General features: G+C 33.5%; 6 protein-coding genes across 8 annotated transcripts; all 6 read left to right on the top strand.

Annotated features, from left to right (window-relative positions):
- The first annotated feature begins 233 nt into the window (after nucleotides 1–233).
- Nucleotides 234–1274, top strand: LOC145612778 (MLP-like protein 31). The gene is made up of 2 exons (XM_081668067.1): nucleotides 234–420; nucleotides 1006–1274. Exons 1-2 carry the CDS (start codon nucleotides 234–236, stop codon nucleotides 1272–1274), a joined length of 456 nt encoding a protein of 151 aa, XP_081524193.1.
- Nucleotides 1275–4488: 3214 nt separating this feature from the next.
- Nucleotides 4489–8558, top strand: LOC145612415 (F-box/LRR-repeat protein At4g29420-like). The gene is made up of 2 exons (XM_081667791.1): nucleotides 4489–4948; nucleotides 7253–8558. Exons 1-2 carry the CDS (start codon nucleotides 4504–4506, stop codon nucleotides 8131–8133), a joined length of 1326 nt encoding a protein of 441 aa, XP_081523917.1. The 5' UTR covers nucleotides 4489–4503; the 3' UTR covers nucleotides 8134–8558.
- Nucleotides 8559–33032: 24474 nt separating this feature from the next.
- On the top strand, nucleotides 33033–41471 carry LOC145611254 (uncharacterized). Its single transcript, XM_081666565.1, has 9 exons — nucleotides 33033–33416; nucleotides 35008–35072; nucleotides 35277–35325; nucleotides 37744–37838; nucleotides 38027–38112; nucleotides 38898–38957; nucleotides 39052–39133; nucleotides 40920–41033; nucleotides 41164–41471. Exons 1-9 carry the CDS (start codon nucleotides 33230–33232, stop codon nucleotides 41323–41325), a joined length of 900 nt encoding a protein of 299 aa, XP_081522691.1. The 5' UTR covers nucleotides 33033–33229; the 3' UTR covers nucleotides 41326–41471.
- Nucleotides 41472–44023: 2552 nt separating this feature from the next.
- Nucleotides 44024–47842, top strand: LOC145610007 (GTP-binding protein YPTM2-like). The gene is made up of 8 exons (XM_081665255.1): nucleotides 44024–44286; nucleotides 44698–44770; nucleotides 44895–44942; nucleotides 45766–45813; nucleotides 45894–45965; nucleotides 46058–46213; nucleotides 46941–47044; nucleotides 47435–47842. The coding sequence occupies exons 1-8, from the start codon at nucleotides 44273–44275 to the stop codon at nucleotides 47526–47528; spliced, it is 609 nt and encodes a 202-aa protein (XP_081521381.1). The 5' UTR covers nucleotides 44024–44272; the 3' UTR covers nucleotides 47529–47842.
- Nucleotides 47843–49473: 1631 nt separating this feature from the next.
- LOC145612281 (anthocyanidin 3-O-glucosyltransferase 7-like) lies at nucleotides 49474–52584 on the top strand. The gene is made up of 2 exons (XM_081667655.1): nucleotides 49474–50014; nucleotides 51652–52584. The coding sequence occupies exons 1-2, from the start codon at nucleotides 49750–49752 to the stop codon at nucleotides 52566–52568; spliced, it is 1182 nt and encodes a 393-aa protein (XP_081523781.1). The 5' UTR covers nucleotides 49474–49749; the 3' UTR covers nucleotides 52569–52584.
- A 1287-nt stretch (nucleotides 52585–53871) lies between these two features.
- LOC145611174 (zinc protease PQQL-like) lies at nucleotides 53872–71004 on the top strand. Of its 3 annotated transcripts, none has more exons than XM_081666456.1 (22): nucleotides 53872–54184; nucleotides 55694–55940; nucleotides 56025–56150; nucleotides 56733–56870; nucleotides 56974–57108; nucleotides 57199–57456; nucleotides 57525–57662; nucleotides 57792–57861; nucleotides 57944–58157; nucleotides 60486–60591; nucleotides 61392–61625; nucleotides 63112–63276; nucleotides 63354–63503; nucleotides 63585–63676; nucleotides 64723–64804; nucleotides 67465–67548; nucleotides 67637–67753; nucleotides 67856–67966; nucleotides 68088–68168; nucleotides 68418–68600; nucleotides 68834–69056; nucleotides 70133–71003. In XM_081666456.1, the coding sequence occupies exons 1-21, from the start codon at nucleotides 53976–53978 to the stop codon at nucleotides 68903–68905; spliced, it is 3012 nt and encodes a 1003-aa protein (XP_081522582.1). In that variant the 5' UTR covers nucleotides 53872–53975; the 3' UTR covers nucleotides 68906–69056; nucleotides 70133–71003. The 3 variants fall into 3 exon arrangements, with proteins under 3 accessions (XP_081522582.1, XP_081522584.1, XP_081522583.1); XM_081666457.1 differs by having other exon boundaries at nucleotides 53977–54184; nucleotides 55699–55940; nucleotides 70133–71004; XM_081666458.1 differs by lacking the exons at nucleotides 68088–68168; nucleotides 68418–68600; nucleotides 68834–69056; nucleotides 70133–71003 and having other exon boundaries at nucleotides 67637–67763; nucleotides 67856–67967.
- The last annotated feature ends 409 nt before the right edge of the window (nucleotides 71005–71413 follow it).

The following is a 71413-nucleotide window of genomic DNA, read 5'->3' as shown; positions in this document are numbered from 1 at the left end:
AAAAAAAAAAAAAAAAAACCAAAAAAGTCAACTCATAACAAATTAATTATTGTTAGTATATTCACGTAAATTATAGCCTCAATATACCTTATATTAATCAATTGTTTGGACAAAAAAAAAACACACACACACACATTCAATTATATGCTTGTATATACTTGTAATATTTAAGCATCTAGGAATATAAATTCTAAAGCCATCCATAATTGTAAAATTAATTTGTTTTTCAAGGAATGGGAATTAGAGGAAAGCTTGAAGTTGAAGTTGAAATTAAGTTTGATGGAGATGTATTTCGTCAACTTTCTGGTCAAAATCCAGAACTTGTTCCCAATATCACTCCAGATAAAATACATACTTGTGATCTTCATGAAGGAGAATTAGGCAGGCTCGACTCTGTCATTTCTTGGTATTATACCATTGGTAATTTCTACTCATCCTTATTCATATACTTCGTAATAATTGTGATCATACATTCAATTCATATAATCTATGCATATCATTTAATTTACTTTCTTGTGTATGTAAATTTAAAGTTATTACGTTACAGGTCATACTTTTTATTTTCTTTCAAATTTGTTGTAACACTTTAACTTTAATTTTGTGATACTGTATCTCCATTTCATAATTATGTCAACATTAAGGGCATGTTCTCTTACGTTGAAATTCAGTTCAGTTCAGCTGAGTTCAGTTCAGTTCAGTTCAGTTCAATTCAGTTCAGTTCAGCTCCTAATTTCCTTCTCTTATAAAATATTCATTTCAGTTTAGTTCAGTTCAGCTGAGTTTAGTTCAGTTCAGTTCAGTTCAGCTGAGTTCAGTTCAGTTCAGCTGGGTTCAGTCAATGAGAACAGGCCCTAATTATGTCACCATATTATTAAATCATTCATTAAATATATAAATACACAAAATGATGTCACAATTATTAGTAAAATTTGTAAATAATGTCAAAATTTTGATACTAATATAGTCAAGTAATATATTAATCAGTATATGATGCATGAATTGCAGATGGGAAGAAATGTGTTGCTAAGGAGATAGTTGAAGTGATAGATGAAGAAAACAAATTTGTAAGATTCAAAATTATTGAAGGTGATCTCCTTGAAGAGTTCAAGAGCTTAACAATTAGTATTCATGTGATTCCTAGAGGTGAAATAACAGTTGTTAAGTGGAATGCTGAATTTGAGAAAATTGCTGATGATGGGCCTTACCCAACCCAAATCATTGACTTCTGCATAGGTATTACCAAAGATATTGAGAGGCATCATCTCAATGCATAAGCACTAGGCTATATATGCATGAATATTTCTAACCTTTGTATGGTAAATGAAGAATCTAATATCATATATATATACTTCATTCTCTTTAAGTTGTAACACTTGGGAATTTTTTTGCACGACTCATGTTCTCTCATGATTAACTTTTTGGAAAAATTGCTTGGAATAATCCCACCTGTGGGTCGTCCGCTAAAAATAATCTCACTTTTACCCCCCCGATCTTTTTTAATGGTCCCTACCGTTTAGTTAACTTGTTATAGCAAGTTATTTGAAACGTGTCGACACCCGATTAGTCCAAAAATTAAAATTAAAAATATTAAAAAAAAAAAAAGGTTAAGAAAAACATTAATTAATTTATAAATCACCACCAGCCAAACCACCTCCCCAGCTCCCCTACCACCGGCCCCTTGACCCAGGAAGCTTGTTGTCCCACAAATCCGACCACCTCCATCCCCTATTCAAGCTTGCTGACCACCCCTATCCCCCTATTCAGCTCGCTGATCACCCCCATCCCCCGTCCTCTTCTGGCCGCGCCGACATCCCCGTCTTCCTACGACCGTGCCGACCTCCCCGTCCCCTAATTCCAGCCTCGTTGACCTCTCCTTCCCCGATTCCGCGTTGAGCCCAATTTCTGGTGGTTTTCGAAGGGTCTTGAGTTAATGGGTTAATGGGGTTTTGGAGTTGGGTTGGCTAGGTGGGATTCCGGTCAGCACTGTGGCGATGGTTTCAATTCTGGGCGGGATGGTGGTTCTAGGCTTTGGGTTTGGTGGTGGGGATGGTGGTGGCTTAGGTGTTGTTAGTTGGTGGTTTTTTATTTATTTGTAAACTACTTTTTTTTTTTATAATTTTGACCAATCAAGCAACTACACGTGTCAATTAAACTTTTTTTAAAAAAAGGAAAATTTGCTCAAAAGGACCAAGAAAGAGGGCACTTTTGTTCAAAAGAACCAATTAAGCCAAAAGTTGTTTAAAAGGACCACAAAACACACTTTAGGTTGTTGAGTGGGACCATGTTACATTTACCGGCAAGTCAACGCCGGAATCCGGCGTTGACCATCACGTGCTTGTCACGTGACTCATTAAATTGGGTCAAATTTTTATTTTTTTTTCCTCCTTTTTTTTCCATTACTCTTCACGAATTCCCCCCAAAAATCACCATTTCCCCCAAATTTTATAATTCTTCTTCTTTCTCTCTCCTCAATGGATAAACCCTAGATTTTGAACAATATGCAATTGCGCCCTCTTTCTGCTAACAATTTATCCAGAGCGCAATCGAGGAAAAGCGGAACAAGGCATGTGTTCTGATTTTGGTTGCGATTTGTCGAATTTAGGGGATTTTGCTTGATGTTGTACGTTTTTGTGTTTCAAATTTGGATTTGCAGCAACATGAATATGAGCAAACTGAAATTGCAATCAATTGCAAATATGGGCAAACTAATCAGTGATCAATTCAAAACAGCAAAGTTTGCCCACTAACAATGGCAAACAAGAGGAGTAAATGCCATGAATATTGCTTCTAGAGTAAGAAAGGAGGAGAGAGAATGGAATTGAAAAGGGTTAAATTGGGGTTAATTGGAAAATTAAAGGAAAATTGTGGAAAAAGGAAAAAAAAAAATTGGTGAAATTAACGAGTCACGTGCCATGCACGTGATGGAGGCGTTGACTTGCCTACTTGCCTGAAAATTGACCTTGGTCCCCCTCAACAACCCAAATTGTCTTTTGTGGTCCTTTTAAACAACTTTTGGCTTAATTGGTCCTTCTGAACAAAAATGCCTTCTTTCTTGGTCCTTTTGAACAAATTTTCCAAAAAAAATTACCTACACAACCGGTTCCAGGTAAAATGGGACCATTAAAAAAATATCGGGGGTAAAGGTGAGATTATTTAAAAATAATCTAAAGGTGGGATTATTTTTAACGGACGGCCCAAAGGTGGGATTATTCCGAGCAATTTTTCCTAATTTTTTTTTTGTTGATTTCTATGTTAAGATTAAATTTAGTCATGTGAGGTTTTATTAGATTTCTTTCTATTTATATATATATTTTACAATATCAGATTATTATAAATTTTTTTGCTTTTTTTTTTGGATCAATAGATTAGTAACATGTGTCTGGTAACCTATTATAATAGGTTATCAATATCGCTAAAGCTAAGACTTTTTCAATAGTAATTCAAAACTGGAAAAGAAAATCAAAGTAGGATTATTAAAAACAATTTTTCTACTCCCTCCGTCCCAAAAAGAACGACCCATTTAGCCAAAACTTTGTCCCAAAAAGAATGACCCATTTGCATTAAAACACCCACCAATTTGCTACAATATTTGTGCAAAATTAGCTTCCCCATATAAAAATTTGATTTTCCATGTTATTTTATTACTTTCTCTCTCTATTTTTTTACAAACCCCATGTAAATTTATCTTTCCAATATACTTTTACTTCTTTTTACTTAAATTCCTTAATACCCGCGTAATCAACTTAAATGGGTCGTTCTTTTTGGAACGGAGGGAGTATTAATATCACATTCATTAACACATGTACAGTTAAGCATTAGTTTGCGTAATACTTCATTTGTTCACTTTCAGTTGGAACACTTCTAATTTTACACAATTCACATTCATACAATACTTGACCTTATTTATTGATTGAATTTATTCATCAGCAAGGGTGGAAATAGTGGAAGTCAAAGTGTTAGAACCAAAAGTGAACGGAGAAAATACAATTTTTTAATTGGTGCTCGTATATTGATTATATTAAGGAAAATGTTATATATAGCTTTAAAGATTGCACATAAGAAGCTAAATAAGGAGAGTTTTAGAAAGAAAGAAAGAACAAAAAAGCCATTAACTACATTAATTTACATGTGTTTTGGTCATGAATTTTAAATTTATACTTTATACAGTTAGGCCTTGTTCTCTTCACCTTACAAAAGTAATATTAAGTAAAAATAATTCCAGTTCTGTAAAAATAAGTTTAGTTCAGTAAAATTAAATTCCGTAGTTCAGTAAAAATAATTTCAGTTCAGTAACAATAAGTTGAGTTCAATAAAATTCAGTTTTCTTAAAGCAGAATTATAATAGAAATTCAGTAAAAATAATTTCAGTTCAGTAAAAATAAATTATGTTTAATAATATTCAATTTAGCTAAAAATAAGATGGATAGAATAGGCCTAAATTTATTTATTTGATGTAATAGTAAGTTAGTAACCACAATTCCACACAACCCAACATTCCCCGCCATGGACAATCTCCCTCCACAACTAATCCTCGAAATCTTCCACAAACTCCTCAACTCATCCGATCTAATTCGTTGCAGACTCACCTGCAAAACCCTCAACTCTCTCTCCTACGGTGTCACCTCCATCAACCTCCTCTGTTCTTACACCCACTACACAAAATCACGATCTCAAGCTTCAACTCTTCAATTCAAATCCAACTTCACTCGCTTCATTCTCGGACTCCCACTTCTCAACTCAATTACCATTGGAGTCGATGAATCGCTCCAGAGTTTATCGTACGATGACGTAGAGGATGACGATGATGATCTTTATTTGACGGATTCTGAGTTTGTTTCGGTTTGGTTGGGTCAAATTGGTGATCGGTTGAAAACGCTGTCGTTTTTGGATTTCTGGGTTCAGTCTTGTTGGAGACGGTCCTTTGTTCTTTCTTTGATCTCTCGCCATTGTGAGTTATTTTGGTTTTGAGTTTTGAGTTTAGAGTTTAATTGAAATGGGTTTGGTTTTGATTGGATTATTATGCTGATTGTTGTTGCTAATAGTTAATCTAAATTATGTTACAGGTATATTAAATATAATCAATTGGAAATATATTTTACAAAATTCTTACTTTGTTGGAATTTGATTGCTTTATTTTGGTATATTTAGATAAATTAGCTCATATTTTTAGTTTAGTTAGTTGTTTTTGACATGTTGATTATATGCAGTTTTGGGGAAAAATAATCGGAAAATAAAACTTAGATGTTAATTTTAAATCTAGTTAATACTAGTATATGCTTTATTGCTTCGATTGGGAATATTCTGAGTAGTCTGAGAAGGCATTTGATAAGGTGAAATACAATTTCAGAGAGAAACTATGATAACTAAAAGTCTAAAACCTTCATTTCGATAATTCGATTCAAGTATCCGTGTTGGAATCTCGACACTCTTGACTTGGGTAAGTGGGTATAGTCATGTAGGGAGGAAAGTTAGGCATTTGTAAATGTATAACATTGATTAAAATATTTTTAAAATAGAGAGAGAAAAAAGGAGAGATAGGAAGAGAGAGGTCTGTGGGTGGACCCCACCTATTTTTTGGTCGGATTGTATCACGTGATGGGGGACCACATGTTGATTGTTCCACTAAATGTTTATATGGTACTATTGGATCCTCAGTGGTACTATTTATGCATAAATTTTGTACAACTGAATGCATATATAATACCATTATGTGCATATATAGTATCACTATATATTCAGTGGTACCATTTGATCATCCAATGATACCAGGATATACATTCGTTTGTATATATGTATAATTACATGAATACCCCTTGTTATGCATTTGTAAATGCCTAACTTTCCTCCATTTCTAGTTCCTCGTCGTGTAGGTAATAAATTTTCTCATGAGATAGCCAGGTGTGACACTTGAAAACTTACCACTGCCCAACATGAGAATGTGAATATGAATGTGACTAACATAGGAGATATGTACTCATGGGTGTAATGTAATACAATAAAGATGCCTAGTCACTTTACCTCGTGTCGTTGGTTTGAACCTAAATGGTTGATGCGATCTAGTGACAACCTTAATTTTTCACGGCTACAAAAAAGGGGTGATAGTGAAATTCAAGAAGGATATACTCCGTTTGTACTTTTATCTCATATGCCATCTAGAATCTAGATGCATATATTAGCCGTATCTTGCCCAGAAAATTTTTAGGCTAGGATAAATATACAGGATTAGAGGGTGAACTAGGTTGAGGGGTTTGCGGGAACTTGGCAGAGAGATGAGTGTTGGCAATACTCCATGGTAGGATAGTAAGAAAATTTCTTTTTATAACTATAAACCAATTCTTGTAAATTTGGTGTCCACCTAAAGTACTTGTAATGCCCTTTCTTTTTATGTTAATATGTACTTTTTTTTTTTAAAGTGGTTGTTATAGGTGTTTTTGAAATTGAAGCATGTATCACATGCATTTAAATCTTGTAGAAATTAAATAAGCTATATTGAGTTGGAGGAAGGTGGGATGTTAAGTTTTAGAGGTTGCATTAGCAGTCCTAAGCTATTGTAATAGGCTCTCTTCAATTATACTCCTTGGTAAGGTGCATGACCAACCAAATACAGTTGATATCAATTATGAAATTTGCTAAACTCTGTAATTTACAAGCCTGGTTATTGGTTAGCATACAAGTTATAAGTGAATTAGATAGGTGAAACTGGTGGTTTATCTTTGACGCGTCAATATTTACCTGTGTGAATTTGGTAAATGCTGTCTGGAAATTATATGAGCTGTAATTAGATAAGAAGATGACAGAGCTAATATAGAATGTCACAATAGGAGTCCACTCACATAGGGTTATGCTTTTTTAAGCATGAGTATTGACACAAAGTTAATTGTTTTACATCTCTTAGTTTTTACTTGGTTTAACTTATTATCCGGACATCCCTACTTCAATTAACATGTAAAACTCTTTCAATGTTTGAAACAATTTAAATCTCAAGTAGAATTTGCAGGCATAAATACAATTATACAACATAACTTCCTGAATTCCCTAAGCTGTATATACATTTATACTAGGCTCTTTTAAAAATTGATGTACATGAAGGTCATGAACTGTTTTCTGTTCTAGGATTTCAAGACGCATTGTCGATTTCTTTCTGTTACAAATTCGTGTTCCTTCCAACTACGTTTTTCTACTAACTGGATTCTGAAGCCCCTGCATGCATCTCCTTGGGAACTAATGGGCTGTTAATTTTACTGATGTGCAGGCCATAGGCTAAATGAACTTACAATTAAGAACACTTGGTTATCTGTTGATGGGCTGAATGCAATGACTTCTCTTACAAGTCTAACACTTGAAACTGTACGACTTGATGATGAAAACCTTTCAAAGGTAAATGATTGTTTCCCTTGTTTGCAGATTCTGAATTTGTTAGGTGTTGGAGGACTCAAAGAGCCTAAAATTTGCCTCCAAGCCCTTAAGACCTGTCAGTGGACCGTGTCAAATGTTCCTCTTTCTCTGACTATAATTGCACCCAAGATGGTGAAGCTGAAGCTTAAATGTGTTAGGCCGAAAGCACTTGTCCTGGAAACTCCATTGTTGTTGGACCTTGATCTTACTTATGAAAGACCAGACACTTTTGAAGTAGGAGAACTTCCTCACTTGAAAAAATTGCAGCTTGAGTCAAGCAGTCTTTGGACCCTCATTGGCTCATTCCTGTGTTCTAGTGCTGTCAATGAGTTGTTTCTAGAGTCAGTAAAGAGTGTTGAACCATCGGAGGCAGAATATCCAAACTTTGGTTTATTATTTGATGTTTTCCCCTACTTAATCTCTTTGAGTCTGGGTCCTGGTGCTTATGCAAACATGGAGGCTTCTTTTGATGTCACGGATTCATATGGAAGAATAGGGATGAAGAGTCTAAAGGACTTTACAGCATATTTGGTGATCACAGACATTGATCGTGCTATCTCTTTTGTTTCTTTCGTCATAGACAAATGCAAAAACTTGTCTGCAATGTCTTTGCTCATTCATCATGAACTAGATCCTGTGATTGGCAGCAATTTCATCTCAAAATGTGTCGCATTATTTCCCGGAATTCAATGGAAATGGGGATTTTGGAAGGCAGGTAGCAAAGATACTTGGGTCTGATGGTGTCGTGACATTTTTCATGAAGTTGGAACTTGGAAGGTACTAGAACATCCTAGAGCTATTTCAGCACAGCAGGGTTCGGATCACAGTGTGCTAGTGTGGACATGTTCAATTGTTCATGGCTTCATGCTCAGTGGTGATTCCAGGAATTGCTCGTTATGGGTTCGGACTCTCCAAACTAATACAGCGATATCAAATGTCATAATTAAAATAAAATTTGCATTTGTTAATTTGGGTGTGCATAGTACATGTCAATTACAACAACAACAAAAAGTTTAACTAAATGTAATTTTTAATTCTACAAATATTACCAGTAGTATTTTTGTGACAACATTTCCAAACAACTAGATGGGCTATAAGGTTATTAATTATGAAAATTGTATGCAGATAATTAAATTACTTCAAGTCGATCTTTATCTTGTCAATTTATGTGTTTTATTATGCGGAAATTAAACTTGGGAAGCTTTGATTTTTCAATCATTAATGAAGCTCAGACCATTAATTACATTGATTACTATAAGAGATTAGTGAAGCTGGTAAAGATTGGAGGGTTAATTTGTTTTAGTAACACCCTATGCGAAGGGAATGTGGCTAAACAAGAACAAGATGTGCAAGAAAACAAGAGACTCTTTAGGCAACAATGTCTCAACTTCACTAAGGAAATGTCACAAAATCCACAAGTTGATATATGTCATTTACCAATAAGCAACGGTTTTCTCATGAGCAAGCGCCTTTACTAATAATTTTTCGATCAATTTGTGGTGATTCAAGTTTAATTTGTTGTACTTTAATCGTATGAGCGAGTATTATTTGTTTTGTAATTGAATAATGATAATCACGATGTATGCTCAAGACTTGTAATTGAAACCAGTATATAGGATTGCCCATTATTGTTATGGGTGTTGAGAAGGAAATAAAACACTGTTAAATATGTTTGCCATTATTGTATTTTCTTTTAATTATTTTTTTATCCAATTTGCAACACGTAACAAATTTATTTATTTTGAGGTGTCAACACGTAACTAGTTATTTAACTAGCATAGTGCCCGTGCGAAGCACGGTTTATATATCAAATTATTAATTATTAATCTCGTAAGAAAAAAAAACAAAGATAATTCAATTAGTAATAAAGGGCTCATTTACTAATGGCTGATACAAAAGTACATAAATGTAATTTGAATAGTATTTTAAGTTATTAGTATTTGTTTTATAACTACATTTTATTAATTGAAAATAAAGGAATATTGCTCTACATAATTATATAAAAGAAGTATATTCATTCATTTTATATCCCCCGTAGAAAAAAAATTTAAATTTTTTTTGTCATACTTTCTGCTTCGATAGCTACAATATAATACAATGTATATATTTATTTTCACCCGTTGTATTCACCAAAATCTTTAATTATTATTATTGTTATAAATTTAGCATAAATTTTTCTTGGAAAATATTTTACGAAAAATATTGTGTAGAACGGACTCATGTGAGTCCGTTCTACTTACAGGCCCGCGTGCGGCCCGACTATTAATTATCAGTCATTTTTTGATTTTTTTTTTTTTTAAAAAAAAAACGTCTTCCAACGTTCCGCCTTTCTCCTCCTTCTTCTTCCCCACGTTTTCTGCAGTTACACTCCATTACACTCCATTACTCTCAACTTAACTACATTTTCCCTAAAATTTCGCATCACTTCTTCATTTTCTAGCTTATATTTGCATGTACTTAATTTTCATTTTTTTTTACATAAACCCTAATTTCCGTCTTCCTCACCTACATTAATGGCTGGCCTTCCTCCTACTGATGATTTTCCTTTAAAAGTTTATATGAAACGAACTAAACGATCATCAAAACAGCCTCCGAAGATAGTTGAAATGCCAGAAAGGTTAATAAATTTTTTAGTTATTATTTGCTTATTCGTTTTTTATGAAAACAATTGTCAATATTTTTTTTTTTTATTCTTGTTCTTGTTTTGTAGGGATGATTCACAGCATTCTAAGAAGCGTGGTCCTAAACAAGGTTCTAAAAGAAGTCGATCTGTGAGGTGTGATATTCGAAATAAATTCTTTTAAATTCGGAAAAATATTGTTTTGTATATTCAGATGCACGCCAGGTGTTCGATGAAATGTAAATTGTTGTTTTTACTTTGAATATTCTTGTGTAGGATTTTGTTATTTTTGATGTAATTACATTAGTTGTAATTTTGATTATTTTGAGGATTGACTATTATATAGTCAGGAATTATATTATTTATATCAGAAATAAGCATTTTATTATATTATCTTTAATTGTATTATTTTATTTTGCTAGTAGTATATGTTTTTCAGTATTTAGATGTTTTTCATCAGAAATTAAGTTGTTGTTGTCTGTATTCAAATTTATCTTACTCAGGAATTAGCATATCAGGAATTAGATTTTATAGATCAGGTATTATGATATATTATTCAGAAATAAAATTAACACAGCCAGGTTTAATATAAAATTAGTCAGGAAATAGATTATAATAGTCAGGAGTTGTTATACCAATAAAATTTGCAGTAATTAAATATTTGACAATTTATTATACCCAGGAATTACATTATGTTAGTCAGGAATTAGATAGTTTTTGTCAGAAAATAGATATGGATAGTCAGTTTAAAAATAATAATATTTAGATACATTATAACTCGTCAGGTTTTAGATAATATTTGTCAGAAAATAGATAATAATATTCAGGAATAATAATTTCAATATTTAAATAGAGTAATTAAATTTTTACGATTTATAACATTATTCAGTAATTAGCATATATTAGTCAGGAATTAGATAATTATTAACAGAAAATAGATATGGATTGTAAGTTTTAGGATAAAAATATTCATATGTATTATAACTTAGTTAGTTTTAAGATAATACTAGTCAGAATATAGATAATAATAGTCAGGAATAATAATATCAATATTTAAATAGAGTAATTAAATGTTTTAATATTTATAACATTAGTCAGGAATTAGATAGTTCTTGTCAGCAAATAGATATGGATAGTCAGTTTACAAATAATAATATTCACATCTATTATAACTCAATCAGGTTTAAGATAATATTAGTCAGAAAATAGATAATTATGCTCAGGAATTGTAATATCAGTATTTATATAGAGTAATTAAATGTTTTAAAATTTATAACACTCAGGAATTAACATATATTAGTCAGGAATTAGATAGTTATTGTCAGATAATAGATATGGATAGTCAGTTTTAAGATAATAATATTCACATAATAATACTCAGTCAGGTTTAAGATAATATTAGTCAGGAAATAGATAATTAGAGTCAGGAATTTTAATATCAGTATTACATACAGTAATTATATATTTTAAATTTTATAATAGTCAGGAATTAAATGTTTTAAAAGATAATTATGCTAAGAAAATAACATAATTTTTTTCAGGAATATGTGTGTCTTATTCATGTTTTTTATTTTTCAGTGCTCTTACTGAAGATGATATTTCAGACCTTGAAATTGGTGCTAAATCTGGTCCTGGTTATCTTTGTACAATTATGGAAGATTTTAGTGATGAGCAAAAGAAGGATGTTATAGACATTGGTTTTGGTGGATTGCTTCAAATGAATTTGCAGGACAATATCAGTCATCAGTTGTACAACTATATAGTAACTCATTTTAATCCTCATGCTAGAAATCTTATTGTTGGTAAAAAGGAACATGCAATTCATATTGATAGTTCTGATATTGCTGATGTGTTGGGTATTCCTTTTACTGATATACCTGTGAAAGAGATTTCTAAAATGAAGAAATCAATCAATCTTGATGAATATTTGAAGATAGAGTGGAGGAGGTTCTTGGGTTTGGATTTAGAGGATGACTCTGAACAGGGAAATGAATCTGAAGCACAGAATCAAAAGAAGAGGAAAACAGAAGAAAAAGCTGTTCAGGGTAGGAAGAAGAAGAAGACATATGTCAATATTATTACTTATAAGATGATGTTTGAGAGATATAGAGATGGTGGTGCTGATTTTAAAAAGCTATTTGTTATGTTTGCTGTGTCTACGTTTTTGGCTCCAATTGCTGATAAGTCTCCTAATTTTAATATCATCAAGTCTTAGAAGATGTGCGTTTCATTAAGGCTTTCAACTGGGCTGGTTATGTTATGGACTTCTTATGTGCGTCAATAACAGATTTTCAAGCCTTTGTTTTGAAAAAAAAGGAAGGGAAGGAGTTGAAGACAAAATCTAAACAAGTAAATGACTGTCTAGTTGCTTTTGTAATTGCATTTTTACAAAAGTTTGAGTTTGGGACAACTTTACATCGCAAGCCGTTTATTTCGAACTGGACCTGTGAAAGTTTGAACCAGAGGATTAAGTCTGTTGCTGAAAATATGGATTATGGTACTGTGAGACTGTACCCTGCTGCTTCACCAAAACAATATGCTGGCAAATCTGAACAGGCTCTTCTTAAAACTTTAAGGCTTGACAGTATTGAGTTTAAGATTGAAGACAGTGATGAAGATGAATATTTGGATCAAAATAAGGAAAAAAAGAAGGAAGATCAGGTTGTACAATCAACTAGCTTTGAATTGAAGGATATAGATGACAAAGCTAGATATGTAATGTACAAGATTCCCAAAGAGTTTCCTACTGATGCTGAAATTGATAATATGGATATCGATGTAAGTTTAAACTGCCATCTTTTATTACATTTTTAGATTTTTTATTATTTGCTCTCTTTAATTAGAAATTAGAATACTTTTATCATGAATAATAAACTGTTATCAGACTATTCAACATTAATAATTTCAGTTAGAAAGTAGAATACTTTTATCAGGAATAATAAATTGTTAGTCAAGAATATGGTAACTTTTGTCAGGAAATTAAATTAATATATTAAAGTTGTTGATTTGATAATGTATAATTATTGTCAGGATTTAACATTATATTATCAGGAATTATGTACTTTGTATTAGAAATTAGCATTTTCTGATATTTTATTTTGATTATAGTATATGTTTGTTAGGATTTAAATTCTTTTCATCAGAAATTAAGTTGTATTTGTCAGCAATAAGAAACTATTAGTCAGTAATAAGAAACTATCAGTCAGGAATATTGTAAATTTGGTCAGGAAATGAAATTAATATATTAAGTTTATTGTTGATTTATTTACTTTGTTGTAATTTGGCAATACATTATTATTGCCAGGATTTTCTACCATACTATCAGGAATTATATACTTTCTATTAGAAATTAGCATTATCTAATATTATACTTAAATTTATTGATTTATTTTGATTAGTATCTGTTTGTCAGGATTTAAATTCCTTTCATCAGAAATTAAGTTGTTTGTCAAAAATAAAAAACTATAGTCAGGAATAACATAAACCCTCTCAGAAATTAGATTACTATTATCAGCAATAAGAATTATGTTATTTTTTTTACATTTTACTAATAAGAAACTATTAGTCAGGAATAACAATTATGTTCCTTTTATACATTTTACTTATTTATTTTTTATTTTATTTGTTGATTAGCTTGTGAAGCAGAAAATGATGAAATTCGGTCGAGATTTGAAGATTGTATCAGAGAATCAAATAGACTTTGCTATTGATTTGAAGGATGAAGAAAAATCATATTCACAAGAATCTCAATCTCAAGGAGAGGATGATTACTATTCAAATCCTGAATTTTTAGCAAAAATTGATGCAATAGTTGAAGCTGCAATGCAGACTAAAACTTTAGCTACTGGTTTGGATCAGTTTGATAAAACAAAACTTAAATCTGATGCAATTGTAAGTTTGATTATATTTATTATCATTTTTTATACTTATTAAAATCATATTAGATATATATCTGATATTATTCTTTATTTTGTATAGGTGAATGATGTTATTTCTGATCTTGGTTTGCAAGAAGATCTAATTGAAGATGCAGAGCAGAATTTAGAGGATGCAAACCAAGGAATTATGGAACCAAAGAAGCAGAAGATCTTGGTTTGAATAATGTTCAAGGAAGTGATGTTGAAATCACAACCGCAGAACCCGAATTAGCTGAAGGCACAACACCATCAGAAAAAGAGGTGCATTCAGTTAGTAATGAAGGTCTATTTAGTTCCACATCACCTCCAAGAACACCAAAGAAAGCCAAAGGACTCAATGAATTTTATACATCTGCTATGAATGAGAATCAGACTAGGCTTGTGCAAGAAGGGAGGAGTTTTATCAAGGGAGATACTTCTTTCCCTAGATTTAATTTAATTACTCCTACTCCTCCTACTTCTCAAGATACACCAGTATCCCAAGAAGAAAATGCACAAGTTACTGAAAAAGAAGAAGTTCAAGAAACTTCTGAAAAAGAAAATGATAAAAACAAAGAAGATGACAGCACATCTAAGGTGTAATATTTGTATTTTAACTCAATAATTTATTTTAATAGTTATTGTATTTAACTAACATATTTTATATAAATAAATGTGTTTATTATTCTATATTATTGTATTTATTTTTATTTGTATTATTCATATGCTTTCAGGTTTTTTCTAAATCTGATGATGTTATTCAGTCTAAAGCTACAGAGGAACTTGCTTTAGCTATTTATCAAGGTCATCAGGTAATGGTTTATGTCAAAAATTATATATTTTTTTAAGGAATACTGATTGAATTAGAATAAGATTGAGTAAGTCAGGAATAAAATTGTCTTTTTCAGGAATTAAATTACTTATATCAGGAATTACATTGTTTATGTTAGGAATTTGATTAAGTTAGTCAGGAATAAACTTGTTGTATTCGGGAGTTATGTTGAGTTAATCAGAAATTAAATTGAGTTCATCAGGAATAAACTAGTCACTATTATTGTGGTAGTCAGGAATTAAATTGTGTTAGTCAGGAATACTGATTGAATTAGAATAAGATTGAGTAAGTCAGGAATAAAATTGTCTTTTTCAGGAATTAAATTACTTATATCAGGAATTACATTGTTTATGTTAGGAATTTGATTGAGTTAGTCAGGAATAAACTTGTTGTATTCAGGAATTATGTTGAGTTAATCAGAAATTAATTTGAGTTCATCAGGAATAAACTAGTCACTATTATTGTGGTAGTCAGGAATTAAATTGTGTTAGTCAGGAATAAACTTGTGGAAGTCGGGAATTAGATTGTATTATTCAGGAATAAACTAACCTTGGTCAGGAATTAACTTGTCATTGTCAGGAAATAGTTTTTGTTAGTCAGGAATAAACTTGTCATAGTCAGGAAATTAAATTACTTTTATTATGATTTATATTATGTAGTATAGATTATTATTGTCATGGTTTAGAAGACTTTTGTTTGATATATATTTTTTTTTCTTGTAGGAAGAACAACCTCAGCCTAGGGATGCATGTGCTGTTTTAGAATTGCTGAGGAATAAAACTGTTGCTGTTGAATCTATTCCTATTCCCATTGTTTCTATTCCTTTGGACTCTCCTACTGTTGCTACTGGTGACATTATTCAGATAGACAAAACTCCTGCTCCTCCTAGTATTGATGATACACACATTGACTTAATTGATGTTGATAGAATTCATGAATTAAAGCAAAGGCAGGAGGAGAGATTGGTAGCAGCAGCTGGTGGTTTAGATTGGGTTCTACCACCTATTCACAAGATTCCAATTCAAATGAAAGACAAGATTGTGTGTAGGAATTTGCAAGAAAACAAGCCATTGTATCTAAAAAGATTGACTGAACATGAATTATACATGTGTGATTACTTGTTTTTTATGCACTATTTTGAGCAGCTTGAGTTAGATCCTACTGGTGAGGATGAGGGAATTAAGAGGCGTAACAACAGTCTTTACGTAAAGGATATAGGTACTGTTATCTGTCAGTTTCCCCCTGAAGATCCTGAACAGAGTGATCTTATTTTGGTAAAGGAGGAGTTCTGTTCCCTTCGTCCGTCTGAGTGGGTTAATTATGCTATTCATGATACTTGGGCTACTGTGCTCAACATTGAAGAGTGTAAAATAACTGACAGAGGAGTTTTTCAGTATAAAAGATTTGTTTTTCAAACTGAAGTTGCTGTAAGTTTTTTTTTTTTCCTTTCTTTACTTCATTCAGAAACCAATTTTATTTATAATATTCTGTATTTAATATATTTTTTTGTTTTGTAGAATATTACCTGGAGGTACTTAGAAAAAAGGGCAGTTTACAGAAAAGAAGTTGCTAACATAAAGGAAAAGGAGGCAATTTTGAAAACTTTGAAAAACCCAGTGGAGTATAATAAGTTTAAAGAGGAATTGTTAAAAATGGAGATGGATTGTAAATTGAATATGCATAGAGGTGAGGACATTTATGACTGCATTAGCAAGTGGGTTAGGCGTTTTCCTTCATTCAACATAGCCGAAGCCGATTTGGTAAATTTTTAACTTTATTTCTTCTTTATATATTGTATATTCAGGAATAAGCTAAACCTAGTATGATTCAAGCTTTTATTAGTCAGATTTTATATTATTTTAAGTCAGGAATTATATTACTATAATCAGGAAATAATTTATTTATGTTAGTAATTAAACTGTGTTAGTAAGGAAAAAATATTATATAGTTAGGAATTAAATTGTTTTAGTCAGGAATAATATTGTTTTACCCAGGAATAAAATTGTTTTAGTCCGGAAAAAAATTGTGTTAGTCAGTTATAAAATTTTGTAAGTCAGGAATATAAATGTTTTACTCAGATAATATGATCTTTTAATCTGTTATTTGGTTCTTTTATTCAGTTAATAAATGTATTACTTATTGTGAAAATTATGTTTTATTTATTTTGCAGCTATTCTTTCCCATTGGTTCGATAATCATCATACTCTGCTGGTTTTCAATTTCGTTGATGGTATTGGTCCAAGAATAGATTGGATAAATAACAGGACTGATATTGATCGAGATAGATTAAATGGAATAGACAGAGTGCTGGTAAGCTAATTTTAAATTAAATTTGTGAAAATTATATTTTTAGATGCTTTTAAATTTTATAATTTATATATTTATAATTACAGATTAGAGCTGTTGGTATCTTTCTGAAAAAGCATGAACATCGACATGGTGACACAAACTTGGAAGAATTGGAATGGCATGAACCTAAGTTTACATGGCAAACAAGCCATGAAAATGAGGATTGTGGCCTTTTTACATTAATGTGTATGAAAAAGTACAATGGTATATCTGGAGGTCTTGTCGACTTGAAATATGTAAGTATTTTTTCTCCTTTGTTTTTGGATTTATAACTATTGTTTTTTAGTGTTCTTATATTGTTTTTTATATAAATTTATAGAAGCAAAATCGGAAGATATATAGATGCCAACTTGCTTATCAGATGGCTACTAGAGAAGAGAATATTTTGCGGAAGAAATTGTGGAATGATTGCATTGAGTTTTCAATTAACAAGCTTAAAATTTGGAAAGCTCAACCTGCAAGAAAGAAGCTAGAGGCCAAATATCAGAAAGAAAAGGAAGCCATTGAAAGGGAAAAAGAGAGGCAGTGGAAGTTGATGCAAAAACAAAAAGAAAAAGATGAAAAAGAGAAGCAGCAATTGGAAATTGATCAACAACTTCAGAAAAATGAAGAGGAAGAGGAAGAGGAAGATTAGATTATGATTTTAGGGTTTTTTTCTTTATTTTTTTTTTCTGTTAATTTCTAGTCACAATCAATATCATTAAAATATATGGAAAATATGATATGCTATTTTGTTTATGTTTCTGTATTTCCTGTTTTTATTATCAAAAGATTTATTTAGTAATGGTTTAAAATGATGTGGTTTTGTTGGTTTTTATTCATATATTGATTATTTTTTTTTAGTATTAATAATTTTTCGTCAGGAATTATATTATTTTAGTCAAGAATTTTATTAATTTTTTATATATTCCATATTTATTTCAGAAATAAAATAAATTATCACAATCAGGAATAAGAATATTTTACTCAGTAATTATAACATTTTCAATCAGGTAATAAATAAATAAACAGACTTATATCAGGTAATTACAACATTTTCAATCAGGTAATAATTTAAATAAATTTGAATTAGTAATGACTTAATTTCAATCATGTATTAGAAAACTTATATCAGGATTAAGAATCTTACTATCATGAATAAGATTCTGTCAATCAATATTAAATAATTTTAACTTATTAATATATCTTAGTCAGGTATTGCCTTTATTTTATCAGAATTAATATATTTTTAATCAGGAATTATATTACATTAAATTATGAACATGAAATATATATTATTAGTCAAGAATTAACACAGATATTTATCAGGAATTATATAATTTCTGTCAGGAATTGATCTGTTTTTATCAGTTATTAAGTTATTCTAATCCAGGAACAATATATTATGAAGAATAAAATTCTTACCTCTGGTATGGCGTTACTCATTGCAAGATCCTGATCAGTGAAGATTGATTTTGGTTCGATTCCACACATCGACTTTTTGAAAATTTTAAGAAGCCAAACAAATGTGTCAGTCTTTTCGTCACTTATGAATGCACATCCAAACATTGTTGTTCTCCAGTGACAGTTTATACCAACAAATGGTGCACATATCAACCCATATTTGTTTGTTCTGTATGTTGTATCAAAGATTAAAACATCACCATAGGCTTTGAAATCTTCAAGCATTTGAGAATCACGCCAAAAATAGCTCACCACATTGTTTTCTTCTCCAAATTTCAGTCTATAAAAGAATGAAGGATCATTATCTGCTCTCTCTTGAAGGGTATCCAATACATTCTGCATGTCTCCACCTTCAACCATACTCATTTTCACCCTTGATACATAGTTTAGGTGATCTCTCTTAGTATGACCTACACATTCTTCTCCTCCAGCTTCATTGGTGATATAATTGTAAGCATCCATTGGTTTGATACCACTTTCAACCATGCTTTCAATTAGTTCACCCATTGGTGCTGATATTTGCCTTTCTGATCTTAGATGATTACGTTGAACTGCTATAACCAATTCATGATTGTGTTCCAAGTCATGTGTAACAGCTTCGAAATTTCCTTCTTTGGTTTTCTTGAAACGAATATGAGCTTTGCAACCAGTTCTTGTCTCATTTACCTCCCTATCTTTTCTCTTTTTTTCATCAGTTTTACCCAATATGGGTATTTCCGCTGAATTTTGTTCAGCTGCCATCTTCATTTTACCCTTTGTATGCCCTTCTTTAGAACACCTAAAATAAAACTCATACAGTTGATCATTATTATCTCTTCTCTTTGTTGATTTTCTGACACTGAAACCAACAGTCCTTGAATGAGCTTTGTATAAAACAAATCCCTCATTGTAGTCTGATACAGTATAACCTGCTAGACATTTACTTATGTTTTCATCCTTCTCATATTTGTAATAATCTGCAAGAAAAGTATATATGAAACATATCATAATTTATTTTTGTCAGGAAATAAAATATTATACACAGTAAATAAATGTTCTTTAAATTTATGATACTTAAGTATTATCATGTCGTCAGGAATTACATTATTTAAATCAGGAATTACTAAATACTAGTCAGGAAATAAAAGATCTCAGTCAGGATTATGTTTACATTTAATCAGGAAATAGATAATATAAGTCAGAAATAATAATATTTGTATCTGATTATAACATGTTGTTGATTATTTTTTCAGGAATTAGATTATTTATGTCACTTATTAGTTTTGTTTTGTCAGGAATTAGATTTTGTATGTCAGGTATTAAAATATTATGATATCAGGAATTAGATTATATATTTCAGGAATAAAATTGTTTCAATCAGAAATAAGATTACGTTTATCAGCTTTAAGATTTCTTTGGTCAGGAAATAAAATATGTACGTCAGGTATTTTAAATTTTATTCAGGAATTAATTTGAATATATCAGAAATTAAATTGTATGTTTCAGGAATAAACTTGTTTCAATCAGGAATAATATTAATTTAATTTCAGTAACAAAAAATAGTCAAAATATCAAAATAATGTTCGAATCAGAAATTAGATTATAATATTCAGGAATAAAGTTATATTAGTCAGGAAAATAGATAATTATATTAGACTTTAACCCATCTAATGTTAAAGCCTTGTTTAGAAGAACAATGGCAGAAATTGAGCTTCATAGAAGAGATTTGGCATTTTGGGATTTGAAGCTAGCCTCAAGTTTAGATCCCTCAAACAAGGAGATTGCTAAATTACAGAGTATACTTTTACAGAACATTTAATTATCTGTATACCTATTATACTTGCAGTATCTTCATCTCTTTCTGCATCATCTCTTTCTTCATTTATATTTTCTTCTAGAATACCATTATCTGCTGCATTCATCATTAGTGTTAGTATATTTGAATTTCAATCTGAAATTATCAAAAATAGTTTTGCATGCAAATCATAAGTTGAAATTGAATTCGATCGAATACTATAGTAAACTGAGTATCTGAAAATAAATTAGGCCTGATTTCAAATTATAAGTTGAAATTAACTACGATCTGAAATTCGATTGGCATTAATTGCTAATAATAAGTAGAAATTAACTCCAATTTAAATACGATCTGATATTAAATTGAAATTTAATACGATCTGAAATTCAATTTGGCTTGCATGCGAATTATAAGTCGAAATTCATATTTCAAAATCGGTATAATACAATCTGAAATCATGCGAATTATAAATCGAAATCAATATTATATGAAATTTGAAATTACATGCGATGAAAATTATGAATTAGATTGTACCTTTTTCAGCAGTAATTGAGCTGCAAATTGATTCTACAGGTGAATCAGAATCTCCTTCAATCATCATCCTATTGTTTGATTTCTCCATGTTTTTTTGGAATTTGCAGATTTGAATTATATGAATTTTGCAGATTTGAATTTTATGAAATTTTGGGAAAATGAAGTGGTTGAATTTCAGTGAATGACGGCGCTCGAAATTTTATGAAAATGATTAAAATGATGAAAACGACAAAATTAAGACAATTTATAAAATGGCGCGCGGGCTTTGGTCGGGTTGGTCAGGCCCGCGCCTTTTTAATTAATGAGCCCGGACTCACGTGAGTCCGGTCTCACGCAAAACGTTCTGAATATTTTTATAACTTTTAGATTTTATAACTTTTAGATGTATTATTTTTAACTGGTAAATTAATTTTACTTTAGGTTTGTATATTAAACATTTGGAAACTATATATTTATTTAAAATTACATTAGATAGTAGTCTAAAATTATATAGCTAGTATGGACAAAATTATTACAGAAATGGAAAGTATATGAATAAAAATAATCACAATTATATTATATAATTTGGTGAATATTTTGGGTATTACTTATAATAGGTAATTAATGGCATTGGCTAAAAAAACGAAAAAAAAAGGAAAGAGATTTTAGAGGGGAAAACAGCACCAGGAAATGACACGTGTCATTCCTAGCGTCTGTTTTAGTATTATGTTATTGATATATTAAACATTTGGAAACTATATATTTATTTAAAATTACATTAGATAGTAGTCTAAAATTATATAGCTAGTATGGACAAAATATATTACAGAAATGGAAAGTATATGAATAAAAATAATCACAATTATATTATATGATTTGGTGAATATTTTGGGTATTACTTATAATAGGTAATTAATGGCATTGGCTAAAAAAACGAAAAATAAAAAAGAAAAAAAGGGAAGAGATTTTGGAGGGGAAAACAGCACCAGGAAATGACACGTGTCGTTCCTAGTGTCTGTTTTAGTATTATGTTATTGATTGATTATTGAGAAATTAATTATGTTATCTATTAAATACAATATACTTCGTAATAGTTATTAGGTTGATTGTATACAGAGACAAATATAATACTCTATATAGCTTATATATATGGTAATTTGTTCCTGTTGTGAGAGAAAGGTTAATAATCTCTCATTAATATCAGATGCTTTTCTTAAGAGATTTAATAATGTTACAGATGTTTTTTTAATTTTTTGAGGGAAACGCAGCGAGCAAAATATATTAATTAAGGGACAAAGTGTCCGAGAGATGCATGAAAAAAATATATTAATATTATAGATGTGATACATGAAAGGAAGAATTATAAAACTCTTAATGATTTTTTTTTGGCTAATTAATTACTCTTAGGTGCATGAGAAAAATAACAAAATACTTATGTAATGAGGTTTACGAGATCGAAGAAAGCTGTTTTTTTCTAGTTGTTAAAGACATACTTCCTCCGTTTCTTAATACTTGCAAGTTGCAACACATCCTTTTTCACGGTATTTTAGAAAAGTGGATCTCATGTGATTTAAAACACTTAAAATGGAGAGCTGAGAGGGATTGTTAAGAGTATAATTTAGTGGGCCATGAGATCATAATAAGATTTATACTACAATTTTTGACATAAAATACTTTCCAATTATAGTGTGTTGCAACTATGTGACATTTCCATTTTAGGGAAGTGTTTCAACTATAAAAACAAACGGAGGAAGTAATTTGGAAGAAGTTATTGAGGTGAAAGGAGAAATTCCTTTCCCGTGCCGGAAAGGAAGTCATGATCAAATCTGTAATACAAGTCATTCCTTCCTACATGATGGCCCGGCATCTATAAACTCCCAACATGCATTATTAATGAGATTCGATCTATGGTCTCGAATTTCTGGTGGAGAAAGTCTAATGACTCTCGCAAGGTTCATTGGCGAAGCTGGTCTTCGATGTGTGAGCCTAAATGCCTTGGTGGGCTCTGATTGCACGGGTGTTTTTAACGAAGCTTTGCTTGAAAAACAAGCTTGGAGACGTGAACCTCCTTGACTCCCTCCTTGGTAGAGTTTTCAAATGCAAGTACTATTCGAAATGAGACTTCCTTTCTTCCCCCCTTGGTTTGTCTTGTAGCTTGAACAAATTTTATATAAATACCATAAAATAACCAAAAAATGGATTTCACCCCAACTTAACCCATTCCATCCAAGAATTCATTTGTGGGTCCACCATGTGCCAGTTGTCACCATACTATTGGTCTGAAAAACGGAAAATAAAATTTATAAAAACCTAAAATTAACTTAGCCAGCCCCATTATCCACCACTGGCACCCCTACCCTACCCTACCTCTACCCTCCTTTGGCACACCCTACTAGGGGTGCTAAACCTTCGAGTTGAGCCCGAATAGTAGTAAGCTCGGCTCAAGCTCGTTTGTCTTAAAGGAGGCTCGGCTCGAGCTCGAAGCTCGTCGAGCTTCAGAAATACAGCTCGGCTCGAGCTCGAAGCTCGTCGAGCTTCAGAAATACAGGCTCGGCTCGAGCTCGAAGAGTTCGAGCTCGGCTCGAAGCTCGAACCGAGCTTGTAATTTTTATAAGCTCATGATTAGCAATTCAGTGTGGAGTACTCTGTATCTAGTAGAAATTAGGGGTGATAAATAGATGAATTACATATTAAATACTCAGCTTCTTCATAAAATGTATCAATCGACCATATTTATAAAAATAAATCACCTCTTCTCCCTTCCATAGATGAACAGCTTGAACTTTTGAAGGTTGTTTGACGTTTTTAAGGAGTACACAAAATTCCTCTTCAATTTTAATTCTGTATTCTGATTGACGTCAGTAAGCAAGTCGGCGACGGTGGGCTACTGGTGTTACGGCTAGTTGGGTGGTGGTGTATTGTTGTAAGTTGAAACTCATAAAAGACTGTGAAGTTGTAAGCTAATGATGACGGCTAGTTGCAATGCGTGAGAATAGAGCAATTTCTAGGGTTAACAAAAGTAAATGAGCTGCAAACCACTATAGAGTAAATCCCTACCATCCAAAATTAGATAATTTTTAATTTTATTTTATGTATAATCAAATGAATATTTAACAATTCATACTTTCATATTTCTAAGACTAAGAGTAGTAGTAATAAATTTATATTTATAAACTTTGTATTTTTTTTAATACATATTTTTTTATCGAGCCTGTTCACGAGCTTTTCGAGCCGAGCTTTGACTTGCTCGGCTTGGCTCGTTAAAGTTTCGAGCCGAACTCGAACTCGAACTCGAGTCGAACCTCAACGAATCGAGCTTTGACCGAGATTTGACCGAATCGAGCTCGAACAGTTCACGAATAGCTCAATCTCACTATCACCCCTACACCCTACCCATTACCGAAATGCCTCCAGCCCCACCACTGTCATCTGTCCCCTCCCTTCTCCCACCCTCTTTCCTACCCCAAAAACCACCCTCTTCCCCCACTTCATAAAGATCGGATTGAAATCGACCGTTTTGGGTCTGCTGCGATCGATTTCACCATTTTAAAGGTGAAGGAAAAGGGAGGTGGTTATCGAGGTTGGCCGAAGGGGTTTATTTCTCTATTCATCGCATGCATTTATATTTTTCTTTCTCCATTTAACATTATTCACAAACAAATCTTGCATAGGAGTTCATGACAAGCGTTTGTTGTAGATAATATGAAACAGAGGTAATAAAAAAATGTAGAAGGTGTATTATGTATATACTTGATGATAATATCTCTGTACTCCCTCCGTTTTTAAATACTTAATGCTTTATCTCTACTTTTTGCACTATTTATTATCTTACTTTGATTAATGTTATACATCAGGAAAAATATAGTCTTGTGGGTACTTGTTGGAATCGTCTCAATAAATAGATTATTAATTTGGGAAATTCTCTTTGGTAACATCGAATTTTTTTTCTCTTTGGTAAATTGTAAAAAAAATCAATTATCCTTGGTAGCATTGAATTTTTTATAACAAGTTACACATACATTAATGATGATTTTTTTTTATTGAATCTTTAACTATAGTTAAATAATTTTATTTTTAAAAAAAATTAAAAAGTATACTATATACACATTTGAATTATTTTTTTTTTTTTTTTGTCAATTTTGTTAATCCCAAGAAGTATCTCATATTTTGTGGGAATCTAAATAGTAATCTCAGTGACTAACATTACTGATCCTACTATATATCAAACTATGTTTAGGATTCTCTAATCATGATATCTAATTTAGAATATAGATGACACAAAAAATTTGTCTATTGATAGAAAACATTGAAGACTGACTTGGAAATCTTCTTGGAGTACGTAGGGAGTTATTAATTTTTTTTTTTAATTAAGTTATCCACTAGTTTCAACATTTCTCTAAATGTGATGTGATAAAGTTTGATAATATATCTGAATATTTTTTTTTGTTAATATTTTTTAGTTTTAGAAGAATAATGCTGTATTTTATGGGTTATATCAACAAAAACTGAAATCATGTTTTAAAAATATGAACATTTACCATGATAGTGAATACATGACTTTATGGAGTTAGTCTTGAGATCAGATGGTTTTATTCCTTGGAAGAGGGACTTTGGGAAGAAATTACTAAGAGATGCATTGTTATTAATGATTTAAATTTGTTGGCAACTTTTCCTATCCATTAGGTTGATTTTTTCGATCAAATGCCTAAAGTTGCCGAATTCGTTCACCCTATTCAAATTTTAATTTCCAATAAACATAGTTCCTCATGTGCTTAGATATTTATATATTATATTATATTATATTATATTATATTATATACTTAATTAAGATTGTGTTATCCATCGGTATTGTTGTTGAAATAAAAATTAGTTATTAAAATATGAAAAATCAAGTAAAACAAATAATATTAAAATTATTTATTTATTAACAAATTACGTGAAATTATTTATAAAACAATAAATTATGTGTAACTCACCAATAGTATTCATGTCTTTGTATGATAAAACTGTCCAATAGAAATGAGAGGGAGAGCTCTCTTTCTAGAGAGAAACATAGTGGCTTTTATGTTTAATTATTTTCATATTTATTTTAGTTGCAATTTTTATTCATAGTGAGTTCATGATAAAGCTTTTCAACTTTAATCGTTGGGAAGTAGTGCATGTCCCCAGAGTACCTAATCTAATTGCTGATTTGGATGACAAACACATGAGATTTGTTCATCGTCCACGTAAGTCATTACCCAATGGTGTACATGATTTAAAGACACACATAGATGGACTTGATGATGAGGTGGCGAGGCTTCTAGTTGGTTTTCTCTCCATTAGAATAGAGATGGTGAAGCTTAATCGTGGTCCTTTGTATGTTATTAATATACTAAAATTAATATCTTATAGGACTTCTAATTGAATTACTTATTTATTGGGAAATTCTCTTTGGTAACACTATATCTTTTAATTTTCTCAGTGGTATATTGTGAAAAATCTTATTATCAATGGTAAACTTAAAATTTTTATATTAAACTAACTATAACATTAATGACAAATTTAAGTTACATATTTAACTATAGTTAAATTTTTTTTATTTTTTTTAACATTTATTAATTTTAAAATAATATTTAATAATTAGATTATTTAATAAATCCCTACCTTATAAAAAGTGGAAAGAAACTCTTATGAACAGTGTGAAGACCATTTTATCCCTGAAAATGTTAATTTACATTTTTGCCCTTATTTCATATATTGATACTTTGAGTCTTTGACCTTTCCTTAGTGTATTTCTGCCTAATTTTTCATCTTCTCCTCTGAAGGCTCAATAACGTTTTTTCATTCCTAAATTTATTTTCCTTCTTTAATACCCGACTCCTCAGCTCCATGGCACATCATTGCATTTTTCATCACCTTATCCTTATAGTTGGTTTCCTTCTTTCTATTTCAATACTTGATTTTTAGCCTTTTAGGTATAGATTGTCCAAATCAAATTAAGAATAAAGTCGATTTGTATTCTTGTTGTTGTTTACCCAAGCTTCAAGCTAATCATGTTGGTGATGATGGCAGTCTGGCATAGACACTTTTAATATTCCCTTTTCGCTAATAATTTTATGAAATTTATAGAATGTCTAAGAATTATGATTTATTTATAGTGAAAAACATGATTTGGTAAATTTGTGTCTTATTTTTTTAGGTATTTTATTTGGGTTTGATTTTGCAATTGTAATTGTTTTTGGGTTGATTGTTTTAATTGTTTTTTTAAAAAAATTATAAATAAACAATTTGGAGGAAGGATTGCTAATTCATATTCGGAACTAATTGAGTTGATTGTTGTATGTAAACCGTAACCCCCATATAATGAATTATTGGCCTCAATTTGGATGAAAAATTGACATAATGAATTAATTTTTCAATGCGGAGATATGCTTATAGGCAGGTTCTTCAAGAAATTCATATCATACAATATACAGGGCCTTCTAAAAAGCTCTGAGTTCGTTACTGGAGCTTCTGAGTCACCGAAATCTAAATTTCTAACTTTGTTGCTTTATCTACCGATGGTAGCTAAGAGTTTCGATTATGATCTCGTTATTATTGTTGCTGGTGTTGGTATGGTGCTTCCCCTCACACCATTGAGAAGGTAGAATAATTTTGTTGCTTAAGTTGTTTTTGCTAATTATTATTGTGATTTGCATCGCAATTCAGTAGTGGATGCAATGTGCTGATAATTGCATGTGTTTTGAATGAGTTATTTGCAAATTTGGAGGAAGAGTTGATTGGAGATATGATTGGATAGTCTAGGAAAGGATGTTTGTTAGAAAACATCTTCTTGGTGAATTTGAGAAGAAATATGGACGTACGTAAGTTTTGTTAATTGTTATTTGATTATTGAGGTGAATAATTTGATGGTTGAGAGTGTTTTAATTGTACAGTCACTTTTGGTGTCGAAGCTAAGTTCATCCTTTGAATTTCCGTAATTTTTCCCTCCATACATTATGTATAACAAAGATTAACCATCACTACGCAGCAAAGGAATAAGTCAATTACTAACGAAATACCTACTATGAACACCCAAAGCATTGAATAATACTGAAGATTTTATCACGGAATAATATTTAGACTTTATCATTTACTTATGTAATTCTACTAATTTTCAATCTCATCATAGAACACTAAAGATCTTTTAAATTGATTTTAGAATGTACTCCTGCTTTGAATTTTTAGATTTTTAATAATTGACTTTAGTTGCAGAGAGATTAGCTGCTACAACGGCTAAAGGTAGATCATTTTAGCAGATTCTTAAGAAGAAGTTTCAATATCATTCCACTGTAACTATTCAAGGTTGTTGATGTATGTATTAAAATCATTTGTTGATTAACATGGGATATGATTTTTGAATTACTTATTGTAATTAACAATTAGCTTTCTCTCACTTTTATCAGAGCAATTTTGATGCCAAGAACAATTTATATATATATATATATATATATATATATATATATATATATATATATATATATATATATATATATATATAGTTTTACACCATCGTTAAATGCCAATTAAAAGTTGTAAACTCTGAAGTCCGATTACATAACTTTCCTATAATAGCTAATTATACCGCGCGCAACGCGCGCGTGAGCTACCCTAGTAATTAAAAAAAAACCACCCCACCCCTCCCCCTACCACGATCATCCCTTCACTACCAACACCCACCAACCATCAGAACCACCTTCCACCTCACCAGAACCACCAGCCGTCCCCAGCAACAATCAAAATCCACCTCACCCTAACCCGCATCTACCATTAATCAGCCCCTATCTCCTGCCGGCAGCTCCCATCCGGTAGCGCTCCCTTCCCCTCCTACCCACCATCGACCCCTCTCCACCCTTCCCCTTTCCCTGAATTGGAGAAAGCATCAATGAACACCACCACTCAAAAACTCAAATTCAATCCAATGCAATTCATTATAATTCCCTCTGAAATCAAATCAAATACCCAAAAATACCCATAAATCTCTTTCAATTCTCTCTCCTCCAATTCAAATTGTAGAAGAAATGAGTAAAAATGGGGTTGCCAATGCACCCAGTTTTGTAGGAGGAGCAGTATCAATATAATGGATACTTAAAGCTCTAAAGCAGCTTTAATGCGGGAATCACTTCAAAAGAGCCAAACAATTCGAGGTCGCCAATTGTTTCAGTTTGATCATTGTCTTTCCACCCTCAAAACCGCCATGCATCCTACCCAGGTTCATCTTTTTTTTCTTTGAACTTTGAATTTTGTGAAAGGGGTTTTGATTTCTGAGATTGATCTTTTAACTTCCTATTGGCGACCTCGAATTTCTATATAAATGGTGGACAAATGGTGAGTAGTCGCGGGTAAAAGTCGAGCTAGGGTCGACCGAAAGGTGTGGTCAAAGAGCTGGTAAGGAAGGATAGGCCGACGCCGGCAGTGAAGGGAGGGGGAGCGGCCAGCGGGTGGCTGGTCTGGTGGGTTAGGAGTGGCTATTATTTTTTATAAAAAAAAATATTTAATTATTATAAAACTAACCATAGTTAGTTATTTTAAGTAAATAAAGTTGTTCTTTTTGGTAACCAAAACTTCAAGTTTACCAAAGATAATTACTTTTTATCCAATTTACCATTGAGAAAAATAAAAAATTGAGTGTTACCAAAGTGACTTTCCCTTATTTATTTTTTGGGTTTTCTAATTTATTCCCCCAAACTTCTTCGTTGTCTAAGCTGTGCCCATGCTTTTTCAAACGTCTAAGTTGTGCCCTCAACCTCACTAATTTTTATTAACAATAACCTTTGACATTAACAATAACCTTTATTATTATTTTATTTTCTGATTTTTTTAATTTTTTTAAAGTGTTGAACCAATTAGAATAAGACACAAGTTAAATAAATAACGCCACGACACCATTGTCGATAAAATAACTTAACTTTTGTTAACGGATATGGCTGTCAAAGGGTATTGTTGATAAAATATCGTGAAGTGGAGGACATAACTTATAACTTTGAATAAGCATGGGTATAGCTTAGAAATTCAATAACTTAGGGGCATAGCTTAGATGAAAATGGATATTGAAGGATTAGGGGTATATATACCAAGACCCGATGTGTAAGGAATTTGAAGGCTCTTGTTTGTTTTTTTTTTTTTTTTTTTTTTTTTTGTTTTTTGTTTTTTGTTTTTTGTAATTTAGTCCAAGAGAATAATTGACTTAGCAATATTCACTTCTTGATCAGTTTTTATATCATTTGTTTATGTCAATTAATGAGAAATACTAAACTGAGTAATTGATAAGGATTGATTATGTCAATCCTTAACTTTAATTACAATTAAACTCGACTTTATACTCACTACGTTTTTAAATACTTGCTCCATTTCTCCATGAGCGGAGTTTTAGGAGAATTTGGACAAAGTAATAAAATATGGAGGTAGTGGGGTTGGTAGAAGAATAAAAAAACGAAAAAAGCAAAAGTGGTGAAGAGAATTGGAGGAGAGAGAATATATGTTAGGTCCACTAGGTGAGAGAAATTAATTAAATGATGTAAAACTTTCCAAATAAGGAAATGGAGTAAGTATTTAAAAACGGCTGCAAATGAAAACTGGAGCAAATAGAGGGAGTACTATTTTTGCAATTTTGACACACATTTTTTTCAAAAATACTCTAAGCCTTTTATCTAACTGTAAAACACTATGCTATAATATGTACTCCCTCCGTTTTTAAATACTTGCTTCACTTTCCTTTTTCGGCCGTTTTTAAATACTTGTTCCATTTTCTTTTTTGAAAAGCTTTTACGATATTTAATTAATTTCTCTCACTTAGTGCACCCAACTTAATACTCTCTCTCCTCTTATTCTTTTTTTTTTTTTTTTTACAATTTTTTATTTTCTCAACTACCCCATTACCTCCATATCTTAGTACTTTCTCCAAAATCTCCTAAAACTCCGCGCATGGAGAAATGGAACAAGTATTTTTTTTTTTTGAAAAGCTCCAAGAGCATATATTAGAAAAAGGCTCAGCCAACATCGAGCTCAGCAAGGGAGGCTACCCCTGGCGGGAAATTATCCACATACAACTTCTCAATACCATTAGGTGGGTATTGCCTCGCCATGAGGTGAGCAACACAATTTCCCACCCGTTTGATATGAGCACAAACAAAGCTATCAAATTCCCTACTCATTAAACGAACATCATCAATAATAAGATCCAAAGGAGTCTTGCCTTCTTTTGATGAATTGATCAGATTGGTCAATAACAAGTATTTTAAAACGAAGGGAGTACGTATTAACATTCTACTTTCTACTTCACGGATTTTGATTTCACAATTTACATCATTTTCCAATTACCAATTTACTTTAATTAATTAACAATTGTACAAATCCAATCAAGCATTCACAACTTCAGTTATTTAATAATTAACAATATAAAAGTTCAAATATTTATATTAAAAAGAAAAAAAGGTTAGTGGGTTTCGAACCCAGACCTTTCCTCTGAAATGTAAAGCACTAACCAATAGTCTGCACATTGTCTGATGTAACTAAATGCATGGTCTAATATTTAACCTTTGTTTTGATTATTTTTTTGTAAAAAAAAACCTTTTCGCTTTTTTTCAGATCCAGTATGGGTTCAGCTGAACCCATGCTGGAATCGCCACTATTCATGCTTGAAATTAAAGGGAAGATGATTAATATTATTGCATAGGATCATGGGTAGATCTGGTTATCGGGACATTGGGTGTGCAGGTATTGAGGTCTAGGTTGGTGCAGGTTAATAACTAGAATCGCAAAGGGGTAAAGGGTCACAAAGGGTCGGATACTCGATAATGGATGGATCGAACAAAGGAATATAAAAAAGGAGAGAGGGGATAGTCAACATAAATGAATATGAAACTAACAAAAGGTCGTTACCTAGTGGTTAAGATTGAGAGTTTATGTAAAAAAATTTCGGGTCTAATTTAGACCAAAAATGTAAATGAATATTAAACTATACATGTTAAAGATACATATTTTGTAAGGTATCTTTACAATTCTTGCTGGTTGCATCCCTTTTTTTTTATCATTTTGTTTGACACATTTCTTCTTGTTATATTTGTCAACAAATAATTTCAAATATTAACATCATTAATTATGTAAAAGAAAATTAAATATTTGGAAAATAGATGTTGATATGAAAGCTAAAAAGCAATAGATCCTCTTACTTATAAGATTGCTCCATTGGAAATTCTCACGGTCTTCAAAACATGTCTTATATAGTTATATTGCAAGTTTCACCATTTCTGAATGCGTAAAATTATAAAAATAGATATGTAATTTTTATTTTTACCACAAAAAAAATCCCGAGCTTGTTTTTTTACCATCCACCTTTAAAAAAATTTATTTTACACCACCAAAAAAAAAATCCAAAAATTGGATTACACCAGCCACTTAACGAATTCCATCTAAGGATCTATTAGTAGGGCCCACCACATACACTTGTCACTAATCTATTAGATAAAAAGTACCCTAAACACTAACCTAGCCACCAGTCCCACCACCGAGCAACCCTACCCCCCACAATCGACACCCCCTAGCCCTATCCCACCCCACCGTTGGAACTCACCTCCTTTTCTCCCACCCTTAAATCGTCGCTATATCCTTTTCCCCTCACCACCCATTTTCCCTATATCCATGTTTCATCCAAGAACCAACACTTTCACCGTCATATTTCTAGCAGCCAAATTAAACTAAAACCCTAAAAAAACAAAAGTAAAGAGCATGGATAACTCCAAAAGGTATGATTGCTATCCTCCCATAAAAGTTGATTGTTATGTTCTATTTCTCCATTAAAGCTCTTCGTTTTTCTATTAAAATTCTTCAGATTTTGCCTGAATACGGTGAGTTATTAGACGTTTTTATAATTTTAACCCCAAATCATTGGCTAAAATGATAAACTTTCCCCTTCAAAATATACTACGAATATATGTTTCTCTAGTTGAAAAACTTGTAATCTTTCCATTACGTTTTTTCCAAAAACTATATTAGGCCTTGTTGTGCTTCGGCACCATCACACTTCCATGCTAACGACTAGAGCCTATATGCCTAATAGCCTACCTTTACCCTTGACCCATGGAGCACCCATCATCACCCATCATAGAACCATGGGTGCTCCACAAAATTATCGTGCCGTGTCAGCTTTTACACCCCTACACAAAAGCACAAAGTCCTAATCCCAAAAATTATACACAACAAAAACAAAACACAAAGATCTTGGAGCTTGCATTGGTTTTTCAGGATCCATGATTAATAACAGCAACACAACCAAGTAGTAGCAGTAGTACCCTGAACCACTGCAAGTCAAATCCCCTCGCTTTTTCTCTCTCTTCTCAAATCTCAATCACAAAACCACTGAAAAATTCAGATTTAAGAGAGAGAAAATGGTGACCAAATTAGACGAGACAGAGTTGAAGAGATTAGAATCTCAAGTTGAGCATGGTGGTGGAGGTGCTTGGGAATACCTTTGTTTGGTTCGTAAACTCAAAATTCGACGCTCTGATAAGGTTTTGAAGCATGGATTAACGATTTTGAATGATCCCAAGAAGCGATCTGCTCTTGCGGATGAAGGTACTTTCGAATTCAATCGATTTTGTTTAAATTGGATTTTGGTACTGGTTAATTTTTCTGGGTTTTACTTTGATTGTTTGTTCATCAATTTGGTTATTTACATTGATTAATGACATTAATTTGGGTATTTATTGTTGGGTATATTCCAATTTTCATGTTGGGTGATTGGAGTTTTGGTAATTAATGGTTGTTTTTTGATTAAATGTATTGTTGATTAGAATTTGTTGTTTTTGTATTCGAATAATTTTATGCTTGCAATCGTACTCAAAATTAGCTTACTTTCACTGATATTGAATTATATTTGGATTCTTTGTAATAAGCATATTCCAGTTTTGATGTATTGTTTGATTGGGGCAATTGTTTCCGGATATTAACGGTTAAATTGAAATTTAGATGTAGTGTGGATTGGAATTTGGTGATTTTATCCTTGCACTAAGATTAGTAGTGGTGTAATGGGCAGAAAAAAAGAATTATGTTGCTCAAATACCATCGCAGACTAATCTTTGATGTAGTCCACTGTTACTAAAGTGACAAGAATTAGCTGGCGAGTATAATTATTTGAGAATTTCTAATTGTGTGCTCGAATGCAATGTTGAAGGGTAAGGGAAGGAAGGGATGGGGAAGGGTGGACGGTGGAGTGGGCTTGTGTTTCGCCTCCAAAGCTTTGCAAAGGATTTGGTTTATCAAAGTAAATATTTATTTACTTTTCCCTTCTCTCCTCTTTCCCCTATTTGTATCCAAATAAAAGGAAAATAAATGATGAAAAGGATCATCACCCTAGCTCCCCCTATTTGTATCCAAACAAATGATGAAAAGGATCATCACCCTCGCTCCCCAAATCTTCTCATCCGAACACAGTATAAGTTTGGGAAATTATTTGTTAACACTTCACAAATGATTTTCAAGCTCCCCCATGTGAGACTCAGAGAGTATAGATATATATTGGGGTATACTAATTTGAATATTCCTTAATTAGTGTTTGGTGTGGTTTGTAATGGCCTTATTATGTATTCAAAGGACAGTTTGTGTGTGCTACTTTTGCCACTACTGTTCATCATTAGAATGTGATCTAAGACAGTTCTTAGATAATGCAACAGTCTATGGGCTTATCTTATGCTACAAACTAGGAGATCCAGATTCTAATTTCATTGTTTTGTCTAGAAAAAATTGGGGCTATATGCCTATATCCACCTCATAGCTCTCCTTGTGTGCCTACTTTTATGAGCAAATGAGCCTAGGTTGTGATCTTTAGCAACTTTGTTGAAAATTTCAATTTTTTGTTGCTAGACAAAAATAGGTAAACTTTCTTTAATTTATATAGTTTGATATTTACTTTTTCCTAATTTTCTTTTGAGAAAATGCTTTCTATTCATCTCTAGTGGAATTAGTTGTGCTACTTTTCTTAAGTAGGTTAAGGTTATAACAGTTACACGAGTAACAGATTAAAGGATAGGTAACAAAATAGGATATGTACTTTGTACTGGTTGGTAGTTATTATTTGTGTTTTGTGTAGCAAATTTTCAAGTTTCTCCATTTAAAAACATGGGTTTTAGGTCTCTTATTGAACTATAATATTGATTCTCTTTTGTAGAATGGACATTATATGAGCAAGTTGCCATTGCTGCCATGGACTGCAATTCTCTTGATACAGCAAGGGTATGTAATAATGCTTCATGCCATCTATGTTTATATGTCAATCATTGCTTAATTCACTCCCAAGTCATTGTCTTGCTCCACAAATTATGCTTAATACTCACCAAATGGATAAAGCTGGTTTTATTTCTTAATCACAACTCACAAGAATAGAATTACCTGTCATTTGTTTCTCCCTATGGATCTATTGATGTAAAGTTTTTGCAGGACTGCATTGAAATTCTGAGCAAGAAATTCCCAGACAGCAAAAGAGTTGGTGAGTTGTTCCCATTGACTTGTGTATTACTTGATCCATTGACTTGTGCAAGATAAACTGTGATTTGTTGATTTGTATTGGATCATAAGAGATTAGGTTTTACATTTACACAATGATAATGTTAACCTATAGATTCCTTCAACATTTGTGTGACTTCTCATGTACTGAACCCTGTTACCTTTTTTTCTCCTTTATTTATAAAAATAAAATTCTCAATTGTGAGGCAACTAATTTAGGTTTAGAATGAGATAGGCTGCACTTGTATGAGGTTCATTCTCTGATGGAAGCAAACGGATCTATTTGTTAATGAATTTGATCAAGGAAGTAAGAAAGATGGTTATTTGCTATATGTTATTGTGTACCTTTCTACTCGAAATTAAATTGGTTTCTGAACAAACTCATGGTTTATAATCTATATTGTGTGCAAGGGTCACCTAAGCTAGATGTATTCAATTTGTTATAACATTAGTTAAAAGGTTAATGTAAATTACGTATAGTTTGATATGGAATTTCTATGCCTATGTTCAGTTAATGCATCTCCAGTTGCAATTGTGTTTTTCTTCGTTGATGTCTATTGCCATGCACTACTGCTGAGAATGTTGATGAGAAAATAATGCTGAAAGACACATGTATGCTATGTCATAATCTTGGATTTCCAATGCATTCACATCATACTACTCACAAAGTCTATTAATCTTCAAAAGATTATCTTAAATCGAACAATCTGTCAGCGCAATTACAGCAATACCAAGAACAAATGTGTATTGTGAGGGACAAAGGTGGTCTGATGTGAAAATGGGATGCATAAGGAAGGTTTTTTTTTTTTTTTTTTTTTTTTTTTTTTTAAATTTTAATTTTGACTTATCAAAGTGAAATTATATAATGGAAAATACATAATGTTTGCCCATAAGGAAGAAGACATTTTTCATATTAATATGCGAAATGGATATGTGGTCTGCATTTTCATTCTTTAATGGTGTTGGTTTTGGACCTTTTCTCAAATGAAAATAATGTTGTTGGGTCCAACCGGCGAAACAAGGTTATATGGTCTAAGAAGCCTCATAAAAAGATCTCTAGAGCATTACATGTAACTAAGAGAGAGTTCAGTCTTTATTTTGAGCATGATGTGTGCATTCGAGTGAACCAAAGCACATAATCATTTCTACTGCCCTAATTAGCAGCATCATATCAAATTGTTAGTGTTAATAGCGGTTGTGGTTACCTGCTTTAACAGTTTGATTTAAAGTCTAAGGAATACAAGGAATTATTAAATGATCTAGCACAGTATGTGCTTAAGGTCTGGGTAATGCCTTTTGGTTGAAGGGATGTTGTGATAGAGGAGGATGGCCGAAAATTAAAATGTTGTGACTTGAAGCTTAGTCATTAGCGTGAAGAATTAGGTACATATTAACATAGGCTTTAAGATAAAGCAGATCTTGCTTGTAAGATTGACACCCAAGAAGTTCAGGTGAAGTATTTGGCCACAAGTTAGAGAGGATGGTCCAAGGATTTGAATATTTTGACAGAAGGTAAGAACTGATGCTGTGAGCAAAAGCAGGATGCTATACTATGTGGTTTATCAATCTTAGACAACAAAAGGCTCAAAGTTGGACTCACAGATTGAAAAGAAAAGATGTCTGTTGAGAATACAAAATATGTCAGCAAGGACATGGGGATCGCTTTTTCTAAATATAAACCTAGTATAATGAACTTCAGGCATTAGAATATAAATATAGCTCTGTTCGGAAAGGGTTTATTCTTTCACAGTTCCTCATTAGGAGGACCAACCTGAAGTAAAATAGTCCTAAAAAATGAGCAGTTGAGTGCAAACTGTAGATCCCATGAATCAATTTGTTTTGTCTGTGAGTATGAAGGTGAAATCCTTGTTAACAATCTTTGATTGATGGATCAATTTTATCAATTTTTTCGGTTATAAATATGTATCGAATGATCTCTGTTACTCTTACTATCGAAGGTTTCTTCTCCAATTGTTTCAGTCTCATATCCTACACCATGAATGGTTATAGATACCCAGGTGTGATACATAATACTAATTGGAGAAACAAAAGTTTACGGATCCATGTCAAATGCTTTATATGAAATTGGAACCTCTAAAGAGTGAAGTGACATATTGTTCAACAACTGTGGATCACATGGATGTTTATTTTTAATGTTACATGTGCTGGAGAACTTAAAGGGAATTGTAGTACTAATGCATATATGTGTTCATACTTCATAGTAGAAAATATAATTTGGCAGCTCTTGTACACCATTAGTTTGCCAATGTGTATAGGAATATAGGCTCTATGTTCTAAGTGTAAGTAGACAAAGTAGTTATAGAACAATCGAGAGTCGGATTTAGCAATAAGGCTATTTATAAACTTAGTTTTGATGTTCTGTACGTTGAATGTTTTACAGGTAAGTTAGAGGCTATGTTGCTAGAAGCAAAGGGTTGTTGGGAAGAGGCAGAAAGTGCTTACACAAGTCTTCTTGAAGACAATCCACTTGATCAAGTAAGTTTCATTTTCCTTGGTTGCCTACACCCTCCTGTTTCTCATCACTGTTGCATCTATTGAACCTTTAATGAGCTGACACTTGATGGCCTGTGAGGCTGTGATTCGTCTTGTCTGTTACTGAAGCAGTCAGTTTGTGGAACTTATTTTATATCTGAAGCAATCACATTAATAATTTTTCTCTGTAGGTGGTCCGTAAAAGAAAAGTGGCCATGGCAAAGGCTAATGGTGATCTACTTAAGGCCATTGAATCCCTTAACAAATATTTGAAAGTGTAAGGCTCTTGCATCAGAATATCAGAATTGCTGGTGGTTTATGTCTACTTTGTTACTCCCTCCCATTGAAATGATAGACATAGATTACATTTGTGTTTATCATTGTATTTTACACAGTATCAAACTTTTCCTTAGAAATCAATAAAAGTTATTATTTTTTTTTTCTTTTGTCCAAATTAAGAGCAATATACATGATAATCAGACTTTTCCATACCAGTTCTGTACAACCAACCAGAGTAAGGCCCTGTTCTCTTCACCTTAATTTTGCTGAACTGAAATTATTTTTACTGAACTGAAATTATTTTTGCTGAACTTAAATTATTTTTACTGAACTTAAATTAATTTTACTGAACTGAAATTATTTTTGCTGAACTGAAATTATTTTTGCTGATTTTCTATTATAATTCTTCTTTAAGAAAACTGAATTTTACTGAACTGAACTTATTTTTACTGAATTGAAATTATTTTATTTGAACTGAAATTAATTTTACTGAATTGAACTTATTTTTACCGAACTGAAATTATTTTTACTTAATATTAATTTTTTAAGGTGAACAGAACAGGGCCTAACATTTCCACTAAGAAAACTGGATTCTTCCTGCTTAGTTACCCAATGCATGGTGATGTAAAGATAGCATGTCGTGACCATCTTAGTGATTTGTCCTATTTAATATTGAAATAATAATTGCATTTAATTTCCCCTCTTTTGAAGTAATTACAGTGTTTCTACAACTTTATGTATCTGAGATCATGAGAAGTCATTCATTTGTCTTGTTTTTGCTAGATTTATGGCAGATAATGATGCATGGAGGGAACTTGCAGAAATCTATGTCTCACTGCAGATGTAAGGCATCTTGACTTGTAAATCATTCAAATTTATGTGCCTCTAACTTACAAACTCCTTCCCGCATGCTTAAAATAATGCTTTATGTATTTAGGTATAAGCAAGCTGCTTTTTGCTATGAGGAGCTCATATTAGCTCAACCCACAGTACCTTTGTATCACCTTGCTTATGCTGATGTAAGTACTTTTACTCTCTTTCAAACTTTTATTTTTGGAGGTTTTGTGTAATATTACTGGAGAACCTTTTGACTAGAATTGGAACCATTAGAATCAACCTAGATAAGCCTGCATCCTGGAATTGGAGGCCTGAAAGTCCTATACGTATTATTTGGGGGCAGCAATGAAATTTCTAGAACCAAATTCGATAAAGAAAGTGGTATTATCTGTGGACATGAGTGATTCCTAATTCTCCCTTTTATTCAACACCACCAACTTACCATGGAGTACTTTGCAGTTCTGATACAAAATTGTGCTTGTGAGTAGTCCCATTGATGGACTTAGACATTTTTTGAAGTGGGTGCAGACATGCAGTATAGTTTTGTATTTAACATGTCAAATTAAAAAGTAAGCGAAGTTAAAAATGGGGATGTTTTGATTGTCAAGTGTGGATAGAGAGCATATTTTGAGCTCTTAAAGGCTTAAAGTTGTAATCTTCAAGTAAAAATGTGTTACATGAAGCACCTTGCAGTTTATATTATAACATGAATTAACTTTTTTCAGTATTGCTCCATTGTATGTACACTAAATGGTCCAAATGGCACTTAGCCTTTGTATTTTGTTAACGGCCCTACTAAAATTGGTTCTGACTAAAGTGGACATTATTTTGACCAGGCAGGTTTTAGAGCAATATTCTGACTCAGCCCATAACGACCCTTATTTTATTGCTAACCCTAGCCTGACTCAGGCTGCTAACAATTTTGATTCGTCCGAATGACCTGCCCCCGCACAATATACAGGTTTTAGCCTCTTAGGAGCACTCTAATGAGATGAATTATTAGGAAGCAGTATGTTAATCGAGTGAGATATTCTATTAAAGAAGGGTGGACAGTTATATTACACTCTGAATAACTATGGCTTATAGAAAATCTGCAGTTAACAGATTGAATTGTATGAGCTATTAAATTATTGGTTCAGTAATTTTGATTAGCATGCATTATCATATTATGTGAAAGTGTCTATGAACCAGCATCTTGGCAAGTATGTACAGTAGACAATGTTATTTTGAAACTGATAGTTAGAAGCTTAGAACTGCAGTTTGGGATTAGTATTTTGGGTATGCTAATACTTTTATTTACCAATCACTGACCTGGTATATATATTTTGTCAAATCCTGAATGGATTAATACTCTCCTATAGCCCAAACCCTTTGCCTTTTTTTTGCTAGCTAAGGTTTGAGACACTGACATGTGCGAAAGGGAGGAGCTAGCCCTATAAATATAAAGGGAACAATTCATTGCATATGTGATTATCAATATGTCACAAATCTGTCACACTTCCAGCCATTCATGTTTTGTTAAGTTGTTGGCATGGCCTAGAACCCTAACATTAAGTAGGTTAACTATGACTACACTTTTTTTCTCACTGATTCTCTAATGTAGTGACTACGACTAGGACCATGTATTGTGGCAACAATAAACATGTGCTGGTTATGTCATATTTTCATTGATGTTGGAAATACTGAATTTTAAAAGTTATGTGTCTAATGTAATATTAATTTTCCAAGTGGATGGCGTGTATTTGCTCTTACAACTGTTATGTGTTAATGAGTTTCATTTCAAGGGATAAGATTCTTAAATTTTACTGCCACTTTCATAAGTTATATGCTATCCTTGTTGAGTGTTGACGATGGAATCATTGAATGGTGGCCTCGTGCCTGATGTTGGCTTGCGCTGTTTTCAGCTTACCTATAATATCTTTTAAGCTTGACATATATTCTGTTTAATTATTTTCTTTGGCCACATAGGTGCTTTACACACTTGGAGGATTGGAAAACCTTCAGACAGCCAAGAAATACTATGCTGCCACCATAGATTTTACAGGAGGCAAGAACACTAGGGCGCTTTATGGTGTTTGCCTGGTCAGTTTTGTTCTTTTGCTCCATTCTTACCTCCTACATGGCATATTTATTTGTTTCATCGCCCATCACATCCAACATCTACCTGCAAGTTGCCTTAAGTTGCTAATGATTTTCTTTACTCTAATTACAGTGTACTGCCGCTATCGGGCAGCTGGCCAAAGGCCGAAACAAGGAGGATAAGGAGGGTGAGTTGCATTCCCTTGCCGCCAAAGCCTTGGAGAGAGACTACAAATATAGGGCACCCGACAAGCTTCCTTTGCTGACATCTACCTTGAAAAACTTGAAACTTTAGTCACAGCTCTTCAATAATTGAGTTCTATGTTCATTTCATTGTTATTCTAACAGCGATAGAGGCCACAGTATCATGTGCTAATAGTGAAATTATCTAAATTTTGTTTCCTATGCATTTACTTATATTCATTATGTTTCTTCTTTTTCTATACTAGTTTTGATCCGTTACAGGGCTGTTTTTAACGATAATTCCTTTTGTTGGAATTTTACGCAATTGTGTTTAGAAGGATCTAATGTCGAATTACTCTGTATGTCAGTTAGATGTTTTTTTTAGCTGGGTTAGCAGATGATTAATATGCTCTCTAATTATTATGTACCCCGTAATATTTACATTTCTACGCTAAAGTGATAATTTCTAATAATGGTCCTAAGTTAATTATTAATTTGACGTAATATGCTGTGAGCCTGTGATTATCAATCATTGTAGTTGATTATTAATTTGACGTAATGTGTTGTGATTATCAATCATTTTGCTTTAATTGGTTAGGCGTAACACCTGGGAAAGCATCTGGGGTCTATTCGGCCAAGTTCTAGTTTTACGTCATTATTCAAATTAGAGTGATTTCCAATACAAAATACTTCACTAGAGAATGTCTAAAGCCCTATTGTCTCGAGCCCTTTCCCTAAATAATGCTAGCAAAACGCCCAATTCCCAAATTACGGTCTCTTTTACAAATATTCTCACTTTACCATCCACGTCACCGGTTCAAGGGAATTATATTATTTAATTGAAAAACCGCTACTTCAAGTAGCGGTGTACGTTGGAAAACCGCTACTTGAAGTAGCGGTTTATACTAACTAAAAACCGCTACCTCAAGTAGCGGTCTCTTGTTTGATAAAAATCCACTACCATAGTACCATTTATTCAAGCAGCAAGGATTTTTGCCTCAACTACGAAGAACACCTCCACCCTTTCTGGTGGTGCTCCTCCCCTACCGCCGCTGGCTTCTTGCCACCCTACTGACATCGTTTTAGCCCCCCAACCCCATCCTGGTGCTGCTGTAAATTAGGGGTCATATGAAGAGTTATTTTATAAACCCTAATTTTGTTTTCACCTAATTAACTTGTTAATTTTGTTCTTATTTTCATTTTACATAATAAATTTGACAAACAATAAGCATTGATTTTGAAGATTGTATATAAAGATGGGCAACGGGCCGTGCCTGGCCGTGCCGCGGTGGTGGGCGTGCCGTGTCGGCTCCGCGGCGGGCCGTGCCGTGCCTAAATTTGGCACACCCAGCCCACGGCACGGCCCACGTGCCTGGCGGGCCGTGCCGGGCCGCGGGCCAAACCGTGCCACTTTTCTTTTTTTCTTTTTTTTCTTTTTTACAAAAATGAACGTAAATAAAAAACGATATATAAATATTTTTAAGTACAGCTTAGTTTTATATAAATGATGTTATTAACTTATGTTTATGTTAATGTTAATTATTTTGTTTTGAACAACTTTATTTTAATTAAGGTTATATAAATTATTTATCTAATTAGGTTTAAGTTTATATAAATAATTTTATTAATTTAGCAAAAAACAACAATACATATAATAAAAATTAAATTACTATTGCCGTGCCAGGCCGTGCCACGTGTCGTGCCGGGCGTGCCAACCCACGGGTCGGCCACCGTGCCTTGTGCCGTGCCTGTGCCGATTCCCAGATTTTTGTTCACGGCACGGCCCACGGCCCACAGGTGGGCCGCCGTGCCGTGCCGGGCCTGTGCCGGCACGGCCCATGCCCATCTTTAATTGTATATAATGGTGAGCTTATAAGAACAACAAGAATAAAGCTTGCGAGTTGCGACTGGTTTCCATGTTGAAACCCACTACTTTGTTTTGACATAAACCGCTACTTCAAGTAGCGGTTTCTATTTTGAAAACCGCTACTTCAAGTGGCGGTTTTCTGATATATACCGCTATTTCAAGTAGCGGTTTATAGCTGAACCAACAAAAAAAAAACGGTTTATTTCTTTTAGCTTACGTGGACGGTATAATGGGAATTAAAAAAAAGATTGACCGTAATTTGGGAATTGGGTGTCTTGCTAGCATTATTTAGGGAAAAAGCTCTATTGTCTCAAAAAAAAAAACAGTATTTTTAAAGAATATCCATTCAACAAAAATAATTTTAGTTTAACAAAATAAGGTGAATAAAATAAAGTGTAAATTTTTTAATTAGGACACATTCTAACAAAATTATCGGCATTCTTTCCACATCATCCGTTATAAGCATTTTATTTTTTTTTGCCGATTTAGGGCCTGTTCTGATTTGCTGAGCTATACTGAATTGATTGGAGCTGAACTGAATTGAATAGAGCTAAAATGAATTGTTTATGAGAGAAGGAAATTAAAAATTGACTGAACTGAAATGAAATAAACTGAACTGAATTGATTGGAGCTGAACTGAACTGAACGGAAATTAAGCTGAAGAGAATAGACCCTTATATTAAAACCACTAATTAAACTAGCATGTTAACCTTAAATAAAACCGCTAATTAAATTAGCGGGTGATGAGTTGTATCGCCACTCGAATACACCCTGACCCATCACTAGATCCATCCAGTATATGCATCTACTTGTTGGGTTAAGAATTACCCGAATTAATTATACTCTCTCCGTCCCATAACATAGTCTGAACTAATAACTAAAGAAAAAGCTAATACACCTGGCTAAGGAAAAGAAGCCGTGCACAGCAGTTCATAAGACACAAAGATCCCGGCCTTCACACGTTCTTCTAAAGTATAAACACTGGTCACCCACACACGCACTATTTCTTTTTCTCAATCGTCGGTCTCATTAACAAATTACCCCCAATTTTTTTGCAACCACGATTCCCCCAAATCTCTGTATCCCTATTTTCTCTACTCAATCGATCTAATTCTACTCTTTCACTCGTCAATTTTTCTGGGTGAAAGATCGATTTAATCTAGGGTTTCGATCATCTTCACGATTTGCCATCATGAATCAAGAATAGTATGTTCTCTTAATTTAGCTGATTGTTATTTATATTGCATTAATTTTGTTTTATTTCAGTTGTAGACTAGATTTTAGGGTTAGGGTTTTCTGATTTGGTATTTTAATTTTTTTTAATTGGGGCTAAATAGTGTAGGTTGTTTGGATGTTAGTAGAAGATTATGTAATTTTAAATAGGTGGACTTGTTTTTAATGATTATGTAATTAGTTATGGTTATGGTTATGGTTTGTTGATATTTTGCAAAAATTACAATGTATGTAAATAAATTGGTGAAAATGTAGTTCTTTGGAAATGATTGATGAAATGGTGGGTTAATATAGACGTTATTCTGTAATTATGTTATTTTTTTCAGTCTAAGACAATTGATTGATGTGCTGTGATTTTGATGTTGAACAATGTCTGTGGTGCAGTGATTACCTTTTTAAGCTTTTGCTTATTGGAGATTCTGGTGTTGGAAAATCATGCCTTCTGCTGAGATTTGCGGTAAAATGTTAGCTTTGGGTTTTGTTTGTATTGCGGAAATGGGTCTCGACTCCTTTTCTGCTTCATGCTTCTGAAGGAATGATTATTATGTACTCAGTGGTGCTTTAATGCTTCTCTTATGCAGGATGATTCATATGTCGAGAGCTACATAAGCACAATCGGCGTTGATTTTGTGAGTATATTTTCCTGATGTGGCAATGAACTACTTTCCTCCTTCCTCTACCCCGTTATAAAAAGTTATGTTGAGTAGATTTGATTTTTCTTTAGACAGTTAGAACTGTAAATTTTACTTGGTGTGAAATAATTGTCTGTTTCATGTTCTAGTTATAGGACTTTGTTATAAAACCCTATATCTGGAAGTTGAGACATTAATTGGTGATATGAAACATTCGAACATGTAGGGCTGTTAGTCAGCTAAGTGAGGTGATCCTTGCTTTGGTATTAGCCGGTTGTCTGTAGGCATAAAGATTTATTCTACCCATTGCTGTAATGTCACATTTGTATATTGAATGTGAAGGGTTGAGGTACTTTGACTAGTTAAAATACAGTTGATCAGTCTAAGATGTTATTCCTAAAAGGCTAAAAATTTCAGTCCTTTCCCTTTTTTTTTTTTTTTTTTTTTTTTTTTTACTCTTTTCTTGTCTTTTCATGTATTTGCTCTTTCTTATCTTTACTTCCACTCCTTGAAGTCTGAACAATGATAAGTATTTAAGTAAAATATTTCAAAGACTATTTCTTTTGCTTTTTTTAGAAGTACCGGAATATATGAGTTGTAAAATGTTAGTGTCCTTGTTTCTAGGTATCATGATTTTTTTTTAACTGTATCATTTTCTTTATGTTTAATATAATAAAATGTTTCCCTTTGTCAAACTCTTGGATCCATAGTTCCATACTTAAGTTGGACACTCATTCTTGAGTTTGAGCATCTAGAAAAAAAGAAATAGTGACAGATTTACTTTACTGATCAGTTTTCTGAAATAAATTTTCTTTTGTAGAAAATTCGTACGGTCGAGCAAGATGGAAAAACTATTAAGCTTCAAATTGTAAGTATGTGCATTTTTGCTGTTGCTATGTGAATTGTAAGCTTGGAAACAGACTTTGATGTCACTCTTGCCCAATATAGTGGGATACTGCAGGACAAGAACGTTTTCGGACTATTACAAGTAGCTACTACCGTGGTGCTCATGGGATTATAGTAAGCTGATAAATCTTTGTATTCATATCTAAAAGTCATAGTGCCTTGTTAATGTTTGTGTTTTCTTTGCATTAATGTGATGTTTCTTTTAGATTGTGTATGATGTAACAGATCAACAAAGCTTTGATAATGTCAAGCAATGGCTGAACGAAATTGATCGCTATGCAAGTGACAATGTTGTCAAAATTTTGGTCGGAAACAAAAGTGATTTGACTTCTAACAAGGTGGTTTCATATGAAACAGCAAAGGTATTGTTAGCCTACTCTTGGACTTTGATTTTATATCATCTATTCATTCCGAGGTTTTTGGTGTTGGATCAGCCTGCTATGATGAATCGTCATCTAGGTCAATGCTACTTTCTGTCTGCAAAAATGAAATATTGAGAGAAGATCGATTTTAAATTTCATCCTTTTGGAAGAATGTGTGCTTTTTGAAACCTAAGTGTCACCTTCTCTTGCTGCAAGCCATCTATCCCACTTGTCATCTGGTGCCATTGAAAGACAAATGTAGTCCCTAGTGTAGAAAGTGTGGTCAATTTCCAATGTGAAGGACCCTATAAAGAAATAAGAACCTATATTTCGAAAAGAGTCATCCTATTAGCATTTAGCAATATGCTGATAATTGAAACTGGCCTTATCCAATTGTAGGAACCATGACTATGTATGTTCTTTGTGTAGGGTTTTTTTTGTTGTTTCAATTGTGGATTAAAATACTTAAAATTAGTGAAATTTGTCTCCTGGAGCTCAAGTGGAAGTCATTTTGATCAGTAGAGGGAATGAATTATGATACATCTATTGCTATGGCCTATGGGTATGAATTATGATACATTGAAAATAGGGAAAGCACATCCAAGATAAGATTTCTGTTGACCATCTGGCTGTTTGATATAGTTAAATTGGAATTGTTGTTATTTTGACGATTTTATTTGATGATGAGGTGTTTGAAAACTAATTATGCTTCTGATCTTTTGTGAAGGCATTCGCTGATGAGATTGGAATCCCATTCTTGGAAACAAGTGCTAAGAATTCAACAAATGTAGAAGACGCATTCATGACAATGGCTGCAGAGATCAAAAAAAGGTTAATTTTGCTTTCTCTTTTCTGAGAAAAACCAAATCAATATGGTCATCATCATTTTTCGATAGCTTTTATATGAACCAAGTCCTATGATGTTTACAAGATGGATTTGAGCAAATATGATGATGTATGACCTTGTATATGTGCTGGATTTATTATTCAACTTTGGGAAAAGCCCTATATCAAAATTCTGCAGAGTAATTGTTTCAGATTACAAGATTAGGTGGTTAACACTTAGCAGTCTAAAGAGCATCTTGTGTTATGGCCTGGCTATGTTTGTAATCCTTGTTGGGATATAGATTTCTGCTTCACTATGTTCTACACTTTTAATTGATGATTATCCTTTTGGCTGGAAAGTCGTAATGTTTTCTAATTCACTTTTTCCGTTTGTAGAGTGGCAAGCCAACCAGCATCCAGCGCTACCAGACCAACAACAGTACCAATCCGTGGGCAGCCTGTGGGACAGAAGTCCAACTGTTGCTCGTGATTTGTGAGTCTTTCTGTTATGCTTTTAATCAGGGCATGCCATAGAGCAGGACTGCACAACCAAAGAAAAGTGACAGGGTGTGTTGTTCATCAGTCTTATTGCAAGTTTCATGTCTGTATATTATGTTTTACTCAATGAAATTGATGTGTGATCTTTTATGTGTTGGATAGAATTTAAAATTCGTTATTCTCATCAACAGTAGCTTGATATACACTTAAAAGTGGTGGTTGTTCTGGACCCAATGAAACTGTTCTATTTGCTTTTAAGCATCTAATTTGGATCTTTTTAATCATGTTATTTTAGATTATTACCCATATGCCCTTTCTCACGAAGACAAATGGGAGCCTGGGTGGTGAACTAAACTGCCCTGGACTTGATTCTCAGATTGATCCTTCCTCGAGCAGAGGGTAGGGAGTCTGTATTAGCTTGTGCTCTATCTAGCTATGTAGCTATGCTTGTAAGTGAACAAAAAAGGAGACCCACTGCCCCTCTGACTGAGAAATGGTTCGCCAGAACCTTCCTGCTGGAAATCATCTAGCACCAGACATCCCTATCTGGCCACTAGAAAAACTCTCCGGTCTCCCCATTATAATACTACTACCGTTTTAAAATAAATGTTACACAGGTTGGGCTTTCCAATTAAGGAATAGGCGAGGTTACAGCTCAACCGATGAGAGGAATCATGTCATGAGTACCAGAATGGGTATTTAGCAATTAATATGGAACTCTTGATTCTATTCTTTTTTATTTTATTTTTTTGAAGAAATTAATATGGAACTTTTAAATTAGGGGAATGTAGTGCTCCTTAATTAATACGGAGTAGAAAAAGGAGGAAGTATAAGGATAGTTGTTGCTTCCCTATTTAATCTAACCAATGAATTGACAAGTCGGTGTATAGATTTTTTTTTTTTTAATGGAATAGGGAGGGGTGATTTCATTTAATAATAATAATCATTCGGTACTTACAATCATCCTTTAAGAGATCTAAATTTTCAATACAAGAATTAAATACCCCTAAACTAATGGCATCGCTTCTGAACTGCTCCTGAATAATTTTAGATTTCTTTGCATCGTTCTTGACAGAGCTCCATTGATGTATAGCTGCAAAAGAGATATAACTTGATTGATCACCAAGATCTGTAAATTTGTCAAACGAATCTTCTAAATCTGCACCCCTATACCAATAGACGTGCAATTCCACAAATTTACAAGACGAATCTTCTAAATTTGTATCCCTGCACACACTAAAACCAAACAACCAAATAATACTAAACCCTACATGGAGGGACTGACTATAATCACCATACTTATGGTGATGTTTATTGGCCAAAAACATTAAATTAAAGAAGAATTTGGGGCTAATTGATGTCAGCCCCTAAGTTTTAATATGGTGGTTAGATTTGAAAAGAGAGAACAGAGAAAATTTTAGGGTTTTTAAGAGAGAGAAAAGTTAAAATCATGTTCATACACTAAGTATTATAATTGTCTATAAGTTGTATTTCTCTAAAAAAAATTTATATTTCAATAATTAATAATTTAAAATGGCTCGGATATTATCTAGTTACGTGTATGGCCACAAAGTCATACTTTTTCCGTTCTATTAATATTGCAACAAGGAGGAAATTACGCATCTCAAAACACATTTTATATGCTAAATATCTATAATTGTGTAAGAGTATTGTGAAAGTATTTTATGGGACGAATTCAACAAGATCCCACATGACTATATTTTGTTTAACGTATAAGTCATATTATATGGTTAAACAAGAGTAATAAATAGTGCAAAAAGTCCATTGTTGTAGTATTAATAGAACGGAGGAAGTAAATGTTGTTGGTAGTTGATTTGAATTCCTTTGGTACGCCTTGTGATTTTCAGAGGACACATTGACATTATCTACTTGTACGGAGTTGGTTATCAATTCAGTTCTTTTTTTAGCAGCAGGCTTATCATATTCCATACACCTCCAACAATAACACCATTAGCACAACATACCTCGTCCAGCCTTACATCCTATGGACACCCCTCACCACCACGTCGCGGTTTGCGCATTCCCATTCGGAACCCATGCTGCCCCTCTCCTCCACCTAATAAATCACCTCGCATCCGCTTCACCCAACACCCGCTTCTCATTTCTCAACACTGTCAAATCCAATTCTGCATTGTTCAGCACCAAGAATAACGCTACTAACGTTATCCCATGCAACCTCGAGGAAGAGAACAATGAGACGGGGGGTAACAATAACCCCATTGAGAACTTCATTGTTTCCGCCCCATCGAGTATCCGACGGGCGAATGGAGGAGGTTGAGGAGGAAGTTGGTGTGAAGATTAGTTGTGTGATATCTGATGCGTTTCTTTGGTTTTGTTGTGAGATTGCTGAGGACAGGGGTTTGTCTTGGTTTCCTATTTGGACTGCTAATGTTGTTAGTCTTTCTGCTGCTTTTTATACTGATGTTCTTCGGACTAAATTTGGCATTCTCAAACAAGGTATTCTATATATACTCCTTCCGTTCGATATTATTTATTTGTTGGGAAATTCAATTATAATCGATTTTTTTATGAAAATGTGACAGTTTTTTTTACATCTGACATTGATTTATGCGATTTATAATAAGCATTATGAAAATTGGTGTTCATGCTAAAAGAACTAAATTACCTTATGGCTTGTTTGGATTTAAGGTTTTCGTTTCAAATCCAGGAATTAAGTCAATTGTCTTGTTTGAATAATGCAAACAGTTGGATTTGTATTTGGCCCAAATCCAAGTCAATTACAAAATCAGTCAAGTTTGATGAATTTAGTCATTTTTATTTGGGAGCTAGTTAAACTAATCATCTAATCAGTTTAAATTTACGTAGTACTTCGTGTTTGTTAAGCCAAATTTTATCTTCTTTCGTGCTATTTTCTCTTCTCTCTCCTCCAAAGCTCCGACCGACACAACTTTCTCTCTCTATCCTCCATTACTACAACCACTCACAAGCTGTTTTTGGTAGATTTGAAGCAAACTACAAGTATCAAAGCATTGATTTGATAATTTTACAGCTGATTTTTTTTTTTTCAATTCAAATAATCAAATTGGGGCAACGGTTAAGACATAAATTTTTTTTTAAAAAAGTACTTGTATGAATTTGTTAACAAAAGAGCTTTCAAACTTTGAATTTAATTTACAAAGTTTTTAGGAAAATTTAAATGGTTTTAATTTAGAATTGGATTATCGTTGCTTTCTTTTCCCAAATTTTATTTGGACACCTAGTTGTAGTTTCTGATGACATCGTTGTATGATTTGATGATTGATTGATTACCAAAGAAGTTGATGCATGTGTTGTTGTCATTCAATGAGTTAACCATTGATTAATGTAGATAAATCATTCATAAATTTCCAGATTTACTTCACAAATTCTACTCACCTCCAAACACCATTTAGAATTTGAAATCATAGAATTAAAATTCGAATGTTTCCCAAACATATTTGAATTCTATGATTTGAAATGAATCATTTGAAATTAATCACTTGTATCCAAACGCAACCTTAGGTTTAATAAAAGAAAAATAGAAATTTTGTCAGATGATAGAGCCTGAGAGTCTAAGAAAGATCTTTAAGTATTCTCCTTGTCTTTTCGATTAGGATCTTGCTAAGAACTTATCCACTCATCAAATTTTCACTTAACTTATTTGAACGAATTTTTTTAGTTGTAATTTGAACTTGGATAACCCTTATCAAAACTTGTTTTTTTTTTTCCCGAACGGAACTAATTTGAATTTGTTAATTTATCTAAACTTATTAGACATGAATAAGTAAAAATAAAGTGAACATAACCGGCCCTAAAAATAGTATTTAAAATGATATTAATTTAGAATGAAATGCATGCCAAAATTATGCGGCGATCAGTATAATTAATGTTTAGTTCAACTTAATAAATCTACTTTTAGTTATCTTATCCAATGCCTCCAAAGCGTCCGTTAGGTTTTGCCTTTCCAAATACTCTTATCACAAAAAGAAATTGTGTTTCTTTGCATATTTTTTTTTGGGAGCTAAGTTGCTTAGCTTTTGCTGTTCTTTGTAAATAATTCAGTTTTACTACTATGAAATAAAATTCTTTGAAACATTTTTGTATCCTTTAACCAGGAATCGAAGGCCGAGAAGATGTACTAGTTGATTGTGTTCCTGGATTTTCGAATGTACGCCTTAGAGACATAGTAGATTGTGTTCCTGGATTTTCGAATGTACGCCTTAGAGACATAGTAGATTGTGTTCCTGGATTGGTTACAGAAAATATCGACTCGATTTTCGATCAAATGGTATACAAAATGGGACTAATGTTACCTAAAGCCAAAGCTGTTGTCGTAAACACTTTCGAGAATTTATCACCCACAATCACCAATGACCTCAAATCTAAAATAAGGTTGCTCTGTGTTGGACCGTTTCCTTTAATGTTTCCATCTGAAGTCGTTTTCGACAAATATGACTGTCTCCCTTGGCTAGACAAACAGAAAGAAAAATCTGCTGTGTACATTAGCTTTGGCACAGTAAAGGCACCCCCGCCACACGAGTTTGTAGCCCTTGCAGAAGCTCTGGAGTGTGCAGGTTTTCCTTTCTTATGGTCTATGAATGACTCGATTAAGAGGCACTTACCATCATGGTTCATAGACCGCGTTAAGGAAGATGAGGCTTTTGGGAAGATAGTGCAATGGGCACCACAAATGAAGGTACTAGGACACCCTTCCATAGGAGGGTTTGTAACACATTGTGGGTGGAACTCGGTCTTAGAGAGTATTGTGAACGGGGTGCCTCTTATATGTAGGCCGATGCTGGGGGACCAAAGGGTGAATCAGAGGTTTATTGAGTGCATATATAAATTCGGGGTTGAAGTTGAAGGCGGTGTTTTCACTAAGAGCGGGATGATCAAGGCGTTGCATCGAGTTTTGTCGAGCAATGAAGGGAAGGAAATGAGGAAGAATGTAGAAGTGCTTAGAGAGTTGGCTGAAGAAAGTACTAAACATGGTGGTAGCTCATTTGAGAACCTTAACAGTGTGTTTGGATAACATAAGAGGAAGGAAAAGAAGGGGAGGGAGGAGAAGAGGAGGGGAGGGAAAGGGAGGGAGAGAAGAATAGTGAGTTTTCCTTCCAAATCTCTCCATTGTTGGAGGGATCAATTTCCTACAATTTAATCCCTCCATTTCTCTCCCCTCCAATTCCCTTATTTCCTCATTTGTTATCCAAATGAAAGATATCACATCTCTCCATTTCCCTCCCCTTCTTTTCCTTCCATTTCCTTCTATCCAAACACACCGTAAGGCTTTGATAGTCACTAGTCCACTAGAAAGTTAATTCGTCTTTGAATGTTGTTCAAGATTTTGTCTTTGAATGTTCTTTGTAATAATTTAATTCTTCTAAGGATTAAACAACTAGCTTTGGAGTGACTGCGTCTTATGATAAAATCTTTACTAGTTACACTAACTGTTGCTCGATTATTTTACTATTTCAAAATGAATAAATGAATTTAAAAAAATAAGATAAAGGATTATTATTAACTTTGATATTAAATAATACTCTGTAAGTTAAAATAAGTCAATAAAAAATTAGAATTCGGACAATAACAACCATTTTAAAGATGACTACCATCGAATCATCCATTAGAGTTGGGCATGAGGCGAGTCAACACAACTTAGCTACAACACAAAAATAGCTTGAACTAACAATAGCACACCACAAACTGACATAGCACACGGGACGACATGCTAAAGGACCCTGTATCATTCGTTGATAACATTTTCCAAATTTGGCATGAGTCCAACATGAATACCTTTTGATGTGATTTCCTAGTTACTTGCTCAGTTTCTCTTTCTATGTGCGTAACTTTGCCAACTCATATACATAAATATGTACAAGGTTTAACAAATGAAAGTCGAGTATACAGAAATCTGTAAAAATTAATAATAAATTATCTATTAACCCTCTAGACATCAAATATAAAACCAAATAACATGAAAATTAAAACGAAAAGAATTTGTTACTCCAGTCCAATGAACATGTTATCCACGAATGATATAGGGTCAATGTATTTGTTACTCATTGTATTTTTTATTTTTTTTGAGAACTGTTACTCATTGTATTTACTATTACTATGTTTTATTTGGTTTTAAGCTCGATGTTCAACGGATGCATAGTGTCAAATTTGCAATACTTCATAATTAATTATTATTATTATTATTATTATTATTTTTTTTTTTAAGGAATCGTAATTAATTACGTGACTAATCACGGAATAAGTAATAAAATAACATAAGGAAAAGAGAAAAAGAAAAGGAAAATAAAATCTCTGTTGCGGTGGGCATAGTGTGTCATATTCCCATTGTTACTCGCGTTGTTACCAGTAGTTCCCAGAGGTTTGGGTTGAGTAAAAGAGAGTGCGAGTGCCGACGAAGAACTCGCCGGAGTAATCGGAAATCATGGATTTGTTGCCGGCAGAGACGCCGGAACTTGCGAAAAAGCATGGATTCCGATCACTCAAGCTGTTAAACGTCGACTTGGACCAGCCACTCGCCGATAAGCCTTTCGGCGTTGATTACGGCAAGCTCGACAATGGCCTCACTTACTACGTTCGATCCAATTCCAAACCTAAAATGCGTGCTGCTCTTGCTCTTGTCGTTAAGGCTGGGTTTGTGTTTTTCACTATCTTCAAATCATTTTTATGATTTCTGTTTTTTTTAGCACAATTGCATGATTTTTCATGTTGTGAAATTGGAGGATTTGTTTTGAGAATGTAGCGTTGTTTTTTGTGTGAAATTGTTGGATTTTTTGGGTGAATGATGTGAAATGTGAATACTATTTGTGTGTAATTCGGAAAGTTGGTGGAATTGTGTGTTAATGATGCGGGATACTATTTGTGTGTAATTTGGAATGTTGATGGAAATTGTGTCAAATTGCAAAATGCTGTTTGTGTGTAATTCCGAATGATAACAGAATTTGTGTGTAATTGATGCAAAATTCTATTTGTGTGTAATTTGAAATGTTGATGGAAATTGTGTTTAATTGATGCAAAATGCTGTTTGTGTGTGATTTGGAATGATAATGGAAAATGTGTGTAATTGATGCAAAATTTGTGTTTAAGTGATGTGAAATACAGTTTGTGTGTGATTTGGATTGTTTATGTAATTTATGTGTAATTGATGTGGAATACTATTTGCGCTTGATTCAGTATGTTGATGGAACTTGTGTGTTAATGATGCAAACTATTACTCAACTTCATATTTGTGTGAATATTTGGAATGTTGATGGAATTTGTTTGTTGTAAATGCAAAGATTTCTCTGCACATGTGTAAATACTTCATAACTCCTGTTCGCATTCTATGTCTTTTTGAATAGAGGTAATGCCAATAAGTGATTTTTTTTGCGGCAGGCAAACCTTGCTATTTTTTGCTTTTGCATATTATTGCTGTTTTAATGTCCCATTGAGCTTGTCAAAAAAAAAAAAAAAGTCCCATTGAGATGAGAGGATTGTCTTGGTTTAAACTTATTTTTACCTTTTATATAGTTGATTGCAAAATTTATGTAGATCATTGGGACCTTTATTGAGTATAAGCTTGATTCGAGACGGATGAACAAAAAAGAGGGAGGTTATGGTGAAGGTGAAAGTGGCGTTTTCTTAGGCTTGCTCTTATGGTTTTAGTTGGTGTGGTGAACTAGGCATAGTAACTTAGTAATGTCTGAAGGGATAATGGATTCGGATAGGTAGAGGATTTAAGGTGGGGTAGATTCATTTGATAGTGATAATTGTAGTGGTGAGGGCGGTAGCAGAAATTCTGTTGGGTTATGAATGTCAAACTTGCTTCTATTGAATCTGGCTCCTTTACTTGGGAAGTTGGGAGGACTCTTGAACTGAACAATACCCCTGTCCAGCTTAAGAAAAGCTCTCTTTAAACACGAAGAAATATGGCTACCGCTTGTACTTCTAGATTGATCTTCTGTAGTTGTCAGTGTGATTTTTATTTTCTCAGATAACTTCATTACAAGTAATGGACCTCATGCTAAATGATTTTCTCCTTTCTTGCTTTTTTGTTTTTCCCCTTCTTTGCTCTCTGAATCTCTGTATGACTGTATGTGATCGATTGTGTATCCTTTTTCTCTTTGAAAATTGTTGTCCACATTCTGAACATCGGATTTGCAGCTCAGTTTTGGAAGAGGAAGATGAAAGAGGAGTTGCTCATATTGTTGAACATCTAGCTTTCAATGCAACTACAAAATATACAAATCATGATATTGTCAAGTTTATGGAAAGTATTGGAGCAGAATTTGGTGCTTGCCAGAATGCCATGACTTCAGCTGATGATACTATTTATGAGTTTTTTGTCCCTGTAGACAAACCTGAGCTATTACCACAGGCTATATCAGTCTTAGCAGAGTTTAGTAGTGAGGTAGTCTAGTTTTCCTTGTGATTGAGTGGGTAGTTCAAGCAAGGTTATTGATATGATTCTGATAATGGACAATGCACAATGTAGATTCGGGTCTCAGCAGAAGACTTAGAGAAAGAGAGGGGAGCTGTGATGGAAGAGTACAGGGGAAGCCGAAATGCCAATGGTCGAATGCAGGATTCACATTGGGCTTTGATGATGGAAGGTTCTAAGGTATCACTTGAAGTCATTGTTTAGTCATAATTAGATCCTTATAACACATGGTTTTTGAACATTGTGTCTCACTAGTGTGTTTTTCAATCTACTTTGTTTGTGTCTTCAGTGACAAGAAATTGGTTATATTGTAAATTATTAAATTTGAATTGATTATTTTATTATTAATAAGTACTCCCTCCATCCCTATTTACTTTGCACATTTTGAAGTTTTGCATTATAATTAATAAGTACTCCCTCCATCCCTATTTACTTTGCTTTTTGAATTTTTGCACTATCATTTATAAGTACTCCCTCCATCCCTATTTACTTTGCATATTTTGAATTTTTTTTCACTATTTACATACTTCACTTTGACCATTTTATCTGCTAATATATGAAAACAATCATACTTTCAAGCCAGTATTAGGACTGATATTCTGGCTTTTAATCTATTTTTGAAGTGATCCTTTTTTTGAAAGATACTAATGAGAGCAGAGCATATGTATTGTTTTAAATCATGTTGATGTGGCTCTTAGCAATTCAATTACAGTCCAGAACCTGTTAACTAATCAGAAGTTTAAAAGACCTCGTTTTTCGCAGTATGCTGAGCGCTTGCCGATTGGAACGGAAAAAGTTATCCGAACAGTTTCTGCTGCAACCGTGAAGCAATTCTATAAGAAGTGGTACCATTTACAGCATATGGCTTTGATAGCTGTTGGAGACTTTTCAAACTCAGAGGTTTTCCTCATAATTAAGCCAAAATTTCTCCCAGTTATGCAAATTATATGTGTTAATTAAATCAGTCCCTTCCTCTCATCCTCTGTCTTTCTTTATCATGCAGAGTGTTGTAGAATTGATTAGGATGCACTTTGGACAGAACAGCTCAGCTGATGAGCCTCCAGGCATACCTCATTTTCCAGTTCCATCACACGATGAACCGCGTTTTTCATGTTTCATTGAATCTGAAGCTGCTGGGGTATGTATTGAATTGTCTCTTGGTGCATTACTGCAAATCCATCAAAGCTGCAGCTATTATCTTACTTTCCTCTTGCATTGTTTATCTTAGTCTGCTGTAATGATCAGCTGTAAAATGCCAGCACAAGAGCTAATGACCATAAAGGACTACAGGGATTTGCTTGTGGAGTCCATGTTCCTTCTAGCTTTAAACCAGAGATTGTTTAAAGTTTCTCGTAGGAGGGACCCACCTTTTCATTCATGCTCTGCTGCATCCGATAATCTAGTAAATCCAATCAAAGCTTATATATTGACTTCGTCTTGTAAAGAGAATGGAATTATTGAGGCTTTGGAGGCAATGCTCACAGAGGTATGGTAAATTCTTGGTGCCAGCTTAAGTTTTATTACCTATTTTGGTAGCTGATGCTTAATTTACAGCTTGCAAGGATTCACCTGCATGGATTTTCAGAACGTGAAATATCTATTGTTCGGGCTTTACTACTATCTGGAATTGAATCTGCTTATCTTGAGCGTGATCAAATACAATCAACCAGCTTAAGGGATGAGTATGTGCAGGTAAATTAATACAGTCGATAGTTCAGTAGGTGTTTGTGAAAAAATGAAAAAACCCTTATTTAGGCTCGTCTTTCCCTTCTTTTTTGAATTTTTTTTATTTTTTTTTTTTATGTTTTATATCTCTATCAGCATTTTCTCTGCAATGAACCTGTTGTTGGAATTGAGTTTGAGGCACAACTCCAAAAATCTCTTCTACCATGTAAGTATCGGTTTAGAAATGCGATTATGAATTCCTGCATTCACTCATCCATCATACTGTTGATTAATTTGATCATTTGTAGCCATCTCTGCGGCTGAGGTAGCCACATATGCACGTAAGTTCAGCACAACATGCAATTGCGTCATCAAGGCAATTGAGCCTCAGTCTACTGTAACTTTAGACGACCTTAAAAAAACCGTGGCAAATGTCACAAGTCTTGAAGATGGAGGAAGTATCTCGGCTTGGGATGAAGAAAAAATTCCCGAAGAAATAGTGACTATTAAGCCAAATTCTGGGTATGACAAATTGAATCTTTTGCTATTTACTTTCCTGGTTGAGCTCTGCATGCTTCCTCCCATCCTTCTTTTTCTTACTAAGCTCTGTTGCCTGACTTTGCAATAATCAATAAAGCATGATCAAGATATGACAAATTTTCTTTCATGTATGCTATCTTTTTTATATAAGATGCATTTGGTTCAAGTAAAGAGCTTATCGTGTAGTTTGGAAGTGTGAATGTTGTGTGAAATCTACCTGTCTGTTAAATATCCTACTCTGTCCCTCAGTAATCTTCCTGTTTGCTTTTTGTGAAGTATTTATCAAATCTTCCTATCATCCAGTTTCCTATTTGAGTATATGTTACTTTTTCTTTCTCCATTACACCAACCCTATTTTCTCATGGTTAGATTTTTTTTAAAAAATTATTATTATTATTATTATTATTATTATTATTCTCACATAATTTCCATCCGTTCCCTATTAGCTTTCTTTTGAAAGAGGGCAGGGGGGATCTATAAGGATTTTTTTTTTTTTTTTTTTTTTTTTTTTTTTTTTTTTTTTTTTTTTTGACAGCATCTATAAGGAGTTATCCCCCTATATTACTCTTTTAAAGTGACTAATTGTTTTCTTGTGCTACATTTTACCTTCCAAAAATCTTTTTGATGGGTGTTCAGGAAGCATCCGATCTTTTTTTGTGTTGACTTCTTGTGTATATATATATTATTTTTACTATTAGAACACCAAGTTATCATTTTTGTTTTTATTGATCCTTAATGGATTTCAATCCCACAAGTCCCAAATTCTCAGCATTGCCCCTCCATTGTCCCCTTCTCTTTCCTTGCCGTATCCCCTGCCATCATGATGCTGTGTCAATGTCATCTCTCTTTGCAAGTAAGCTGTGTAGCCTGAAAGTTCTTGTCCAGATCTTCTCTGGAGTCTCTGACTCATAAGTCCTACCTACTCGGTTCTTTGGTTCTCTTCATGACAGAGATCTGATTAAGGGCCTTTTCTCTTCAGTTTAATATTAGTTCAGTTCAGTTCAGCTCCAATCAATTCAGTTCAGTTCCTAATTTCCTTCTCTCATAAACAATTCATTTCAGCTCTAATCAGCTCATTTTAGCCCTATGTTTTGTTGGTGTTATTTCTGACGTGTTTCTTTTTATTCATCTAAATGATGTAGACTGATTGACTTTGTTTTCTGTATTTCATAATATAAGGCATCCACGCTTTTGTATTTGAACTTTTACCTTAAATTTCTTTTCATGGATATAAATCAATATCATTTAGTAAAATATGGTGAAGAAGTAGTTGTCTAATAATGTTACTCCTTTCGTTTCTTTTAATGTTGTTGTTTTGACTACACACATTTGTAAATGCACATCTTTGATCATTAATATCTTGTTATTAATGCACTTGTTGAGACAAATCAAACAAGACTCCAAAGGACTATGATTTTTCATATACTAGTATATTGGGAATAATTTACAAGATTTTCTAAAATTGTGAATAGCTAAAAGATTCCAAACTAGAACATTCACAAAAAAAATAAATGGGGGTACGGAGTATAACTTTTCAACCAAAATTGGCTGTCAAAGTAAAATATTGAAAAATGCGGCAAGCTTTAGCTTGAATCAGCTTCAAGATTTGAAGCAAAAGAAGCGACCGTGTGCTCTAGGGAATCTCAGAGGAAGACAAAAAAATGCTGGAAAAGATTGACGTAATCTATGAAACAAAGGGGCAGAGCCGCAGAGGGCTTAACCCCCCCCCCCCCCAATCCTTCACCTTTATATGCATCCTCTCGTCTTATGCTTGTCATCTTTACTGGATATTCAGTCTCACCGAAGTTCCATTTATAATGGGTCCCTCATGGAATTTCATTTTACAGAAATTTCCATATCCTAATTTACTGTACAATCTTTTATGTTTGTGTAATGCATGTCATAGTGTGAAGTAATTTGCATATTCTATCAATCTTCTCTTCATTTTTATTTAAATTTTTTTCCTACTATCAGACGCAGATTACTGTTGATATAGTTGCTTGTTGTTTGTGTATATTTTTCTATGTCAACAATTGTTGCATAGATGAATTGATCTTGACCTGCCACATTATGTAAATATGAAACAGTATTATACCCACTTTTCTTCAATAATTTGTTGGCTCCCAGAAAATGAATCCGCTATGTGAATACTAGCAAGGGATGTATTAATTGCCTTTTCTTGGCATGTAATTTATGATATCAATCTCTTCCACAGTTCCCAGAAATTATAAAATTTCGAGTTTTCTTGTACATTGTAATAGTTGTATTCAGATTTCAGACTATTCTAAATAGTCTCCATGTCTGGTTCAGGAGTGTAGATCAGCAGCAAGAATATGCCGATATCAATGTCACTGAGCTAATTTTATCAAATGGCATGAGAATTTGCTATAAATGTACTGATTTCCTTGACGATCAGGTATCATGATTGAAAGGTTTGCTATGTGAACTGCTTTAGTGATAGATTGGTATTTGTTACTAATAGATCTATGGCCAATTGGCCAGAAGCCTGTCAAAAAATGATTCTCTCTCCATCTGCAGATGAAACAATATTTATATGTTAACACATTTTATATTTGATGTTGTGGAAGTTATATCACATTTTATCATGTTACTAGGGCGGCTAACGTGCGCCATAGCTAGCCATACCTGGGAAGCTTTTTTGGTTTAGCCTTATGTCGCAACTTTAGTTGCTGCGGGCATTAATAAGGGAAATATGTAAACAAATTTTTTTAGCGTATAAATGTTTGCACAATATTCTTAAGAGTTCAAAAAAAGGGGTCAATATACATTAATTAGGGCAAATAAGTAAATAAATATATTAAGGGGCATAATTGTCTCAACACTATTCATTAAAATAGAACAAATATAATTTAAGGGTAAGTATGTAAATAAATATTTTAAGGGACATAATTGTCTTAACACTATTCATAATTAAAATGAAGTAACAAATATACGGGTAAATATGTAAATAAACATTTGAAGGGACATAATTATCTCAACACTATTCATAAGTGTTTAGTCATACTTTTAAAAAGGTAAGGATTTTCCTAAAGAGTTGCTCAATGTGTTTCTTGTGAATTTTGTTGATTACATTACTAGTTTAAAGTTGCACATTTTTTAATTAATTGCATCCTAACTTCAATTGCCTCCTTACTGGTCATGGTAATCTTGAGTTTTGATTATGGTGTGTTCAACTGTGTTATGATACCTGATCAGGTTCTTATAAGTGGATACTCATATGGAGGTCTATCAGAACTCTCAGAAACTGATTATGTTTCATGTTCCATGGGTTCAACTATTGCTGGTGAACTTGGTAAATTTGGCCATAAACCATCTGTGCTGATGGACATGCTTGCTGGTAAGAGGGCTGAGGTTGGAACAAAGCTTGGACCATATATGAGAACTTTTTCTGCTGACTGTTCACCAACAGACTTGGAGACTGCATTACAGGTTGGCCTTTTGGAGCTCTGTTTCCTTTGCTTTTATTTGATCTATCTTATGCATCATGTATTGATTGTTGGTCACAACAAAGTGTCCCTCCTGCTGGATGAACTTTCTGATTTTCCTAAGTGTCCTAACTTCCTCAGTGCTATCCCTTTGATGTTATGAGGACCCATTCTAATATTGACATGTCATTGAAAAAGATTGGAAGGCTAACAGGGCTTGCAAATTTTCTATCAGAAGACAGTAATATACTAATATGCCTGTAAATCTGTAATGCATTGGTTAATATTGAGGGGCACTAATGCTACAATATAACTGTATAGCTTGGACTCATGGAGAGAATGCAAGTAGTTATCTGTTTCGATAAATATAAATATTTAGAGAGGAAGAAAACATGGAAATTATTGACTGTTTCATTTAGATTTAGCTGTATTTAGGAGAGAATTCAGCCTCTCCAAAGGTTGATTATCATTTACATTTTGTAACTCTCATTTCATTGATCGAATTCACTTTGTACTTGCATTAATATCTTTTTCCACAATTCCTGTTCGTTACAGTGCCTTTGTACCCTGAAGTTATGTTCCTTGCCCTCCTCCACATGGCATCAACTCAAGTAGTATAAAATCCTTATTCAATCCAATGCACCCCTCCCTTTTTTTCCAAGGATTTTTATCTTCTCTCCTATTCCTTTTTCTTGTATGTTGCATTTTCATGTAATCTATACATGGTTCAGTTATTGGCCGTATTTCTACAAAGTCAAATCTTATTATCACAGTGGGTCTAATAGGCATTTTATTCACCTTTTTAAAGTATCATTCAAACAGTCAATGATACGTTCTTTGCTTCCTAATCTCAAGTTTTGGTGTTGGAAAAGTTCCTCACAAGATTTTCCCTCTCATTTTCTTCACTCTTGAAATAGCATTAGAAACCCTCCACCTTAATAATGCCAAGAATAATAAATCAAACAATGGACACAAACTCTGCTGATTGGTTGCATTGTCCTCCAGGCTGGAGATAATGAAGCAATATTCAGGCTTCTCTTCAATTTAACAATCTAAATTTGGCTTGTAAGTTATATAAAGTGGCTACCGGATTAGCTCTTCCTTTGTTGGAGTATATTGGCCAATGAGGCACATTCAAGCTCAAAAGATAAGGATAGTGAAGATGCAGTTGTGCTTTGGATATCTGGATGATTCATAGGGAGCTATATTGGGCAATATGATGTTTCTGGTCTCTAACCCAGTATTGTACTGTCTCTGTTTTTAACTCATTATCTGATATTTGAAATCTCAAACCTCTATGCCAAAACACTGTCAGCATTTTCGTTTCTATTGCCTGTACATGTCACATAAGACAATTTTCTGTTATGCCTTAGACATTTTGTTTTAGAATAAACTTTATTGCATTTTCAACCATTTCTATTTTTGCAAGGTCAAATTTCCCTTCTTTTTAGTTATCAGTTGGTGGGCTAATATGTTAGTTGTGGATCCAGCTTGTTTATCAGCTTTTTATGACAAATGTGGAGCCTAGAGAGGAAGAAGTTAAAAAAGTGATGGAAATGGCAGAAGAAGCTGTCCGTGCTCAGGAGAGAGATCCATATACTGCATTTGAAAACCGTGTGAGGGAGATAAATTATGGAAACTCATATTTCTTTAGGGTATGTTTAAGCTTTATGCATGTACTTTTTTTTTTTTTTTGGATGGGTGGTGCATTAAGATAAAATTTTATGCGCAGCCTATTAGAATAAGCGACCTTAAAAAGGTTGATGCTTATAAAGCATGTGAGTATTTCAGCAACTGTTTCAAGGATCCATCAACTTTCACGGTTGTGGTTGTTGGCAACCTTGATCTTGCTACTGCTTGTCCATTGATTTTGCAGTACTTGGTAAGTAGGAGCTTCCCAAACTTCGTTACACTTAACATTAAACTGTTTGGCATCATCTGCACTCATTAATTTTACATGCAGGGCGGAATACCAAAGCCTCCCGTTCCAATTTTGCAGTTCAGCCGTGATGACCTCAATGGCCTGCCTTTCACTTTTCCTGACAACATTATTAGGTAGAATTTCTCCAAAATCAATTGTAGCAATCTTTATTATCTACATATGTTGAAACCTAGGAAATTATTATGGAAATGATGAAGGAAGAAAAATCAGATGATTTTTGTTATCAATCTGTCATTATGAACTATAAATCTTGAGTCCTTTAGCTTTCCTTTTTCTGTTTCATTTTTGTACGGTCTTACCTGGCATAGGGGATGGCCTAATTAGGCTGATTCTTTCCTAGTTCACCACTGGATAAATGATTACCTTGCTAAAAATGCAAAAGTTGTCAATCGTGACCCACTTAGTGCTAGATTAATGAACTTATTTTTTTATAGAGACAAAACACACTGCCTAATAAATATTTTTAGGCAAGTCATCGTCATATATGTCAAGGATGTAATTTTGGTAATGATAAGAAGGGAAAGAAAGGTGACATTGCAACTATGTTACATGTTTCAAAAGGAAAGTGTTATTGGTAAGATTACAAGATTTACAACTATTTAAAATTTTCAATATTAAGAGAGTAAGAAAAAACTCAAGCTGCTGATTCTTATTGAGCAGTTTCCCACTTGTTATGATGGTAAAAAGTTCTCTCTATTAAACCATGATGTCGAGCTTAAGGCCCCCCTCCTAAGGTCACAAAATAGTGAAAGCCTTATCCTTTACTGTTTCCAGGCCCTCATCTTAAGGGTCCCCCTCCTAACCTTGTACCTGATCAAGGGCGCAACAAAGTTTTTTTTTGATATTAAATTGTAAAAAGTATTGTATCAGTGGACCTTAGCACCTGCTAGAGCATCCCAACCATTCTCTCTGGATCCCATACAAGTTCTCTGTAACTCTATTTAATAGAATCTATATTTTGTCATACAGATTGATGAAAATGAAAGAAAAGAGCATCTCCAATCATTTTTGGCATGTCTGTTGGTGCTTTGCTACAGAATTTTATAGAATTGAAAGAAAAGAGCTACTTCTGGATATAATGAGCAGTTCCTGTGCTGTTCACGATATCACATATAAATTTTTAACTGTTATGTATTTTGAGACATAGAATTTGTTGCAGGGAAATTGTTCGTAAACCTATGGTAGAAGCACAATGTTCAGTACAGTTATGTTTTCCTGTGGAGTTGAAGAATGGGGCTATGGTAAGAGTGTCGACTTTCATTACTTAGCTATTTGAGGACTTTTTTGTAGTATGTGAACTTTGTTTGTGTCAAACTTTCGCCCAAAGTTTGATTTTCTTGATTTGATCTGATTCTGTCATCTGAAATTACAACATTGGTGCTTTTGAAAATTTTTATTCTCGTACTTCCTGTATGCAGTAGTTTTGTGGCATTAATGAAACTTTTGTGAACATTTATGGCATAGTGAGTTCTATACAAAGACCTCCATTTTTGTTTGGGTATGCAAATATCTTTGCACTAACCCAATGAAAGCCCTTATCAAAATCCTTGTTTGTCCATAGGATGTCCCAATGTCCGATGCAACCTTCCTTGGCCTTTATATGCTGCGATAACAGGAATTTTGAATTGAATTTAATATAAATGAGCATAATAGAACTGTTGTTCTACTCCGTCTAGATGAGAGCTTTGTTTCCCACTCGAGGGTTCTTTTCTAAATCTTCCAAATGATCAGGTAGTGAAGAGAAGTTCCAAATCGGAATCAGCTAACACTGCAATTTGAATTCTCCCCTGTTATGCTTTGTTTATGCCACTTTTTTAGTAGAAGCGAGACAGCATAGATACTAAAATTTAGACCCAATTCCGGAACCAGATATAACAAAGACAAGTGGCATTAATCAATCATTGCCGTCTTGTCTTCATGGAAATCTTTCTCCTAGTTATCGTCTACTTTAGGAAATGTTCGGAATAAAGTACTTACAATAGGGCGACTCAGCAATTTCTTAAACTCATCTTAGATTAACCTTTCAACCTTGTACAAAAATTCCTTACTACTGTTTTCTCTAATCCTCTGTGAACCAATATCTGAATGAATAGGCATGCATATATAGCTTATTAATTTCTATTACCAATGTTTAATTAGTCTCTATTTATTTTTAATTTCCATCATTATTCAAGTTATGACTTGTTCAGTGGAGTTAAGTGATTCACGAGTCTCGAATATTTTTGTACCTTTGGGGGTGAAAAACAAGCCTTATCTGGATTTGTTTGACTACTTTTCCTCTCCCTTCTCCTCCCGTAATCTCCCCAATCTAAAGAGGAGATAATAATTGAGAGGTGTAATGAAGAACAGCCTTGACAGCAATAAGTATTTCTTTTCATCTGTTATATTTCTTGTGTGCAAAATGGTGTATCCAGTTATATCTCTTGGATGGAAAATCTTGTTGCGGGACTGAACTATTACTTCCTCTGTTTTTTATTACATGACCTATTTCTTTTAGGCACAAATATCAAGGAAAAGATGAAAAGAAAGCTAAAAGACCCTATTACCCTTACCCATTACCCCTGCTCAGTGCTCAGTAACCCAAGACCCAACACTAATACCCAGCTACCCTTCCCGTCACTGTTACAGTGTTACCCATTTCACCATTACAACCACCACTACAACCACCATTACCTTCACCACAAAAGCAATCCCTTCAATCCTTCGCTACCCTGCAACAACCACCATTGAATTCGACCACCACCGAATTAAAAAATTGAGGAAAGAGAATACCACCGAATTCGACCACTCCAACAACCACCGCCGTCCTTGAGCATATTTGCTTGGTGGTTGAATTTGGCTATGGTGGTTTCAGATCTAGAATTTCTAGCCAAATTCGACCACCATGGCTTTGATTTGGGTGAAGTTTAAGCCCTTAAACAAATTAAGGTGGTGACGGCGCGACTTTAGAGACGTGGAGGTGATGAGAGAGGGTGTGAGGGGAGGAGAGTGGAGACCATCAACGGTGAAGAGGGAGATAAGGGTAATAATTGATGTTGTGGTGGTGCTTCAAATATATGGTAAGGGTGGTGGAGATGGGTGGCTGCCATGGGTAACTTGGAGGAGGGAGAGAGGATGTGGTGGTGAACTATGAAGAACTAAGGGGTGGGGGTATTGTCTGACTAATGTGAGAAAGGAGGGGTTAAAAGGTAACAAAGGGTATATGATTTTAATTATGTTGAAAAGGTAAGGGTAAATAAGTAAATGTGTAGTGTTAAATTTGCCAAAAAAGGAAACGGGTCAAGTAAAAAGAAACTTCCCAAAAAGGAATACAGGTCAAGTAATAAAGAACGGAGGAAGTATCAATCATATTAAGTAGAAATTGTTATTCATACACTGTGACGAGTGTCAGGTATGGGTACAGTGCCAAATACAATAAAGCTTAAAATTGAGACACCAGAACAGTCCTGAAATTGGACATAGATGTGGCGAACAAAGCATATATGGAACAAGATCCTACTTTTAAAAGACTTGCTGCATGTGCTTTTCATGTTACAGAAACATATAAACATTTCAGATTGACTTATTAGCTAGTTCTTATTATGTTCTTAATCCTCTTTGTGAATATGTCTCACATAAATTTCTCTCCGCTTTTCCTCTCTTAATACATCTTACCTCTACAGCTATGTAGTCCAGAATGAGTGTTTGGGTGACTGAATGATGTTGAAGTGTAATATGAAAATTCCATATTCTCGTTTCAGTGTAGAGTCCCTAAAATGAGTACACATATCAAAGTAACTAGTTAAATTTCTTACTGCATGTCTACATTAGATAAACAAGAAAAGGCTCACCCTGCCCTTACCAAGTACTGGTATCCACTTGTTGCCTTTGTTGATTTTTTACCCTTTCTCCAATGTGCTAGATTGAAGAGATTCACTTTGTTGGATTTCTGAGTAAGTTGCTGGAGACAAAGATGATACAAGTCCTCCGCTTTAAACATGGGCAGGTGGACATGTCTTTCACAATTTTTCAATTTGCAATTTCTCTCTCTGTATGGTGGATGTTCCTGATTTTCTTGTGCATATCTGGCTTAGATTTACTCTGCAGGTGTGTCTGTATTTTTGGGAGGAAATAAGCCATCAAGGACTGGTGATGTACGAGGAGACATCAGCATAAATTTTTCATGTGATCCTTCCATGTCTTCAACTCTGGTCATCCTTTGTACTCCTTTTTCTTTAATCTATTTTGCTTGTTTTTGGTGAGATGGACTGTGCTACAATGCGCTAAAAATAATGTGGACTGATTTGCAACAGGTTGAGCTGGCATTAGATGAGGTTTTGCATCTGCAGAATGAAGGCCCTTCAGATGAAGATATCTCAACCATACTTGAAATTGAGCAAAGAGCCCATGAAAATGGCTTGCAGGTATGTTCTAAAAATGTTGTCCTTATTGCTCTTTCTTTTAGATAAATTGATGTCATTCCACCTGTCATTATGAGTGTACTCGTTAAGATTTATGTTCCTAATCAATCTCATCTCCTCTCAGGAGAACTATTATTGGCTAGAAAGGATTATTCGAAGCTATCAATCAAGAGTCTATTCTGGTGATTTAGGCTCTTCTTTTCAGGTTAGAAGTTTTCGTTGAGCTCTTTTTTGTGCTTTTAAAAGCTCTTTCCATGTTTCTTTTCACCTCTATTCTGTACTATTCACGCAGCAACTAATTTGTGAACCATTTACAATTCCATCCCCCCCTATCCCTCTACTTTTTTCTTGCTCTTCCAATCAGACATTCATATTTTGGTTAGTAAAGATGGCTGGTGCATTCACTTGCTCTGTAATGTTTATATCTTTCCTTATTATTGGATTTTCCTTGCAGATTCAAGAAGAAGCACGGTTGAAAGTAAGAACATCTCTTACACCGTCAACATCAAAATCTGCATTGCAAAGGTTTCTTCCATTTCCTTGCAGAAAGAAGTATACTGTGGTCATTTTGGTGCCCCAAGCAACACGTTTCCAATTACTGAAATCATGCTTTTGGGAGAGCTGCACAAATTCAAAGGTCAGTTGGAAATTAGGACTGCATCAGCTTTTGCATCTTGTTTTTGGGTTGGATTGCCATGCACCTTTGATAACGCCAACTACACCCACCTTCTTGAACCTTTGCTTGATAGAGTGAACAAAGTGTGTTCATGTTGTTCCTTTTGCAGTAATGATATAATGCATATGCTCCTTTAAACCTTCTATTTCATTCCAGCGCTATCTTATGCCCTAACTACAGACAATATGTAACAGTATGCAGCAGGCATAGCTGGTCTGACCATTCTGACAGTCGCTCTGTGGAGATATTCGCGAAGTAGGCGTTAATCCAGAAGGAAACAGCTCAAGAGAATTACGTATCTGGCTTCATGTAAGGTTTGACTGAGACAGATTGAAGAATTATACAAAATTTTCCGATACATAGTGTTAGATTGAGAAAAGTTTGCCGGATATTCTGGGAGCTGTGTTCTAATGAAAGGTGAGCTTGGGCTTCCCAAAAATCAAATTACAAAGTACTAGTACAAGTTTCTATCGTATTATCGTATTATATTGTCCCAAGTCATTATACACATGCCATATTCATGGTTACTGAGTACAAGTTTTCACCATGTGATCAGCATTCTGAATTTGCAGGAATGTGATCCAGTGCACATTGTCCTTAGTCATTTGATACATGCCATATTCATGTTTACTATGAATTTAGGAAACGATGCGAATTCATTGCTTTTAGGGCTTGGAAATATATTAACTCATGTTTTAATTAATAAAGTTCTACAAGCATGAGTAATTTTAGCTTAATAAACTACTTATCCTCTCCGGAATTTTTTTTATTATTATTTAATTTTATACATAAACCTTTTATTCTTTTTTGGGTGTGTTGGGAGTTGTGGTGGGGGTGGTGGGGATTATGGCACATGGGTTTTAGCAATGCAGTATAATACTTCCTCCGTTTTTATTTAGATGGTGCGTTCAATTAAGGCACACATATTAAGGAGAGGAGAGGGAATGATAAAGCAAGTGGGGTACACAAACCAAAAAAAAAAAGTTACGAAGTATAAAACTTATCCAAAAAGAAAACGTGATAATTAAACTTCTTATAAAAGAATGTGTTAACTAAAAAACGGAGGTAAGTAAATTTGTTTGAAACAAAAACCTCTAAAAATAGCTTTTGGACAAGATCTTTCTTTTGAAATTAAATTGTACTGTATACTATAAAAACTTCTAAAATGATCTATATTCTCTTTATTATGTAGGAAATATTTTTCACAAACTTTCATATCATATGTGGCTGGCCTCACGGTTGTGGCCAACCACAATATTTTTTTTTTTATTCAACATAACGTTCTCTCCTCTCTCTCTCTCCTTTTTTTCTCCTGTTTGTCGATTATTTCTCCAGTTTCTTTCACCAAAATTAATTCTCCAGATTTTCCCTTTTTTAGTTTTAGTTTCCATCTTCTTCTGTTCTTCAATTAATTCCCCAATTTCCAGATTCTCTCTCTCCTCTTTTCTTTTGTTCTTCAATAAATTCCCTAATTTCCAGATTTTGTTTTTTAGGGTTCGTAGCTTGGAGGTGCAGAAGAATAGGAGGAAGAAGATGAAGTGATAATTGCAAGTCTTGTAACGCTGTAGATTCTTCAACTTCGAATTCGTCGTCTTGCTCGAGTTTGTGTAATTATGAAGTTATAATGGTATCATTTTCTTTGTTGTATTTACAAGCATCATATCACTGTAATGTCGAGGATGACGTAGGTGCTAGTGTTTGTTTGTGTAAATTATGCTCATAATTTTGTCGATTATTGCTCGAGTTTTTGGGTTTTGAATTGAAATTGAAATATGTATTGAGTTGATTAGGGGTTACTTCGGGGGTTATTAGACAAGAGTTACTTCAAGGGTTACTAGAGGGGTTACTTCAGGGTTACTAACTATAGGAGTTACTTCAGGGGTTACTAGAGGGGTTATTTCAGGGGTTACTTCGGAGTTATTTCAAGGGTTACTATAGGGGTTACTTTAGGGGTTACTAATGTGTCACCTTGCCACACCGTGCGGCTGGCCACACCAGAAACGCACTGAATATTTTTAGATTATGAATTCTTTTACATAAAAAGATGGCATTTTTTTTTATATTACTTTAAGAAAACCCTATTAACTAATACGAAAACAAAACATTGCAGACATCATCTACCTCCATACTATCATATGTGTCATTTTTTCGGTGAAAATTTTCTCTCCATTTGATTTGTGATGTCATAAATATTTTTTTTTAATTTTTTTTGTCTACACTTTGTACTTATTATTTGGATTTACATAATGCTATTTTTTTTAAAAAAAAAAATCTACACTTTATATGTATTACTTAGATAATGCCAATATAATTCGTTTGTTGAATATGTTCAACTAAAAAAGTCTATAGTTTCTTCAGATAATATTATGCATCCTTAAATCATTTTCTTTTGACTATTTTAATTAGGCAAAATTGGCCTCAACAACACGAACTTTTAACAAGGTGCATATGGTAGCATGAACTTTGACTAGTAGCTGTAACGGCACCAACTTCTTTATTGGGTGCACAAAATATCGTAAATGAAACCTAGGATCGAAAACTTTATCAAATATTAATATTCTATTAACTGTTTGCAAATTTTGATATTATGTTTAGTCTTGGAGGTCCAAATTGAGCCAATACTTTGACCGAGACACTGTTATAGCACGCACGCAAATCGATTTTTTGTAATTTTTTATGCTAAAGTTGATCTCAAATTTGACTAAATTGACCTCCAAAACCTCGTTTAATATTTTTTTCCCCATAAAAAAATTGAGGCACGCAATACTAAAAGA

The sequence above is a fragment of the Chenopodium album genome, chromosome 24 (genome assembly GCF_948465745.1).
Source record: "Chenopodium album chromosome 24, dcCheAlbu1.1, whole genome shotgun sequence".
Classification (NCBI taxonomy): Eukaryota; Viridiplantae; Streptophyta; class Magnoliopsida; order Caryophyllales; family Amaranthaceae; genus Chenopodium; species Chenopodium album.
This window is presented reverse-complemented; position numbering and strand designations above follow the sequence as displayed.

Bases quoted from the DNA above. Each gene is read 5' to 3' on its own strand.
- LOC145612778 (XM_081668067.1), top strand. From the start codon at position 234: ATGGGAATTAGAGGAAAGCTTGAAGTTGAAGTTGAAATTAAGTTTGAT. The intron at 421-1,005 runs GTAATTTCTACT...CATGAATTGCAG, and splicing joins TTCTTGGTATTATACCATTG to ATGGGAAGAAATGTGTTGCT.
- LOC145612415 (XM_081667791.1), top strand. From the start codon at position 4,504: ATGGACAATCTCCCTCCACAACTAATCCTCGAAATCTTCCACAAACTC. The intron at 4,949-7,252 runs GTGAGTTATTTT...ACTGATGTGCAG, and splicing joins TTCTTTGATCTCTCGCCATT to GCCATAGGCTAAATGAACTT.
- LOC145611254 (XM_081666565.1), top strand. From the start codon at position 33,230: ATGGTGACCAAATTAGACGAGACAGAGTTGAAGAGATTAGAATCTCAA. The intron at 35,326-37,743 runs GTGAGTTGTTCC...AATGTTTTACAG, and splicing joins CCCAGACAGCAAAAGAGTTG to GTAAGTTAGAGGCTATGTTG. The intron at 38,958-39,051 runs GTAAGGCATCTT...TTATGTATTTAG, and splicing joins ATCTATGTCTCACTGCAGAT to GTATAAGCAAGCTGCTTTTT.
- LOC145610007 (XM_081665255.1), top strand. The intron at 44,943-45,765 runs GTGAGTATATTT...TTTCTTTTGTAG, and splicing joins GCACAATCGGCGTTGATTTT to AAAATTCGTACGGTCGAGCA. The intron at 47,045-47,434 runs GTTAATTTTGCT...TTCCGTTTGTAG, and splicing joins GCTGCAGAGATCAAAAAAAG to AGTGGCAAGCCAACCAGCAT.
- LOC145612281 (XM_081667655.1), top strand. From the start codon at position 49,750: ATGAGACGGGGGGTAACAATAACCCCATTGAGAACTTCATTGTTTCCG. The intron at 50,015-51,651 runs GTATTCTATATA...TCCTTTAACCAG, and splicing joins ATTTGGCATTCTCAAACAAG to GAATCGAAGGCCGAGAAGAT.
- LOC145611174 (XM_081666456.1), top strand. From the start codon at position 53,976: ATGGATTTGTTGCCGGCAGAGACGCCGGAACTTGCGAAAAAGCATGGA. The intron at 63,277-63,353 runs GTATGTTTAAGC...TTTTATGCGCAG, and splicing joins GAAACTCATATTTCTTTAGG to CCTATTAGAATAAGCGACCT. The intron at 68,601-68,833 runs GTCAGTTGGAAA...AATATGTAACAG, and splicing joins AGAGCTGCACAAATTCAAAG to TATGCAGCAGGCATAGCTGG.